The following is a 72,089-nucleotide window of genomic DNA, read 5'->3' as shown; positions in this document are numbered from 1 at the left end:
AGACTGTTTTGATTACAGTGGCCTTGTAATATAGTTTTATGTCCGGTATTGTGTTCTCTCCTGCTTTGTTTTTTGTTCTCAAATTTGCTGTGGCTATTTGGGGTCGTTTATGGTTCCATATAAATTTTTGAAATGTCTGTACTATGTGAAATATGACATTGGTATTTTAATAGGGATTGTGTTGAATCTATAAATTGCTTTGGGTAGTATGGACATTTTGATGATGTTAATTATTATAATCCATGAACACGAAATATGGTTCCATTTATTTGTGTCTTCCATAATTTCTGTGTTCAGTGTTGTGTAGTTTTCTTCGTGCAGGTCTTTTACCTCCCTGTTTAAGTTTATTCCTAGATACTTTATTTTTCTTGTTGGTACAACAAATGGGATTTTTTTTTCTGATTTCTTCTTCTATTTCATTGCTGGTGTACAAAAATGCCTTTGATTTCTGAATATTGACTTTGCATCCTGCCGTTTTGCCATATTCACTTATTAGGTTGAGTAGCTTTTTGGTTGAGTCTATAGTGTTTACTATGTACACTATCATGTAATCTACAAATAATGATAGCTTTACTTCCTCCTTTCCATTTTGGATGCCTTTTATTTCTCTTTCTTATCCAACTGCTGTGGCTAGGACTTCCAATACTATGTTGAATAGAAGTGGTGAAAGCAGACATCCTTGTCTTGTTCTCTATCTTAGTTGGAAAGCTTTTAGTTTTTGCCTGTTGAGTAGGATATTGGCTCTAGGTTTTTCATAAGTGGTCTTATTCTATTGAGGTATGCCCCCTTCATTCCCATTCTGCTGAGTGTTTTTATCATAAATGGGTGCTGTACCTCATCAAATGCCTTTTCTGCATCTATTGAGATGATCATGTAGTTTCTGTCTTTCCTTTTGTTTATATGATGTACAACATTTATTGATTTCTGTATATTGTACCATCCTTGTGTCTCTCGGACGAATCACACTTGATCATGATGGATGATCTTTTTAATAAATTGCTGGATATGTATTGCCAATATTTTGTTGAGGATTTTAGCATCTATGTTCATCAGTGATATTGGCCTGTAGAATTCTTTCTTTGTTGTGTCTTTATCTGGTTTTGGGATTAGGATGATGCTGGCCTCATAAAAAGAGTTTGGGGGTCGTCCTTCTTCTTGGATTTCTTGGAACAGTCAGAGAAGGACAAGGGTTAGCTCCAGGTACAGTGCTTTTGTGTGCGGGGAGTTTTTTGATTACTGCTTTGATTTTTCCAGCAGTTAACCATCTGATCAGACTCTCTGCTTCTTCTTCTGCATTCCGTTATGGAAGGTTATACTTTTCTAGAAATTTGTCCATTCCATTGAGGTTTTCAAATTTCTTGACATATAATTGCTCATAGTAATTTCTTACAGTCCTTTGTATTCCTGTGGTATCAACTGATATTTCTCCTCTTTCATTTTTTATTACATTCACACAATGGACTACTACGCAGCAGAAAGAACAGAAGAACTACTAAACTTCACGACAGCATGGATGGGTCCCCTCCCTTTCTTTCCTGATGTGTCTGCTTAAAGGCTTGCCAATTTTGTTTATCTTTTCAAAGAACCAGTTGGTGGATTTGTTGATTCTTTGAATTGATCTTTTCATCTCTATGCCATTCAGTTCTGCTCTGATCTTAATTATTTCCTTCCTCCTCCTTGCTCTGGGATTTCTTTGTTGTTATTTCTCCAGTTCTTGAAGCTGGAGGGCTAGGTCATTTATTTGAAATGTTTCTATCTTTTTTAGGTAGACCTGTGTTGCTATGAATTTCTCTCAGGACTGCCTTTGCTGTGTCCCATAGGTTTTGGACTGTTGTATGTTCATTTTCATTTGTTTCCAGATTTTTTTTTATTCCTTCTCTTATCTCATTATTGATCTATTCATTGTTTAATCATCTACTGTTCAGTCTCCATGCGTTTGCATGTTTCTGAAGTTTCTCTTTGAGGTTGATTTCCAGCTTCAAGTCCTTGTCATAAAAGGAAAAGTTTGGTATTATATCAATTTTCTTGAATTTGCTGAGGCTTGCTTTGTGTCCTATCATGCGGTCTATCTTTGAAAAAGTTCCATGTGCATTTGAAAAGTATGTGTATTTTGCTTCTTTGGTACGTAAGGTTCTATATATGTCAGTTAAGTCTATTAGATTCAGTGAGTCATTCAGCTCGACAATATCCTTGTTGATGTTTTGTTTGGAAGATCTGTCCATTTTTGACAATGGGGTGTTAAAATCCCCTACTACCAGTGTGTTGCTGTCTATATCATTTTAGAAGTCGTCCAAGATTTTCCTCATATATTTGGGTGCTCCTATGTTGGGTGCATATATGTTTACAATGTTTATGTCTTCTTGATAGATTCTTCCTTTAATTGTTATAAAATGTCCCTCTGAGTCTCTTTTTATGGCCTTTGTTTTGAAATCTATTTTGTCTGATATAAGTAATGCTACCCCGGCTTTCTTCTCTTGCCCACTTGCTTGATAATAATTTTTTTCCATCCCTTTACTTTCAATCTGTGTAGGTCTTTTGCTCTGAGGTGGGTCTCTTGTAGGCAGCCTATATGTGGGTCATGTTTTCTTATCCATTCAGCTATCCTGTGTCTTTTGATTGGGGCATTTAGTCCGTTTACATTGAGAGTTATTACTGATAGAAACCTATTCATTTTTTCTCTTTGTACCTGTGTTTTTCTCTTTCTCACTCTTTTCCTCCATCTTCTTGAACTAGTCCCTTTAGCATATCTTGGAGTGCTGGTTTGGTAGAGATGTATTCTTTTAGCCTTCTTTTGTCTTGGAAACTCATTATTTCCCTTCTATTTTAATTGAGAGCCTTGCTGGTTAGAGCAGCCTTGGTTGTAGGCCCTTGGTTTTCTTTACTTGGAATAACTCTTGCCATTCCCTTATGGCTTGTAGTGTTTCTGTTGGGAAATCAGCTGCTAGCTGTATTGGAACTCCCTTGTATGTTACTCCCTGTTTCTCGCTTGCTGCCTTCAGGATTTTCTCCTTGTCTTTGTTATTTGCCATTTTAATGATGATGTGTCTTGGAGTGGACCTCCTTGGGTCCCTATTGAATGGGGCCTTCCATGGCTCCTGGATCCATGAGACCTTTTCTCTCCTCAAATTGGGGAAATATTCCATAATTATTTTTTTGAGGAGGTTCTCTATCCCCTGCTCCTCTTCTACTCCTTCTGGTATCCCTATTATGTGGATATCATTGCATTTTACGTTGCCCTGTGTTTCCTTAAATGTCTCTTCATTCTTTTTGAGCCTTTTATCCATTTCTTGTTCTTTCTGGGAGCTCTTTTTACCTTATCCTCCATTTCACTGATTCAATCCTCGGCTTCATCTAGCCTGCTTTTTATTCCTTCTACTGTGTTCTTCAGTTCAGAAATGGTATTCTTCGTATCCTCTTGTGTCTTCTTGATAGTTTCTATGTCCTTTTCCAGCTTGGTATAGTTTGCTGTAAGATCCTGATAGCTTCTCTGCAGTTTCTCATTGTTATCTTTGAGGTGGCTGAGCTCATCGAGCTTCCTTAGAGCCATTGTCTTGAATTCAATATCTGATAGTTCCCTTGCCTGCAGTTCATTTAGCTCTTTCTGTGGGGATTCCGCTTTTCAATCATTTGAGGGGAACTTCTTTTTCTTCCCATTTTTATGAGAATCTATTATTTTTATTTATTTATCTATTTATTTTTGCTTCTGCTTCAATTGATCTGTCTAGATTTCCTGACTTTGTGGATTAAACTTTTATGGTAGTAGGCAGGTCTGTTTATTTATTTATTTACTTTTCCTTTACTTTTCTTTCTGGGCCTGCCTCTGATGATGTGAGTTTTTGACCCTATATGACCTTGGGTCGTTTGTTTGAGCCTTCCAGGAATCTCCTGTCTGTGTCTGACTCCTGCTTTGGGCAGCTCTGTGACCCCTTCAGCCGGGGATCCACTATTTCTGTGGGTCGCTCTGCACTCTCACGGCAGTTCTTTGAGCAGCTTGCCCCGCTCTGGGACCAGTGTACTCGCCCATCCTCGCGCTCGACTGGCACCCCGCCTGCCTGGCACCGGCCAGTTTAGGGTTCTGTATTGTGTATTTTCCCCGCTTTTGACTCTTTTCCAGCGTGGCCCGCCCTCGCAAACTGGAGACTACGGAAATGGAAGGAAGTCAGCTCCGGTACTCTCCGGTTAATCCTGTCTCCAGTCTCTCCCGAAGGGTCTTTGGACATCTCTATGACCGCTTCGGCTAGTGATCCACTATTTCTGCGGATCATTCTACACTCTCATGCTGGTTCCTTGAGCGCTCTCATGGGCGGGTGAGCCTGCGCCCGTCCTGGAATACTACCCTGACCTTGTGCACTTGCCTGTTGCCTGCTGCATGTCCCAGCACTGGTCAGTTTAGGGTCTTCTATTGTGTGCTTTCCCCACTTTTGGCTCTTTGAGGGTGTGGCCTGCTCGCGCAAAATAGAGACTATGGAAATGGGAAGAAGTCAGCTCTGGGACTCTCTGGTTCATCCTGTCTCCAGTCTCTCCCCCAGGGTCTCTGGGAAGCCCTGTGACCCCTTCGACTAGGGATCAACTATTTCTGTGGACCGTAATTGTGCCCTTTTGGCTTCCACGCCGGCCTCTGCCTCTTTGGGGGTGTGGCTAGCCTGCGCAAATGGGGACTAGTGAATGGGGAGGGATGCTGCTCTGGGCATCTCAGATAATCCTGCAGTTCTTTCCCCTAACCCCCCCCCCCCCATCTCCAGTCTCCTCCGGGGTCTCTATGCAGCTGTGTGTCCCATTTGGTCAGGGATCCTCTATTTCTTCCAGCCAGTCTGCACTCAGCCCCTAGCCCACACTCGCACAAGCTGTGTGTGGAACGTGCCAAAGGAAGGTTAATTGATTCTCTTATGCCTGGGCGAGGTGGTAGCTGCAGAGTGGGAGGTGAGTTATCACCAGAGCTCTGCTGGCCACCATCTCCATTCTCTTCACAAAATTTTCCTCGCCAATCTTTCCTCAGGCACCAGCCCACTCTGCTGCCGCCTCTACCCAGAGATCAAGGAAGGCCGCTGCCACTGCAAATTTTTGCGTTGGCCCTTTAAATGTCTCTTTGCATCTCCAGCCACCTGCCTCTGGCAGAGAGCACCCCTAAGGTTTTCGGGGTTGCATTTTTGTCTGTGCTTTTTCCTGGTGTCATCTGCTGTAGTCTAGGGGTCCCTGTTTATGGTTCAGACTGTGTTCTTCTCAGGAGGATCCAACTGGCCATTTCAATGTCCCTCTGGTGCTGGTGCCCGTGGTTGCCCATCCCACCCTCTCAAGCCTCCACCGCACTTCTCACCCACTGGGATGTGTGAGAGTTGAATGCACTGTCTGTCTGAAGCTCCAAGGCTCCTCTCCCTCTATCGTTCCATTGTTTTCCAGGTGATTTCTCCACTCTTTAGTCACAATCCCAGTTTGGTCTTGGGAGGAGGTCTGTGTGACTCCCATTCTATCCTCTTCCATCTTTTAATGAATCAGAAAAGAGGTTTTTCTTCAAATGCTGAATGATCTGGGATAATGGGTGAGTCCCCATCTCAAAGCTCATGTCCTCCGCAAAACACAAATAAAACTCAGACATCCTCAGCAAAACCAAAACAAAAAAGATTTCCTGCTCCCTTTTTAGAGTACCATCCTTTGAAGTCCAAGGCATCTGCTAAGCAGTCATCCAGGTAGTTTAGCTTTTTCCCAAATGCTGTTCATTTTCAGGTTCCTTCCTGGACGCTGTGTGTAGAGTCAGTGCTGCCATTGGCCATGCAACTTATAGGGCCATAAATTCCCATGCTCCCAGGACAGAGAGTGCATTAACACAGTAGTGAATGCTCCACCAGTTGGACCAGACACACACACACACACACAGAGAGAGAGAGAGATAGAGAGAGACTCCCTTCTGGGGGCCATGGACCATGTTACTGCTTATGTCGTGTAGCCCATGGAGAGGATAGGCCAGTGCATCATCCAAGTGCAGGTCCTAAGCAACAAGTGATGAGCAAGAGCATGTTTATTTGTTCCCCTGGTTAATATTAGTTTGGGATGTGAGATGGACCAGGTGCTTTTTCAGAATGACTAATTAACTTCCTAAGCTCTCATGTACTTTAGGTGGGTACACCTCCCAACCAATGTCTTCTTTCTTTTAGCTAGACTGACAGGTGTCTTTGGTCTAGCACTTCTTCTTGCTTCAATTTTAACTTCTATTTCACATGTGCTTGCCTTCCCCTGGTCCCACCCTCAATCTGGTACCAGAAGTGGGGAAGGGAGCTTTTTCTTCTAATTATCTTGCTACCCTTGTGCATGCTGTGTAAGATTCTTCCCCTACCACAATCTTACCCATGGTCCGGGGGATCTCTTCTGGTGTTCTGTTAGCTCTGTGCCCCCTAGGTAGCTCTGTGTATGCCCTGGTCCCTGCCTGCAGTGAGTTGCCCATGCTTAGGGCCCCTAACAGAGAGAGACCAAATCAAAAGCCTGAATAAAGGGACCGTAGAAATTCCACATGGCCTCTCAGGCAGTACCAGGGTTGGGCTCAGCAGTAGGGGCAGGACATATGCAGCCAGGAGCAGGACCTCTGCACCAGCAGTGAACCATCCATAAGGCACCTGCTTGGTTACCTGGGCACTGTGAAAGTAAAACTCAATGCGCTTACCATGGCCCCTGGTGGTTCCTGCAAGTATTGTGTGGCTGTACGCCATACCCTCAGTGTTCAAACCTCCAACCTCTGATCCTGAGAAATGTGGATCAGTATGCAAGAAGTTCCCAGGTTCTATTCCTCTGGCCTAGTTCCATCTCCCATGGCGGCCCCTCCTATTTCCCACCCTTATCTTACTCCCAGGAATCTGGACAGGCTGTCTACCAATATCACTTATACAAAAGAGGACTATAAATCCTCACAGTATGGTCCAAAGGCACTGCCCTGACTGGTCAGAAATGAGCCACGCTAATTTATTGGTTAAAATGCTGATAGGGATGTTGCTGCACAGCTTTGATTGGACAGGGAAAGCCTCAGTACTACTGGCAGAAATACAATTCCAGGAACTCCTTTATAGGGTTGGCTCAGATGGCAGGAACACAGTGCAGACAAGCATTTCAGTTCAGGAGTTATGCAATTCAGTGCAGGCTTCCCCCATAAGTGTGGTTATGTGAGAGGCCCCTGTTTCAAATTACCTGCTAAGCTCTGTTTTTAATTTGAGTCCAGTTAGTCACCAGAAGCCCTTCTAAGTAGGTATCTTCTTTCTTAGGGTTCACACTGAGTTTATCCTTTTATAATAAACCAGGAATAATCAGGTAAGTAAAATGTTTCTGTAAGTTCTGTGAGCCATTCTAGCAAATTATTATAATTGAACCAAGGAGGGGCTATTGAAAACTCTGATCTATAGCTGGTGGTTCAGAAGGACAGCTGACAACCTGGACTTACAATTGGCATCTAAATGGGGGGGCAGTGATGTGGGACTGAGCCTTTAACCAGTGGGATCTAAAACTATCTCCAGGTAGATAGTGTCAGAATTGAGTTAAGTTGTACAGCACCCAACTGGTATGGCAGAATTGCTTGGTGGTGTGGCAAAACCCACACATATTGGAACTGTGTGCAGAATATTATTAAATATAAGCTTTGGTTTGCTCCTGTGTAAAATGGGAATAATCATACCTCCCTACCACCTGGGATATTTTGAAGATTGAATGAGCTAATAAATGTAAAGTACTTAGCATAGTAAATACTCAGCAAATTATAAAAATTATTGATATCTTTCTGAGCCCTGTTCTTGGATGTCTCTTCTTCTCAGTCTTTGTATGTTCCCTGGGCAATTTTATGTACTCCATAGTATCAAACACTAAAAATACATTGACAAGTCCTAGATTTTACTCTCAGAGCTATCTCTAGAGCTATGCAAAATGCTGATCAGCTATGAGATAAGAAGCTTGGCTACGATGATGGATACAATATACTACTTCATTCATTGAGAATGTCTTTCTATAAAAAAGCTAAATTAAACAGGATGCACAATGAAATAGTCAGTTTACAGTATAGCTCAAGTTTCTTATCTTGTTACACACCAGCAAACAAGAGTTTGCAGAAATACCTGGAGGAGCAAATACATTTCAACCTGGATGTTCCATAAACACCTGACTTCCCCACCAATGAAGAAAAAACAGCTAGCATACAGCCTCTGTCTTTTCAGAAAGGCATTGCAGACATGCTTACCACCATCACTGCTACTATCATTATTCACTATTTCTGTTACTTACTATCATCACACAGGTCCCAGTTTTGTTTATTTGTGAACTGATCTCCATGCTTGACTCTGAGCATTTGGTGAACCTCCAGACTACTCCCCTCTCAGCTTTGAAAGTTTGAATTTCAAATCTGGGGCACCAGCTGGGCACTGGAAGAAGGCAGAGGGTCGACACCCGTAACACACGCGCCTAGCCCATGCATTTGGTTCTCTCCTACTGACTCACTGCCGGTGCCACAGCAGCATGGACACCCCGAGGCAAGAGGTCAGTTTTGGCCTGGTCCGCCAAGCTGCCGTGCTTGGTATTGTTAGAGATACAGAAAGAATACAAAGGCATTGGGCTTAGTGTTCGTGAAATGAGCCACAGGTCATCAGATTTTGCTAAGTTTCTGAACAACACAGAGAATCTTGTGCGGGAACTGCTAGCTGTTCCAGACAAATACAAGGCGATTTTTGTGCAAGGAGATGGGTCTGGCCAGTTCAGTGCTCTTCCCTTAAACCTGATTGTATGGGCAGCAGGAAGGTGTGCCAACTATGTGGTGATGGGAGCATGGTCTGCTAGAGCTGCAGAAGAGTCCAAGAAGTTTGGGACTGTGAATACCGTCCAAACTAAACTTGAAAGTTACACAAAAATTCCAGACCCAAGCACCAGAACCCTGAGCCCTGAGGCCTCCTCCGTGTATTACTCTGCTAATGAGACCATGCACAGTGTGGAGTTTCACTTTATCCTTGACGTCAAGGATGCAGTGCTGGTTTGTGACATGTCCTCAAACTTCCTATGCAAGCCAGTGGATATTTCCAAGTTTGGGGTGGTTTTTGCTGGTGCACAGAAGAACGTTGGCTCTGCTGGGGTCATGGTGGTGATTGTCTATCGTGACCCGCTGGACTTTGCCCTCAGAGAGTGTCCCTTGGTTCTGGAGTACAAATTACAGGCCACAAACAACTTGTACAACACATCTCCCTGCTTCAGCATCTATGACATGGGCTTGGTCCTGGAGTAGATTAAGAACAATGGTGGTGCAGCAGCCATGGAGAAGCTTAGCTCCATCGGATCTCAAATGATTTATGATATCATTGATAATTCGCAAAGATTATATGTATGTCCAGTGGAGCCCCAGAATAGAAGCAAGATGAATACTCCATTCCACATTGGCAACACCAAAGGGGACGATGCTTTAGGAAAAAAGATTTCTTGATAAAGCTCTTGAGCTCAACATGATCTCTTTGAAAGGGCATCGGTCTGTGGGAGGCATCCGGGCCTGTCTATATAATGCTGTCACAATCGAGGATATGCAGGAGCTGGCATGCTTCATGAAGAAATTTTTGGAGATGCATCAGCTGTGAATACATCCTGTCCAATATATACTCTACCCTCAAACAGTGTCCAAAATTTAAAGTAACTGAACTGCTTCAAAAACTTAACAACGGTATTTTTCTCAAAGGAACATGCTTATTATAGATTTTTCTTTTGTTTTTCAGACAACAGAAAGATACCCACAGCTCTGCAAAGCTGGTAGAACAGACACCTTAATTTTGACTTGAACTAAAAGCACTAAAAAAAAACTCCCTTTAGCTTTTCTAATGATTCCAGCTTATGATGTCTTTGCTGTTACTTTTTCTAGCTAGATCTCAGTATTCAGACTTGCCTGTGGACTTACACAAAGTATTAATATTTCAAACTCGTAGCATTGATGGTAGGTGGAGTTCGTTAGGTGCTGAATCTTGATCCTTTTCAAAATGAGAGCAGCGGGGGCTTCTGGGTTTCACAATTGTCAATTAAGGTCAACCTTGACCATGTGGTGAGTGTTTAGGAGTTCTAGGCTAAAGGGCCAATTAGAGATCTTTATACTGTTATTCTCATAAAGAGATAAAAGTGACATACCATATGTTTATATAGCAAGGCCTGTTTTTAATACCAAATAGTTTATATCTTTATACATTTATATTTCTAATGATGTGGTTTTCAATGATATATGTAGTGACTTAGGTAATTTGTTAGAATTTTGGACCTTATGCATTATAGCAGTATATTTTCAGTGGTTTTGTCTCCTTCCTTTTGAAGCTGCTTTAAGAGATTTATTTATGCTATTCACTCAGCTTTTATTTGAATGTGGTTTCACTGAAAGTAGAACATCAACATACATTAGTATCCTTCTCACACTCTAACAATCTAAAAGAATTATAACACATACAGCAATCAATGGGGGATAATGAACCTGGTCCCAGAGTCTCAGTCTACAGGTCCAGGAGACAGCACAGTGGGCAAGGGAGTTGTCAGTGTCTTGCAAGGAAGGATCTCTAAGGCCAGGTGGGCAGCAGGGCAAGCAAAGTCCTCAGTCCAGCAGGGCAGAGCCTCCAGCAGCCAATGCCAATGTGAGGTCAGCACGGCATGGAACAGCACCGTTGTGTGGAGCTCGGCTGTCTTAGTTATACCTTGAAAGTGGTGTACTCCACCCTGCTGGATCTTTTTGATAAATGTCTTGGCACCCCTGATGCCAAGTGTGGAATTTGCCCAGGAGCCTATCTATGGGAGGTCCCACTCTGCATACATGGGTATTTTGATCATGTGTGCATATATCTTGGGTGTGTCTCTTTGCCAGATGTGTCTAGCATGACTTAGGTAGTTTCCATCTTGAACCAAAGTGTCATGACTGACTGGCAGCCATTGTGATTGACAAGAATGACTACATTTTGTTTTATATACTTTATGCTGTCTTGATCGGATAAATGCCATTTTATTGGTCCTGCTCTCCACAAGTGAAGCCAGGGCACACTCTAAGCTGATACCCAGGCCCACCGCAATAATCACGTCCTTCTACAGCACTCCCCTGAGCCTGAGCTGGCTGGCCACCAGGCCCCTTATGTGGAATACCTACAGCACCACCCTAGGTCTTACCAGCCTCTTGCCCTGGGCCCAGTCTCGGTGATTTCTCCTGGTGGGAGAATCTTTATCTCCCTAAAGCCAATGCTCCCTCTTAAAAAGCACTTGAAGCAGAGGTCTGGGAGCAAGGAGTAACCATGCCCTTAGGTCTGCTTCTCAATGAACCTCCCCCACTGGATTGTGGCTACAAAACCCCAGAAGTTTGTTGCTTATAAATCAACTGGACAGATGCATCATGCCCAATTTGGCTTACTGCATGGTCAGCAGAAAGTATTGTGTTTGAAAGAAACATGTTTTTCTTATGTCTTAATCACAACTGCATCCCCTAGAGGGGCGTCAGTTCCTGCTATTTTGGGGAGCCCCAGCCCTTTGCTGTTATGGTGCCCCTCCTGTAGAGAGAGAACCCTGTTGGAGTGGGTTGTTGAATGTTTCTTTTCTCAGTACCTCAGCAGTTTCTCTATAGGCTTCTAAGCATCTCGGAACCCAGCCGTGCCTTGTCTCCAGGGGCAGGTTGCTCTGAGAGTGCACAGTGACCTGACACTGTCCAGTTGATACCACATGTGATGACAAATGGACAAACAAACCATGCCACCTTCAAGCTGTGAGTCTGTCTGAGCTGCAGAACCAAGTTTCTGCAGGACAGCCTGACTTGGCTGCATGGAGCTCAAACCAGTGTGCTGTGCTGTGGTTTCACCATCCCAGCGACAATGCAATGCTTCTTCCAGGGTTCCTTGGCAGGACTTTGTCCATCTGAGGAAGCTGGAGGCCAAAAGTGACAAGACTAGGAGGTCAGGATGACAGCTCTACATTGACAGGAAGTGATTTTGGTCACTTATTCCCTCTTAGGACTAGTTTCCAAACCTATGCCAGGTGTTCCTCATCATCTCTTGCTCCACCTTTTGGGACAAGCACACAGCCTGGTCATCCTGGGGCAGCTCTACCTCAGCAGGTTTCTTACTGGTCATCCCTTTTCAGGCTCCAGATTTCTGCTGCGTTGCTGGAAGCTGCTCTCTTCCCTAGAACTCTCCCCTCAAATCCCCTGACCTCTAAGTCTCAGAGGTGAAACCACTAACTTCTGGGAACAAACTGAAAATGTTCAAGCTAAAATCTCTCTTCCTTTGTATCTGTAGATAGTTTGAAATTAACACATTAAAAGCAAGTTTAAAAAGAACATATAACCAATCTCTTTATACTGTGGAGCAACAATTTCAAATGGTGATAGGAAAACCCCTAAATTGGACATGTAAAGGCACAGATGCAACTCATCCTGTATAAAAAAACTTTTTTTGAAAAAAAAAAATTCATCTCTTTTTGGGAAAGGGCAAGTTCCTGTTTCTCAATGCCCACACCATCACTTGTTTTATGTTCTTTGTAGTAGTCATTCAAATGGGTGTGAGGTGATACCTCAGGTGCTTTTGATAAACCTTTCTTGAGTGATTTGTGATGCTGAGAACCTGTCATGTACTTATTGAATATGTGTGTATCTTCTTTGGAGAAACAACTGTTCAAGTCCTAAGCTTCATCATTTAATTGGGATCTCTTAATAGTTTTTTTTTAAATTTATAAATCATATTTATTCTATTACAGTTTTCTCTATTTTTCCCCCTTTACCCCCTCCACCCATCACACCACCATCCCCCCTCCCACAGTCAATTCCCACGCTGTTGTCCATGTCCACAGATCATTCATACATGTTCTTTGTCTAGTGCCTTCTCCTTCTTTCAACCATTGTCCTCTTTCCCCATCCCTTCTAGTCACTTTCAGTCTGCTCCATGTTTCCATGCCTGAGGTTTATTTTGTTTGTTAGTTTATTTTGTTGAATAGAGTCCACTTATAGGTGAGATCATATGGTATTTGTGTTTCATCAGCTGGCTTATTTCACTTAGCTTAATATTCTCCAGTTGCATCCATGTTGTCGCAAAACGTGAGTTCCATCTCTCTCTCTTTTTCTTTCTTAAATGCAGATTTATTTTATTTATTTTTAAATGCCAAAGTTAATTATAAAATATTTAAAAAATTAAAACCACTATAAGGTCTCAGCAATTAAACCAACATGACACTAGCATAGAAATAATCAAGTAGATCAATGAAATATAATGAGCATTCTAGAAACAAGTGTGTGTGTGTGTGTATATATAGAAACAAATGTGTGTGTGTGTGTGTGTGTGTGTATATATATATATATACGTAACATATGTCTAACAATGTAATATATGATTAAGTTGATATTTCAAATCAATGGGTAAAATAAGGTTTATTCAACAAATAAAGTGCATGGGCTACTATTACTTGAAATAAAACAAATATAGAGCTCTATTTCACACATTATACAAGAAATATTCAGGTGAGTTAAAAATCAATATGTAGAATCTAAGGAGGTTTTGGAGAAAATACCTTATATTTTTCTTACCTTGAAGTAAATTATTCAAACACAGAAGCTATAAAGTAAAATATTGACAATATGACTATACTAAACATTTAAGACTGTACAGTAATATACATATAAAAATGTTAAAGGACAAGTAATAGACTAGGAAAGTATTTGCAACACATGTAAAAAAGGATTAATGGTGTGTTTTGTTTTCATTTAGGGAAAAATTCTATAAATATTTAATAAAAAATTGATAAAGAATACCAAAAAGTCATTTAAAGCTTTTTAAAAATAATAGAAATAGGCAAAAAATATACAAAAACTTGTTTAGTTTTAAAAAATAGTAAAGGAACAATTAAAATAACACATCATTGTCACAATCAGATTATTGTGTATTAAAAAATATTGGTAATATCAACTATTAACAACTGTGAAAGGAAATGGATATTCATAGACTCTCCTTTCTTCATTTTCTTAAAGCAGTCCCTTTAGCATATTTTGCAATGCTGGTTTGGTGTAGGTGTATTCTTTTAGCCTTCTCTTGACTGGGAAACTCCTTATTTTGCCTTCCATTTTAATTGAGAGCCTTGCTGGGTAGAGCAGTCTTGGTTGCAGGCCTTTGCTTTTCCTGACTTGGAATATTTCTTGCCACTCCCTTCTGGCTTGTAGTGTTTCTGTTGAGAAGTCAGATGCTAGCCTTATTGGGGCTCCCTTATATGTTACTACCTGTTTCTCCCCTGCTGGCTTTAGGATTCTCTTTTTGCCTTTGATATTTGCCATTTTAATGATGATGTGTCTTGGAGTGGGCCTCTTTGGGTTCCTCTTGAATGGTATCGTCTGTGCTTGCTGGACTTGTGTGACTTTGTCCTCCAATTAGGAAAGTTTTCCATCATTACTTTTTCAAATGGGTTCTCTATCCCTTGCTCCTCTTCTTCTCCTTCTGGTATCCTATTATAAATATATTATTATTTTCCAGGTTGTCCTGCATTTCCCTCAATGTGTTTTCATTCTTTTTGAGTGTTTTTTTTTTTTTTTCATTTTCTTGCTCTTTCTGGGAGCTTTTCTCTACCTTATCCTCCAGCTCACTGATTCAGTCCTCAGCTTCATCTAGCCTGATTTTGATTCCTTCTACTGTGTTATTCAGTTCAGAAATTGTATTCTTCATTTCCTCTTGCCTCTTCTTCATAGTTTCTATGTCCTTTTTCATGCTGATATACTTTGCAGTAAATTCCTCGTAGTTTCCCTGTAGTTTTTTGTAATTCTCTAAGAGCTCACTGAGCTTATTGAGCTTCCTTATAACTGTTTCGAACTCAATATCTGATAGTTTACTTGCCTCTATTTCATTTAGTTCTCTTTGTGGGGATTCCTCCTTTCCGTTCAAGTGGGGGGGTATTTCTTTGTCTTCTTATTATTTTTGAGACTCTTCTCTTTTGCTTCTGCTTTGTAAGTTGATCTGTCTTGAATTCCTGACTTTGTTGTGTGAACTTCTATGGTAAGAGACTGCTGTTTTTACTTTCTGGATCTGCCTCTGATGATGTCAGATGTTATCCCTGTCTGACCTTAGGCAGTCTATTCAAGGCTTCCAGGAATCTACTGTTTGTGGCTGTCTCCTTCAGCAGTTAATCTAGTCACTCTGCCCTCATCAGGCTGCCTTAGACAGCTCAGGACAGGGCGGAGTCCCTCTGGGGGGCAGGGATATTGTGTTCTCTCTTGCTGCAGCCATATGGGGGAGGAGTCTGCACTGGGATCCCACTGGCAACTCTCTCAGTTCTCTCCCCAACTGTGTGCCTTCTTCCCTAGTATCTCCTCAGGTGTCTCTAGCCCACTCTGTCCCCGCCTTTGCCGGACACCAGGGTAAGTGGTTGCAAATAAAATAAAAATTTGCGTTGGCCCTTTAAAAGGCTCTTTGAGTCTCCAGTCGCCTGTCTCTGGCAGAGAGCCACCCTGTCGCTTCTCACAGGTGGCTGTTTTCTTTACACTTTTAGGAGTCTGGGGTTGTAGGCTAGAGATCCCCACTTTTGGTTTAGACCCCGCTCTTCTCAGGGGGGATCCAACTGGCCATTTCAAATATCCTTCTGGTGCTTCTGCCTGTGGGTTCCCCGCCCGCCTTCTCGAGTCTCTACCACACTCGTTACCAGTTATATTGCACTAAAGCCGATTCTCTGGTCTCCGAGGTTACAAGGATCCTCTCTCACTATTGTTCTATAGATTGTTTCAGGTGATTTCTCCACAAATTAGTTGTAATTCCAGGTTGTTCCTGGGAGGAGGTCGGTGTGACTTCCACTCACTCCTCTGCCATCTTGATTATGCTTTAAGAGATTTAGAACCTCCTTGATTCACTTTTATTTTCCTTTCAGTAGTTGGAAGAGAATGTTGGTTGGTTGGTTTCTTGATTATTTTTTTAGTTATGCCATTAAACTAAAAAAAAATATGTTAAATTCCTTTATAGTTCATTCAACTTGATTGTTCTTGTTATAGTGTTTGTCCATAGTGATGCTATGAGTTCTGGAAGATCCTTGCTGAAGAGTCTTTTCCTCCATTGTTTATCCAGTGTCAGTATTTTATGTTGAATATATGAAGGACATTAAAGTTCTAAAACACCTGAAAAAAGGAAATTTCAATTTCCTGCACAAATTTTAACTCTGCTCACATTTTTGGTTTTGGCAACTTCACTCTTGCCTGAGCCTCATGAATCCCTATCTGTTTTATCTAGACTCACTATCATAGAATGAGGGTTTGATAGCATCTTAACCTAGAGCCTAGCCAGATTTGTGCATGAACCTAAAGATGCAGCTGGGGGTCCTTCACCTGTACCCTAAGACCTTTTCAAGTTAATAATGGAAGGGGAGTTTTGATATCATATACTTTGTAGGTGTTCCACTGGTGGGGAAATACATGACACACCCACCAGAACAGCTTGGTATGCTTGAAACAGAAATAGTTAGGCTTTTACCTACATCTCCATCCCTGATTACAGAAGAGAGAGACGTTATGAGTTCCCATGGAACTAGAGGTAGGAGTCTCTCACCCACAGCAAATTCCCGATCCAAAAAACACAATCACCAACCCAGCCAAAACTAGCTGCCAGACTAATGGGCAGCCTAGACACCCATTGAATACAAATTCCCACTGCTGAACCTATCAACTATCACAGACACCCAGTTTCTCCTCATTTTCACCCTCTGTTCAGTGAAAATCCATGACTTCACACTTCCATAGAAAATTACACACACCCTGTGTGTTATTTCCTACTATAACCACGAGTATTTTCTATCATGTAGTTAATTCTTACTTGTCCTTCAGTCATAGCTCAAACCTTTCTAGACTGCTCAAATATTACTTGACTGCTCAAATCTCCCCCATACCACAAGATCTATTTTTTCATAGATTTTACCAAATTTACAATTTTTATATTTGCTTGTAATTGTACACCCACATATTTGTGATTCAACCACACATCTGCGAACTATATAAAGCCAGAGACCACATCTCTTTTTGCTCACTCTATATTCCCAGCACCAGCACATCACCAATCATACAGTAGCAACTCCAGTAAATATTCACTGACTGAAAGACAATAATAAATTACTGGTCTGGATCACTTCCTGTTAATCCCTGACCTCTGGAAACAACTTTGCAACCCAAATACTCACAAGGCAAAACCAAAAGTTCTTAAAACCTGACTCAGGTCAAAGAGGGCTACAAAATGGAGAGATGTCTTTCCTACCTGACTTTAATAAAAATACACAGTCATATTTTAAGCTTATGCAGTGTCTATTATCTTTTAGATATTGATTTGTGTTAGTTTGTTCTCTTGTCAGGTTGGGTACACTGGAAACTACATTTCCAAGAATCTTTTTTCCTGTATAGTTTTTGTTTAAGGTTGGCCAAAAGTAAGGTGTTCAGGATTTCAGGGGCAGAAGTAAAGCAGCAGCCATTAACTGAAAATGTCTTTGTTTTAGAAGCAGTGAGAAACAGACTCAGAAATGTGGATAGGCTCCAATTTGTCCTCACATTTTTCTACTTCATTTCCAGCTTTTTTTCCCTACCCCAGGCTTACCATCATACAAAGTCAACAACCTTCCACAGTCGTCTACATCATCTCCCTTCACAAAAACTCTCATAACATGACATGCTTAGCTTTCATTTTTTCTTACAAGTTCCAACTCTTTCACCCACTTCAGAGCAAATTAATGACCTTTCTGGTCATATCTGCACTCCTATTTTCAAACCTTTATGTGCTCCCTGCTCTGTAATTGTAAGAGGCCTAGTTCTTATCACAAACTTCTGGTATCATAAAACTTTCCTCCTGATTGAATTTTGATTGACCCAAGATCCTAAACAAACTTCTGAATTTGGAGTATCATTGGATATATATATATATATATATATATATATATATATATATATATATATCTCCAAAGTACTTAAAATTATTTCACTTTGCTTGACTCTCATTTCCTATAATTCCAGTATGTCCCATCTGTGCTGTCATATCCCAATGGGAAGGAATATGAAAAGCTTTCTAATCTATTACCTTTACTCTTTTATAAATGTGTCTAATTATTCAATTATTATACATGAATACATTCTCATCACAATATGTAAATTAATTATGTATAAATAAAAAATTCAAAATATTAACCATACAGAAGTATATAAAGTAAAAATGAACGCTTCTTTTCACCATCACTTTCCATTTCATACCCCTTCCCAGAGACAACCCCAATGCTAAAAGTTTTGTGTGTATCCTTCCAGAATTTTAACACATGCATAAAATTCATTTTTATTTTTACAAAACCGTATCTTAATCTATAACTTTTTATGCTACAGTATCTTTTCATCTAAAAATATGTTTTGGGCTTTTCAAACCTGTGTCGTGCAGTTGGAGCATCCAGCCTCTATAATCTGACCAAAGGCTGGAGCCTACCTAACCTGATGGGTTCACATGGCCCCACTTGACTCGGAACACTGCCCTGAATCAGCCAGACTCAGAACCCACAGGTTTAATGTGCAGGGCTATGTTTAGCATATGAAAACACTGTCCCAGAGCTTAGCCTGGCCAATTTTCTCCAAATACAGGCCCCGAAAGTCCACCACAGTCCATTTTTGTTCAGAAGCCATTACAGTGACATTATTAGTACCGTCATGCCAGCTAATGAAACATCAAGGTATAGAGAGATCCAAGATGGTAGAGCAGTAAGTGGAAGCTACATTAGTCTCCTCCTAAGACCAATCCAGAATTACAACTAATTGCAGAGAGATCATCCTGAATAACCAACTGAACACTGGCTGGAGAGAAGCCTTATTACCAAGCACAGACAGAAAAAAAAAGCACTTAACTGCAACAACACTGCCACTTATTCTTGGCTCTGGCAGAGAGAAGACAGAGTGGACTAGAGGTGCTCGAGGAGAGCCTGGGGTTTGCTGGCTCTGGGGAGAGAGCTGAAGGAACAGCTGCCAGGATCTCTGTCCTGAGTCATTCTCTATAATGCAGAAGCCATCTTTCTCAGGCAGAGCACTCCCCTCCAAGTGGCATCAGACTGAGGGGGAGCAACAGCCCTGCCCACAAAAATTACTCAACCTCACCCTTTGAAGCTTAAACTGGGCTGCTGATTACAGCTTGATTAGACTAACAGTTTATTGGTTTAGCTGCTGATTAATTTAACACCTAAGGTGGAAAATACAAAGCGGCCTGTCACACTGCTCAGCGGCTATAGGGGCGCACCACAGCGACGGAGCACCGCAGAGAACGCAGCGCTCCCTGAAACCTGAGGGAAACCAGCTGGGCTGTGAAACCCTCAGAGCCCGTCCCGCGGTAGTGATGGATGAGGGGGATAAAACACAAAATATCTCAAACACTTATCTGTTTGCCCACCCAGTGGGGGCACTTCCCTCTCACTGGATAAGGCTGTGGTACATCCCTCCAGTGGAGAAGGCCCTGTCGCCCTCTGTTCTAAGGCTTTTATTGAAAAACTTATCAGTGGGCTAGATAACAGGAATACGTACATACACTCGTTACATTAGCAAGTTATGTTTCACAGAGAATAGATACGTTTAGGAAAACAAGTGACAGGAAATCACTGATTTACATGGGTCTGAGAGGAGACTAGAATCAACAATAGAGACTATAGATAAGGGGGAAGTAGACTTAAAGGTGCCTTAAAGATATAGGGTAAAAGGTATAAATAAAGCAAATGACTTGACAAGGTAAGGGGTATAAATAATGTAAATGTCCTTTGCAGCATGAGCTGACCAGAGATTTGAGGGAGGAACAGAGCACACTCTAAAGAATTTACTTTTAGGCCTGATTACCCCAGGACCTGCCAGATCTGATTTAGGGCTGTTTCCCCTTCACTGTTTCAAACTTGAGCCAGGCTTGGGGGAGGGAACCACCAAGAGATAAGGAGACTGCTTCTTGGCTGCAATGAGGACTTTGGAGGAGTCCAAGCCAAGCCGAGAGGTGTGGGGGCCCTTTATCCCCTTCTTCGTGTCCTCCAGTTTCTTGTCTGCTGCCAATATCAGCCAATACCTGTCTTAGGTTATGTATCTCAGCACAAGGTAACTTACCCTTCATTGGCTATTTGACCATCCATGGCAAAGCAGAGAGGCAGGGGCGCAGTGGGGGACAGGCCAAGTCTCCTCAGGAGCCTGCTTTCCCAAGACCTCCTGAATATTTCCAGCCTTGGGATCCTCCAGCTTGTTGACAGAGTTACAGCTTCTGAAACCAGGCTGAGAGTTTCCCAATAACAGCCAAAATGGGAAGACAAAGAAATAGACCCCAAATTAAAGAACAAAAGAGTTCTCCAAAAGAAGAAATAGTTGAAATGAGTTAATCAATTTGCTAGATACAGAGTTTAGAGTAATGTTTATTAGAATACTCGACAGCATGAAAAAAAGACATAGAAATCATAAAAAGGACCAGTCAGAAATTAAGAATGCTATATGTGAAATAAATAAGACACTGGGAGGAAAAAATACTAAGTTAGATGAAGCAGATGATTGAATCAGTGATTTGAGAGACAAGCTAGGGAAAAAAAAAACCCAGGCAGAGCAACAAAAAGTAAAAATAATTTTTTAAAAATGAGGAGAGCTTAAGAAACATTTTTGACAACATGAAGCCTAGGAACATTCACATCGTGGGAATACCAGGAGAAGAGAGTGAGCAAGGGATCAAGAACCCATTTGAAGAAATAATGACAGAAAGCTCCCCTTATCTGATGAAGGAAAAAGATACACAAACAAGTCCAGGGAGCTCACAGAGTTCCAAACAAGGTAGGCCCAAAGAGGCCTACACTGAGACCTATCATAATTAAAATGACATGGCTTAAAGACAAGGAGAGGATCCTAAAAGCCGCAGGAGAAAACCAGGTAGTTAAAATAAGGGGAACACCAATCAGGCTGTCATCTAACTACTCAACAGAAATATTTCAAGTCTGAAGGGAGTGGCATGAAATATTCAAGGTGATGAAAAGAAAGGACCTGTAAACAAGGCTACTTTACCCAGAAAGGCTATCATTTAAAATCAAAGGAAAAATAAGGAGCTTTCCAGACAAGGAAAAGCTAAGGGAATTTGTTAATACCAAACCAGTACCAGTTAGAGGGATTGTTTTAAGAAAAAGAAGAAAAAGAGAAAGAAAAGAAACAGAAGAAAATAGTCTAACAATAAAATGGCACTACATACGTATCTATCAATAATCACCATGAATGTAAATGGCTTAAATGCTCCAACCAAAAGACATAAGGTAGCTGAATGGATAAGAAAACACGACCTATATATATGCTGCCTCCATCTCAGACTGAAAGATACACACAGACCAAAAGTAAAGGGATAGAAAATTATATGTAATGCAAATGGAAAGGACAAAAAGCTGGGATAGCAGTATTTATATCCAACAAAATAGACTTTAAAACCACAGCGATAGTAAGAGACAAAGGACACTACATAATGATAAAGGGAACAATGAATTAAGAGGATATAACCCTAGTTAACATTTAAACACCCATAAGAGTAGCACAAACAAATGTAAAACAAATATTGATGGACATAAAGGGAGAGATCAACAGAAATACAGTCATAGTAAGGGATTTTAACACCCCATTTACTTCAATGGACTTTATTGACTTCCAGGCAGAAAATCAACAAGGATATAGAAGCCTTAAATGGCACACTAGATCAAATAAATTTAATTGCTATCTTCAGAGCATTTCTCCCCAAAGCATAAGAATATACATACTTCTCAAGTGTACCTGGAACATTTTCTAGGATAGACCACATGTTAAAAAACAAAACAAGTCTCAATAAATTTAGGAAGATTGAAATCATAGCAAGCACCTTCTCTGACCACAATGCTATGAAACCAGATATCAATCACAAGAACACTGAAAAACATGCAAACACATGGAAGCTAAATAACATGTTACTAAACAATGAATGGATCAACAACAAGATCAAGGAAGAAATCAAAAGATACTTTGAGAAGCAGGGGAAAGTGGTGGCGGGAAAGTTCAGAAAAATGTATTTGAACAATAAAAACATAAAAAAATATAAAAATATACTTTGAAATAAATGAAAATGAGGAGACAACAATCCAAAATCTGTAAGACACTGGGAAAGCAATCCTAAGAGGAAAATTCGCAGCATTACAGGACTATCTCAAAAAAACAAGAAAAAGCTCAAGTAAGTGACGTAACTTCACACTTAAAATTACTTGAAAAGAAAAACAACAAAGCCCAAAGTAGAAGGAATAAAATAATAAAGATTGCAGTGGAAATAAGCAAAATAGAGTCTAAAAAAAGTTTCAAAATATTAATAATATTTTGCAGGTTTTTAAAAAAGATAAACAAGATTGACAAAACTTTAACCAGATTCATCAAGAAAAAAAGACCCAAATAAATAAAAAATGAAAGAAGAGAAATAACAATTAACACCAAAGAAATAGAAAGGATTCTAAGAAAATATTATGAATGACTAAGTGCTAACAAACTAAACAACCTGGACAAAATAGATAAATTCCTAAATACATACAATCTTCCAAAACTAAATCAGGAAGACTCAGAGAACCTGGATAGACAGTATACTTAGTGAAATTGAAGCAGTAATCTAAAAACTCCCAACAGCGCTAGCTGGTGTGGCCCAGTGGATTGAGTGCCAGCCTGCAATCTGAAGTGTTTCTGGTTCAATTCCCAGTGTAGGGCATATGCCTGGGCTGCAGGCCAGGTCCCCAGCAGGGTATGCGCAAGATGCGACCACACATTGAAGTTTCTCTCCCTCTCTTTCTTCCTCCCTTCCCTTCTCTAAAAATAAATAAAACCTTAAAAAAAAACTCCCAAAAAACAAAAGCCCTGGACCAAATGGCTTCACAGGTAAATTTTACCAAACATTCTGAGAACTAACACCTCTTCTTCTCAATACATTTCATAAAATTCAAGAGGAGAAAAGTGTCTCAAACTCTTTTTATGTGGGCAGCATTATCCTCATTCTAAAACTAGATAAAGACACTAAAAGAGAGAAAATTATAGGCCAATATCCCTGATAAACATAGACACTAAAATCTTCAAGAAAATATTAACAAACCAAATACAGCAATACATCAAAAATATCATACTACATGATCAAGTTGGATTTATTCTGGGGATGCAAGTTTGGTACAACATTCACAAATCAATAAATATGATTCACCATGTAAACAAAATGAAGGCTAAAAAATACATGATCATGTTGATACACAAAAAGCATTGGATAAAATCCAGCAGCGATTTATGATCAAAATGCTTAGCAAAGTGGGAATACAAGGAACAAACCTAAACATATTAAGGCCATATATGACAAACCCACTGCCAACATCATACTCAATGTGCAAAAACTACAAGCATTCCCCTTAAGGTTGGGAACAAGACAAGTATGTCTGCTTTCACCTCTCTTATTCAACATAGCACTGGAAGTCTTAACCACAGCAATCAGAAAAGAAGAAGAAATAAAAGGCATCCAAATTGGAAATGAAGACATAAAACTGTCTTTATTTGTAAATGATATGATACTGTACATAAAGAACCCCAAAGAATCCACCAAGAAACTATTAGAGCAGATAAATGAATTCAACAAAGAGCTGGATACAAAATTAATATCCAGAAATCAGGAGCATTTTATACGCCACTAACAAACTAACAGAAAAGGAAATTAATAAAAACAATCCCCATTCACAATTGCTACTAAAAGAATAAAATACCTGGGAATAAACCTCAACAAAGATGTAAAGTACCTATACTCAGAAAATTATAAGAAACTGAAGAGAGAAATTGAGGAAGACACAAATAAGTAGAAGCACATACCATGTTTATGGATAGGAAGAATTAGCATCATTAAAATGTCCATACCATCCAAGTCAATTTGTAGGTTCAACAAAATTCCTATCGAGATTCCAATGACATATTTCACAGAACTAGAACAACTATTTCAAAAATTTAATGGAACAACAAAAAGCCTGGCATAGCAACAGTGATTCTGAGAAAGGAGAACAAAGTTGGAAGAATGATGCTATTTGATATCACACTATACTACAAGGCCATAGTAATCAAAACAGCATGGTACTGGCATAAAAACAGACACATAAATAAATGGAACGCAATAAAGAGCCCAGAAATAAACCTACAACTTTATAGTCAATTAAAATTCAACAGAGGAAGCAAACACATACAATAAACTAAAAATATTTTATTCAATATGTTGTGTTGGAAAATTTGGACAGATACATGCAGAAAAATGAAACTAGACCACCTTCTTACACCACACATAAAAATAAATTCAAAATGGATCAGAGACTTAAATGTTAGACCAGAAACCATAAAAATCCTTGAAAAAATATAGGCAGCAAAATCTCAGACATAGCTCATAGCAATATTTTATCAGTTATATCTCCCCAGGCAAGGGAAACAAAAGAAAAAAATAAACAAATGGAACTACGTCAAACTGAAAAGTTTTTGCACAGCAAAGGAAATCATCAACAAAGTAAAAAGACAACCCACAGAATGGGAGAACATATTCACCAATACATCTGATAAGGAGTTAATATTCAAAATTTATAAAGAATTTACAAAACTCAACACTAGAAATAAAACAATCCAATTAAAAAATAGGCAAAGGACCTGAATAGACACTTCTCCAAGGACATGCAGATTGCCAGTAGACATATGAAAGGATGCTCAAAGTCACTAATTCCATTTTATTTTATTTACTTTATATTTTATATAATTTATATAATCAGAGAAATGCAAATTAAAACCATAATTAGATATCATATCACACTAATCAGAATGGCTATCATCAATAAATCAATAAACAAGTGTTAGGGATGATGTGGAGAAAGGGAATCCCTCATGTACTCTTGGTGGATATGCAGATTGTTGCAGCCACTGTGTTAAGCAGTATGGAGATTCCTCAAAAAAATTAGAATGGATCTGCCTTTTGACCCAGCAATTCTACTCCTTGGAATATATCCAAAGGAACCCAAAACACTAATTCAAAAGAACATAAACACCCCTATGTTTATTGCGGCATTATTTACAATTGCCCTGATATGGAAGCAGCCAAAGTGTCCATCAGTAGAAGAATGGATGAAACTACTATGAGACATTTACACACTAGAATACTACTCAGCCCCCCAAAATAAAATTTTACACTTTTGGACAGTATGGATGGACTTGCAGAACATTATGCCAAGTGAAATAAGCCAAATCAGAGAAAGACAAATACCATATTATTTCACCCATATGAGGAACCTAATTAAGCTGAACTAACAAAAAAAATGGAGACTGACTCATAGATGGAGAACAGGATGACAGCTGGTGGTGGGGATCTGAGGGAGTGGAGGGATTAAGCAAAAAGGAAAAAGGACTCATGGACATGGACAACAGTGTGGTGATTGCTGAGGGGAGGGGGTTATAAAGAGACTAAATGGTAATGAAAAGAAATATAATAAAGTTTACATCAAAAATTTAAAAAAAAACTTTAAAAAATAAAATACATTTTATTCTCACTGTACAAAGGGGAAATTGAGGCTCAAAAATATATAACTTTAATAGGATCACACAGTTAGTCAGTATCAGTATACAAATCCAAGTCTTCTGACTGCAAAATTCTTATACTTTCTACTTCAAAAATTTTATTTATTCACTCATTCAACAGTAATTGAACATCTCTTTTGCACCCAAAACTGTTCCAGGTCCTAGGGAAACAGAAATAAATAAGACATCACTGTGCCCTGCACAGTTTTCAGTTAGGTATCTCTGCCTAATTCTGAGATTCAGAATTAAAAGCCCACTTGGTGAACACACCTAAGCCATTTTCTCTAGCACAGTTATTGGAAATAAAGCTCTTTTGATCTCAACCTGCTTCCTTGTCTCTCTCAATCAGTTAAAAACTGGAGGAAGAAAAGAAAGGATGTCATTTATTGGGCAACTTCGAACCTCTGCATTACTATTGCTCATCCATGTGAGTCAGTGGAAAACCTCACACTGAATCTAAGTCTCCAAACTCCTGCTCCAGTGCTTATTAACTACCTTGGCTTAATTATATTTAAATGTTTCCAGGGCTACATTTTATTTACTTTATATTTTATATAATTTTATTGAAGAATAACATGTACATAAAAATGCTCATACTATAAGTGTACAACTAATTGAATTTTCACAAACTGAACAAATCCATGTAACCAGCACCCAGATCAATAACTGCCATATCAGACACCTCATTATGGTCTCCTCTAGGCACTACCCCCTTATTTCCTTCCTTTTTCTATGGAAAGATAAAATCTTCCATCAGTGAGCAAGTTATTTTCATGCCATACAGTCACATAATCTTTACTTGAATTAGGAAATTGAATCAGCCCTCTCAGTCTTCACTTAAATAATTTCCACAAGCTATGTAATTTGAGCATCATGTAAATGCTTCCAGCATCATGTAAATATATCTTGTGCATTCACTTGAATTACCAATGAAAGATTCAAAGCCATGCAAACATCTTCCTTTCCTTTTCAGTGGAAACTGGCAGATAGACCAGGAAATGGCATCAAGCACCAAGGAAAATTGCTTAAGGTTCTTTATGCTTAAGCAAGGAGAGAAGATGCCCTGAGGACTGCTGTGGTTTGTGGGTAGTCCTAAACACCTCCTTGACCTTCCAGATCTTGCAGTCATGCAGACCACCCCTACCTCCACACTCTACACATTTATACACAAAAACACACAGACCCAGATAAGGTGGCGACTGCTGAACTGGAACCTGTGGCGTGCACATTTGTCATTTAAGATATTCATTATTTAAACTCTCTCTATCACATAAGTACCTCAGATTTATATTTGGGACCCTAAGTTATCAAATTTATTCTCATAGTCTTTTCATTAACACCTGGGTGGGCAAATTATTTGAGGGCAATACTGGCTCATCATCATCATCCTTAGAAAAAAAAAAGCCAAACACTTCATTATTACCTACAGGGATCTACAGTTTCTCTCTCTCTCTCTCTTTCTCTCTCTCTCCCTCCTTTCCTTCTACCCTCTCTTTCTCTCTCCCCAGTTACCAGTTGCACTGACTACCCTCTTATTCTGAAGTGCCCTTTTTCTCCTGATCTTGGCAGGCCACCTCCTCAGTCATTCTCAACTCAGCTTTAATGTCACTTCCTCAGAGAAACCACGTATGATCACCCCCAATAAATTCCTCCCTATTTTATTTCCTTCACAACACTTATGGCTACAAGAAATTACATTTTGTTACTTGTATACTTATTGATTGTCTGTTGCCCTCACTAGGAAGCAATCTACTAGGACGTATGAGCAGGGATTTCATCTGACTTGTTCACCACTGTATCACAGTATATAGAATATTGTGCTACATATAGTATAGATATAATAAATATTTATTGAACACATGAATAAATTGTTTTAAACTGTCTGTATATCCTGAAATAACCAGATGTAATACGCAGCACCACTCTTAGCAATCTCTGGAAAGTATGGACTTTGAAACCAGCTAAACCTAGGTTCAAATGCTGGTTTTTCCCTTTGCTAATAAGGCTGGGTGAACTTGGCCAAGTTTTTCCATCTCTCTGAGCCAATTTTCTATTTTTAAAACTGTCATAATTTCTACATCACATACTTGTTCTGATGATTACATGCCATATATATATATATATATATATATATATATATATATATATATATATATATAAAACTCACAAAACAGTGGGCTAGAACATGATAGATCTCAATGCAAAACCTCACTCCTTCTACCCCTTGCTATTATATTCATTTCCACGTGTCTTGATTGGTCTTTTTGGCTAGGTGTGTGTAAATATTCTCCCACTCTACTTTCATAAACCATCCAAACCAAACAAGCATAGCAACAACACAAAATTGTGATGCCTATCAAGACCACATGGATGAATTACCATTTCAGTTCGCATTTCTTCAGTGACTGTCTATTGATTCCTGTCTATTATATGTTTCCTTCCACTGATGCATGTAGTTGTAAAGAGCTCAAACTAAAATGCTGTAAGTATGGACTTGAAGTCAATAAATCATTAAGATGTCAAAAGTCCTAATCTTCAAATCTGAGGACACAGAGATTGATTAGAAAGATTTAAAATATCACTTATTGATAGGAAGATGGCAGCTGAGTAGGTGGAAGCTGAGCCCACTTGCTCATGCCCCCAGCAAGGATTTTCAGCTGATCTTCCAAGTGACCTGAACATCCAATGAATCTCAGTTAATATGAACTTTTGAAGCCAAGAAGTACAGAGGATGCTTTGTACCCTCTGATAAGAGATTTTGTAAGGTGAAAGGAAAATACCCTGTACAAGATGCTTGCAGCAGAGGAGAGACTGGACAGAAAATGCAGCCTAGTAGCTCCCTCCTCTCCCAGAGCAGGGAGCCTCAGTCTCACACAGGGAACCCCAACCCTAATCATGATAGACAGGAGAATATACAAGGTCTGGGAGTCTCGGGCTGCACACATACACAGCAAACAGCATGTCCATTGCTGCAGCACCAACTGGGAGAGTTCCAGAGAGAAATTCTATCTCCTAGAAGTGTCAGAGGCACCAGCAGACTGTAGCCAACCCTGACCAAGAAAGACTTTTTGCCTTTTGGGGAGATGGAGTTCGTCGAGAACCAGGCAGTGACTCGACACTGCAGTGTGGGTGCCACATAGACACTTTTTAAAAGAGGAGCAGAAGCGTGGCTGGGCAGGGACCCCATGCATATATGCAGCTGCCCTGCCAGCAAAGAAACCAGATTGAAAGCAGTTTGTATTCACAGAATCCAGCTGGCAGAAAGATTAGAAAGCTGCACCCAGGGAAGCTGGCCAGCAGCAGGGGCTGCATGCAGAACAGAGTTCAGGTCTGAGCCTACTGAGAGAGCAGTGTGTTGGGCACTAGATAGGCAAGAGCTGAGTGCCTGATATTCTTTACAACCACTCAGGTGCCTTCACACTACGGAGTAAAAAGCTCTGGGAAGAGAAAGGCATGCCCAATTCCTACCTGCAGGATGGCAAACTCCACAAGCCTGTAAGGCCAGGCTCAAGAACCTCCTGCCAGGTATATATCCACAGCGAAAGAAAGAGAATCTCCAAAAGAGCCCTTTATGAACTTTTATCAGACACAACAAGCTACACTGGTTCTTCCTCAAGCCCTATTCCACTGGAACCAACAGAGCAGAGAGATTAGAAATTGTCACAGCAAGGGGTATTCAGGGCCCTGCTCAGCCTTGGCTCTCACACAGAGCTGCCATCAATGCCAAGCAAGAAAGAGCTGACCCTGCTACACAGATTGGCCCTTCAGATGAAATTCTATGTTATTGGAAGCAATCTGGGACAGACCAAGATGTGTGATGCAGGGGTGGGAGAACATCATCTTTCCTGAAATTAGGGAACCAGGGCTCCCACCCTCCTGATTACAGAGAAGCCCCCTCTAGAGGCAGGTGGAGGTGGTACATGCAGTCTTGTCATATGTTAGATGAACCACCCTTGGGCCTTGAGCTGATAAAAAGTCAGTAAGGCAGAAGAGTGGGGACCAGCCAAGCCTGAAGGAGGGAGCCATAGACTGTGGATCACTTGTAGACTCAAACAGGTTGCCTAAAGCTAGACTGGGACACCATTTGACATTATTGGAAACAGATCTATAAGGTGAAGACAATAGGCATATAATACTCTGCTGAGAGGAATTGCACCTCGTTTTGTTTCATTATTTGCATTATTTTTTCTACTGCATAACTATTTAATATTTTTCTTTTTCTTTAGTGTTGTTCTTGTTATTTCATTATTTATTTAATTTTAGTTGTATTTCATTTTATATTTTATTCATATTTTACTCTTCCCTTCTCTTACTCTACTTTGTCTTCTTCCTTCACTTTCTTGTTATTGTTTTAAATTTTATTTTATTTATATTTTTCACTCTCTACACCTTGTTTATATTCCTCATTCTTACTGTTTCTCCTCCCTCCATCCTCTCAAAACCATTTTTCTTTTCATTAGACATTTCACAATCTTTCCCTTTCTTATACTATCTTTATTTTCCTTCCATCTTTATTAATTTTTGCTCATTTGTTGTTCATATTATAGTTATTGTTTCATTTCTTCAATTTCATCCCTAAATGTTCACTATTTTTTATTTCAAATCTCATATTTCACTGTCACCCTGTCCTATGCCATTTCACTTTCTTCTTACCCTTTCTTATTTTCATTTTCAATTTTATTTTGTCCCGTTCTTAGCTTGATTTCTAAACCTTATGTTTATTATTTTTCCTCCCTCTACCTTCTCTAAAACACTTTCTTTCCTTTGGACATCTCATAATCTTTTTTTTCTTTTATTTCTTACAATATGCTTATTCTTTTTCCAAATTTATTAATCTTTGCTCATTGGTAGTGGATATTTGTAATGGTTGATTTGCTTCAACTTGGTTCCGATTTTTTTCACTTTCATTTTTTTCTTTTTAAAATTTTAAACCTCATATTACACTCTTCTTTTTTCTTGCTCAATTTTATCCTATTCCCTCTGTTTTTTATTTACATTGTAAATTTTATCTTCTCACTTTACTTGCCTTGTTTCTATCCCCTACTCTTATTATTTCTCCTCCGTAAGCCCTCTCAAAATCATTAATCATTCTGTTAGTCATCACATATTATTTTCCATTATTATAATATTCTTATTCTCTTTCAGCATTTATTAATCTTTACTCACTTGTTTATATTGCTGTTATGGTTGAGGAATTTATTTGCTAGTATGGGTTTTGTTTGATGATTTTTTTGTCTTGTTCTGCAGCACCAGTACAATAGCATAAAAGACATCTTGATGGTTATGACTCTCATTTAGCCAACCAAAGGTGAAAACCCACCAATGAACAAGCCAACAACAACCAGAATACAATTACAACAATACAGCACACATGAACTGACTAAGGAGCATTCTTAAGAGCATCTAAATCAGGAGATCAAGGACACGGCACCACTGAGTCCCACAGAACTGCCATCCATGAATGCAGGGAATAAAAACAGATAAATCTAATACACAGAAGTAAACAAAATGAGTCAGCTACCATGGGAAGACAAAGAAACAACCCACAATCAAAAGGAAAGAAGGAATCCCCAGAAAGACTGCTATATGAAATTGAGGCAAACAATATATTAGATACAAAGTTCAAAGTAATGGTATAAGGAAGCTCAAGGGACTCACTGAGAATACAAGAAACATTATGGAAGCTACAAAGAACTTAGTGGGAAGTAAATCCATATGAAAAAAGAAACTCTGAGTAAGAACTAGGAGAAAATAAAGAATATAATATCTGAAACAAAGAATACACTACAAGGAATTAAAAGCATACTAGATGAAGCAGAGGATTGACTCAGTAAGCAGGATAACAAGGTAGAAATAAACACCCAGGCAGAGCAACAAAATAAAAAAAAAAGACTAAAAAAGAATGAGGATGGTTTAAGGGAGCTTCAGGACAACATGAAACATAACAACATTCACATCACAGGAATACCAGAAGAAGAAAGGAAAAAGGGATAGAAAACTTGTTTGAAAAAAATGACAATAAACTTCCCAAACTTGGTAAGGGAAAATGTCATGCAAGTTCAGGAAGCTCAGAGGGTACCAATTAAGATGAACACAAAAAGGGCCACTCTAAGACATATCATAAGTAAAAATGGTGGAATTAAAGTACAGAGAATCTTAAAGGCAGAAAAGGAGAAATAGCTAATAACATGCAAGGAAGCTCCATAATGCTATCAGCTGATTTCTTAACAGAAAAACTTTGAGGAGAAGAGAAGATGGCGGAGGACTGAATGGGAGTGACGCTGAGCTCCACCCAAGACCAAACAGGAATTGCGACTAAATAGTGGAGTAATCACCTGGAAAACAATGTAACGATAGTGGGAGAGGAGCCTTGGAGACACGGACAGTGGATTTGACTCTCACACATCCCAATGGCTGAGAACTGCGGTGGAGGCTCGAGAGGGTGGGCTGGGTGCCCATGGGCACTGGCACCAGAGGGACATTGAAACGGCCAGTTATCTCCCCCAGAGAAGAACGGGGTCTGAATCATAAACAGGGACCTCTAAACTACAGCAGCTAAAACTAAGAACATACAGACAAAACACAACCCCGAAAAACTTAGGGGCACTCTCTGCCAGAGACAGGTGGCTGGGGATGCAAAGAGACAATTAAAGGGCCAACGCAAAAATTGCAGTGGCAGACACCCTCCTTGATCTCTGGGTAGAGGCAGCAGCAGGGTGGGCTGGTGCCTGAGAAAAGACTGGTGAGAAAAACTCTGTGAAGAGAACTGAGACAGCTGCCGGTGGAGCCCTAGTGATAACGCACTTCCCACAATGAAGCTACCATCTTGCTCAGGCATAAGGGAATCAATTAACCTGTCTTTTGGGCACTCTGCACACAGCTTGTGCATGTGTGAGCTGGGGGGCTAAGTGCAGACTGGCTGGGAGAGCCTTGAGGAGAGACTGGAGACACAGGCTTTGGGGAAAGAACGGGAGGAGGAACCGGGGAGTCCCAACTCCCTCCCCGTTCCATAGTATCCATTTGGGAAGGCAAGGCGCACCCCCAGAGAAGCAGAAGCGGCACACACACGAACCAGACTGCCCGAGATTGAAACACAGTCCACACAGGTGGTGGATCCCTGGCAGAAGGTGTCACAGAACTGCCCGGAGACCCCTGAAGATAGACTGGAAACGGAGGAGTTGGGGAAAGAATGGGAGGAGGTACCAGGGAGTCCCGACTGCTTCTCCTTGCCGTAGTTTCCATTGTGAGGGAAGAGGCCACACCCTCAAAGAGCCAAAAACCGAAAATCACACGGCAAAAACACCCAGTACAGACACGCACACTTGCGCCGAGTGACTGGCGAGGGTTGGGAAGCATGTGTGTGACCCGCGCGGGCTGGCGAACACTTCTACCGGCTGACAAGGCCTCTCTCAGATTGGCACCGATATGGCCTGCTAGGGAGTGCACAGAGTGGCAAGGGTAGGTGTAAATTGACCCGCCCGCCCGTGATTGCGGAGGGCCCCACAAAATTAGTAGATCCTGGGCCGAAGGGGTCACAGAGCTGCCCAGAGTCCCTGGAGGACAGACCGGAGACAGGATTAACCGGAGAGTCCTGGAGCTGACTTCCTTCCATTTCCATAGTAACCATTTAGCAGGGGCAAGCAACACACCCAAAGAGCCAAAAGCGGGGAAAAAACACAATAGAAGACCCTAAACTGACCAGTATCGAGGAACTCACCGTCCAGGGGGGCCAGATGAGTACGTGAGGTTGCGAATAAGTCCTCTCGTCTGGAGCAAGCACATGCGAACCCAGGCAGGCGGGGGATCCTGCCCCGCTGGGAGCACACTCAAGGAGCTGGCATGAGAGTGCAGAGGGATCACAAAAAATAGTCCAGCCCTGACCCAAGGGGTCACAGAGCTGCCCCAAGCAGGAGTCAGAAAAAGACAGTAGACTCCTGGAAGGCTTAAACAAACAACCTAAAGTCATATAGGGTTAACAACTGACATCATCAGAGGCAGGCCCAGAAAGAAAAGTAAAGGACAAAAATACTTAACAGACTCTCACAAAAATGGGAAGAAAAAGAAATTTCTCCCAAATGAGTAGAAAAGGGGACTCCCCACACAGAGAGATAAATGAAATAGAGGCAAGGGAACTATCAGATACGGAATTCAAAACAATGGTTCTAAGGAAGCTCAATGACCACAGCCAGCTCAAAGAGAACTAAGAGAAACTGCACAGAAACTATCAGGATCTTACAGCAAACTATATCAGCCTGGAAAAGGACATAGAAACTATAAAGAAGACACAAGAGGATATGAAGAATACCATTTCTGAATTGAAGAACACAGTCGAAGGAATCCAAAGCAGGCTGGATGAAGCTGAGGACCGAATCAGTGAGATGGAGGACAAGGTAGAAAGAAGCTGCCAGAAAGAACAAGAAATGGAAAAACGGCTCAAAAAGAATGAAGAGGCATTTAGGGAAATGCAGGACAACCTGAAACGCAATAATATCCATATAATAGGGATACCAGAAGGAAAAGAAGAGGAACAAGGGATAGAGAACATCCTCAAAAAAGTAATGATGGAAAGTTTCCCCAATTTGAGAAGACAAAGGCTCTCATGGATCCAGGAGGCACAGAAGACCCCACTCAAGAGGGACTCAAAGTGGTCCACTCCAAGACACATCACCATTAAAATGTCAACTATCAAACACAAAGAGAAAATACTTAAGGCAGCAAAGGAGAAGGAGAAAGTAAAATACAAGGGGGCCTCGATATGCCTAGGAGCTGACTTCTCAACAGAAATACTACAAGCCAGAAGGGAATGACAACAAATATTCCAAGTCATGAAAAGAAAGGGCCTACAGCCAAGGCTGCTCTACCCAGCTAGGATCTCCATTAAAATAGAAGGGGAAATACAGAGTTTCCCAAGACAAGAGAAGACTAAAAGAATATATCTCTACCAAACCAGCACTCCAAGATATGCTAAGGGGATTGGTTTCAGCAGATGAAGGAAAAGAATGAGAGGGAGAGTAACACAGGTACAAAGAGAAAAGATGAGTAAGTTTCTATCAGTAATATCTCTCAATGTGAATGGACTAAATGCCCCAATCAAAAGACACAGGGTAGCAGAATGGATAAGAAAACATGACCCACACATATGCTGCCTACAAGAGACCCACCTCAGAGCAAGAGACCTACACAGATTGAAAGTAAAGGGATGGAAAATAATATTCCAAGCAAATGGGTATCAGAAAAAGGCCGAGGTTGCCATACTTATATCAGACAAAGTAGATTTCAAAACTAAGGCCATAAAAAGAGACCCAGAGGGGCACTTTATAATACTTAAAGGAAGAATCTATCAAGAAGACATCAACATTGTAAACTTATGTGCTCCCAATATAGGAGCCCCCAAGTTTATAAGGAAATTGTTGGATGACTTCCAAAAAGATATAGACAGCAACACACTGATAGTAGGGGATTTCAACACCCCACTGTCAAAAATGGACAGATCTTCCAAACAAAACATTAATAAACATATTGTGGCATTGAATGACACACTGAATCAAAGAGACTTAACTGACATATATAGAACAATACATCCCAAAGAAGAAAAATACACATTCTATTCAAATGCTCATGGCAGTTTTTCAAAGATAAACCACATGATAAGACACAAAGCAAACCTCAGGAAATTCAGGAAAATTGAAATAATATGAAACTTTTTTTTGGACCACAAGGGATTGAAGCTGGAAATAAACCTCAAAGAGAAACTTCAAAAACTTGCAAATTCATGGCGACTGAACAGTAGACTATTAAACAATGAATGGGTCAATAATGACATAAGAGAAGAATTCAAAAAATTTCTGGAAGCAAATGAAAATGAAGAGACAACAGTCCAAAACCTATGAGACACAGAAAAGGCGGTCCTGAGAGGGAAGTTCATAGCAATACAGGCTTACCTAAAAAAGCTAGAAATATTTCAAATAAAAGACCTAACACTACAACTTCAAGAACTGGATAAACAACAACAAATAAATCCCTAAGCAAGTAGAAGGAGGGAAATATTCAAGATTAGAGCAGAACTGAATAACATAGACACGAAAAGAACAATTCAGAGGATAAACCAATCCAGAAGATGGTTCTCTGAAAATATAAATAAAATTGACAAGCCTTTCAGCATATTCATCAAGAATAAAAGGGAGAGGACCGAAATTAATAATGTCAGAAATGAAAGAGGAGAAATAACTGATACCACAGAAATACAAAGGATCATCAGAAACTACTATGAACAATTATATGCCAAGAAATTTGAAAATCTAGATCAAATGGACAAAATTTTAGAAAAATATAATCTTCCAACACTGAAGGAGGAAGAAACAGAAAGCTTGAACAGACTGATAACAGCTGGGGAAATTGAAGCAGTCATCAAGAAACTCCCGGCACACAAAAGACCAGGGCCAAACGGTTTCACAGAAGAATATTACAAAACATTTAAGGAAAAGCTAACCCCTGTCCTTCTCAGACTATTCCCAAAAATCCAAGAGGAGGGAAGGCTCACAGACTCTATGAGGCCAACATCACCCTGACCCCAAAACCAGATAAAGACCCTACAAAGAAAGAAAACTACAAGCCAACGTCGCTGATGAACATAGATGCTAAAATCAACAACGAAATATTGGCAAGACCGCATCCAGCAATACATTAAAAAGATTATCCACCACGATCAAGTGGGATTCATCCCAGGCATGCTGGGATGATTCAATATACACAAATCGGTAAACGTGATACATGACATAAATAAAAGAAAAGACAAAAATCACATGATCATCTCGATAGATGCAGAAAAAGCATTCGATGAGATACAGCACCCATTTATAATCAACACACTCAGAAAAATCGGAATAAATGCGGCATTCCTCAACATAATAAAGGCCATATATGAAAAAACTACAGCCAATATCATACTCAACGGGCAAAAACTGAAAGCTTTCCCACTAAGATCGGGAACACGACAAGGATGTCTGTTCTCACCACTTCTTTTCAACATCATATTGGAAGTCTTAGCCACAGCATTCAGAAAAGAGAAAGAGATAAAACACATCCAAACAACAAAGGAGGAAGTAAAGCTATCATTGTTTGCAGATCACATGATAGTCCACATAGAGAACCCTGTAGACTCTACCAAAAAGTCCTCAACCTAATAAGTGAACATGGCAAAACAGCAGGATAGAAACTCAACATTCAGAAATCAAAGGCATTTTTGTACACCAGCAATGCAATTGAAGAAGAAGAAATCAGAAAAAAAATACCATTCGATATAGTAAGAATAAAAATGAAGTACCTAGGCATAAATTTAACCAAAGATAAAAGACCTGTATACAGAAAACTATACAACATTGAAAAAAGGGATTAAGGAAGACACAAATAAGTGGAAGCATATACCGTGCTCATCATTGGAAGAATTAATATCATCAAAATGGCCATATTACCGAAAGCAATTTATAGATTCAACACAATCCGTATTAAGAGACCAATGACATTTTTCACAGAAATAGAACAGACATTTCAAAAATTTATATGGAACCATAAAAGACCCCAAATAAGCTCAGCAATTTTTAGAAGGAAAAACAAAGTAGGAGGGATTACAATACCAGACATCAAACTCTACTACAAAGCCAGTATACTCAAAACAATCTGGCACTGGCACAAGAACAGACCCATAGATCAGTGGAACAGAATAGAAAGCCCAGAAATAAGCCCAGGTCTCTATGGACATCTAATATTTGACAAAGGGGGCAGAGGCATAAAATGGAGCAATAATAGCCTCTTCAACAAATGGTGTAGGGAGAGCTGGACGGCTACATGCAAAAAATTGAAATTGGATCATCAGCTGACAACATACACAAAAATAAACTCAAGATGGATAAAAGACTTAAATATGAGTTGCAACACCATAAAAGTCCTAGAGGAGAACATTGGCAGGAAACTCTCAGATATCCCATGCAGCAATTTTTTTCACCAATATGTCTCCTAAAGCAAGGGACATAAAGGAAAGAATAAACAAGTGGGACCTCATCAAAATAAGAATCTTTGGCATGGCAAAAGAATACATCAGCAAAATGCAACGGGAGCCAACCATATGGGAAAATATATTCGCTAATGATACATCCGATAGAGGTTTGATCTCCAAAATATATAAATAACTCACTCGACTCCACTCCAAGAAGACAAGCGATCCAATCAAAAAATGGGCAAAGGACCTGAGCAGACGCTTTTCCAAGGAGGAGATATATAGGGCCCAGAGGCATTGGAAAGGATGCTCTGCATCACTAGCCATCAGAGAAATGAAAACCACCATGAGGTACCACCTCACACTGGTCAGAATGGCCATCATAAAGAGATCAACAAACAACAGGTGCTGTCGAGACTGTGGAGAAAAGGGAACCCTAGTCCAATCTGGTGGGAATGCAGACTGGTGCAGCCACTGTGGAAAGCAGTGTGGAATTTCCTCAAAAAGCTAAAAATGGAAGTGCCTTTTGATAAAATGATTCCCCTGCTGGGACTATACCCTAAGAATACCAAAAAGCCAATACAAAAGAACCTATGCACCCCAATGTTCATAGCAGCATTATTTACAATAGCCAAGTGTTAGAAGCAACCTAAATGCCCATCACTAGATGACTGGATGAAAAAGCTATGGTACATATACACAATGGAATACTACGCAGCAGAAAGAAAAAAAGAACTACTAAACTTTGCGAGAGCATTGATGGAACTGGAGAGCATTATGCTAAGCGAAATAAGCGAAGGGGTGAAAGACAAATGCCATATGATCTCACCTATAAGTGGAACCTAACCAACAATACAAATATGCAAGGAAAATAAAACCAGCAACACTGAAAGGAAAGGAAATCAACAGAGACAAAAGGGAAGGAGGAAGAGGGAGGCGGGTAAAAAGAAGGGAAGGGGAAAGTCAAGGAACATATAGCAAGGACTCATGGACAAAACCAAAGGGGAAGAACTGAGGGACGGAAGGAGGGAGGGGTAAAGGAAAGTAGTGGGGGGTAGGCAGAGACAAATGTATTTGAAAAAATAAATTAAAATAAAATTTAAAAAAATACGACAAAAAATAAAGATATGAAAAAAAAAGAAAGAAACACTATAAACCAGAAGGCAAAGCCATGAAAGTCATGAAATATTCCAAGTAAAATCAAAGACCTGCAACCAAGACTACTCTTCTCAGTAAAGCTCAGATTTAAAATGGAAGGTGAATTAAGGAGCTTTCCAGACAAAAAAGAGGCTAAAATTATACATCTCCACCAAATCAGCAGTGTAAGAGATATTAAATGGGCTGCTTTAAGAAGGTGAAGTAAAAGAGGATCGGGGGAACGCAAAAACAAAGGGAAAAAATGACAATGAGGAGACTTCAAGGTGGCGGAGGTGTGAGTGTAAGTCACACTGACCTCCTCTCAGGACCATCTGGAATTACAGCTATCTTGTGGAGAGATCACCTCCACAATTGAACAACTGAAGGAAACTGAGAGAGGAGCCTTAAACCTTGGACAGACAGAGGAACCAGCTTTGACAATACCTAACTGGTAAGGAGTGCGGTAGAGGCTTGAGAAGGTGGTATTGGAGCCCACATGTAGCAACACCAGAGGGATATTGAAATGGCCAGTTGTATCCCCCTGTGAAGAGCAGAGTCTAAACCATAAGCAGAAATCACCAGCCTACAGCACCAGAGCCCAGAAAGGACACATATAGCAGCCAGCTGTGAAATGTGACAGGATCTCTCTGGCAGACACAGGGAGCTGGAGATGCAAAGAGCCATTTAAAGGGCCAAGGCAAAACTTTTTAGTAGCAGCCACTTACCCTGGGAACCGGCGGAGGTGGGGAATATTAAGCTGGAGCAGCCGGAGGAGAGACTGGAGAGGGAGGTTTTGGGGAAAGAATTGGATGGTGGGGTCCTGGTGCTGACTCACCCCTCATTCCACGGCCGCCATCTGGCTCAGGTAGGCCACTCCCCCAAGCAGCAGCAGTGTGAAAGGACACAATAGCCACAATCTCAGTGGGCTCGCCCCAGCCCGGTGAAGCACAGGCCTGGGTGCTGTGTACAGAGTGGCAGTCATAGAACGTAGATCCCTGGCTAAAAGGGATGCGGAGTAGTCTAGAGATGCTTGAGGAGAGTATAGCGATGGAGGAGTTGGGGAGAGAACTGAGGGAGTAGCTGGGGGGATCCTGCTAATGACTCCTCCACTGTACAGCAACAGCCATATGGCTCAAGCAGACCACTCTGCTGAGTGTCAGTAGCATGAAATGACACAATAGCCGCACCCACAGGAGACACTCTGACCCACCCTGACTGCTGAGTGCAGAGTGATTATACTAACAAATGGAGGACACAGACACAGACAGTAGATTCTGGAAGTCTCTTAAAGACTGCCTAAGATGATATAGAGTCAACAGCTGACATCACCAGAGTCAGCTCCAGAAAGAAAGGGAAAAAAAAGAAGCTGTCTCCTACCATAAAATTTCGTGCCACAAAGTCAGGAAACCCAGACACACAAATTTAAAAAGCAGAAGCAAAAAAGAAGAATCTCACAAGTACTGGGAAGAAAAAGAAATACCCCTTAATTGAAGGGATAGGAGGAATCCCCACAAAGAGAACTAAATGAAATAGAGGCAAGTAAACTATTAGATATTGAGTTCTAAACAACAGTTCTAAAGAAGCTCAGTGAGCTGAGTGAGCTCAAAGAGAATTACCAAAAACAACAGAGAAACTATGACGAATTTATTGCAAACTATATCAGCATGATAAAAGGACATAGGAACTATAAATAAGAGACAAGCAGAAATGAAGAACACAATTTACGAATTGAAGAATGCAGTACAGGAATCAAAAGCAGGCTAGAAGAATCAGATAATTGAATCAGTGAGCTGGAGGAAAAGTTATAAAAAGCTCCAGAAAGAGCAAGAAAATGAAAAAACACTCAAAATGAATGAAGAGGCATTGAGAGAAATATAGGACAACCTGAATCATAATAATATCCGTATAATAGGGATCCCAGAAGGAGAAGAAGAGGAGAAGGAAAGGATAGAGAACCTGTTTGAAAAAGTACAATAGAAAACTTCCCTAATTGGAGGAGAGAAAAAAATCACACAAGCCCACGAAGCACAGAGTGCCCCATTGTAGAGAAACTCAATGAGACCCACTCCAAAATACATCATAATTAAAATGTTAAATATCAAATATAAAGAGAGAATAAGAAAGGCAGCAAGGGAGAAACCAGTAGTAATATACAAGGGAGCCCGATATGGCTAGAAGGTGACTTCTCAACAAAAACACTAATTGCCAGAAAAGAATGGCAAGAAATATTACAAGTAATGGACAGCATGGGATTGCAGCCAAGACTACTCTATCCAGCAAAGCTCTTAATTAAAACAGAAGAGGAAGTAAGGAGTTTCCCAGACAAAAGAAAGCTAAAAGAATACACCTCCACCAAACAAGCACTATCAGATATGCTAAAGGGACTGGTTTAAGAAGATGAAGAATAAGAGTGTGAAAGAGAGGATCACAAATACAAAGGGGAAAATGAACAAGTGCCTACCAATAATAACTTTAAATGTAAATGGATTAAATGCCACAATCAAAAGACATACAATAATTGAATGGATAAGAAAACATAATCACACATATGCTGCCTACAAGAGACCCACCTCAGAAAAAAGAACCTACACAGACTGAAAATAAAGGAATGAAAAAAAATATTCCAAGAAAATGGACAGAGAGAAAACAGGGGTAGAAATACTTATATCAGACAAAATAGATTTCAAAACAAAGGCCATAAAAAGAGGCCCTGAAGGACACTTTTCAATGCTCAAAGTAAGAATCCATGAAGAAAACATAAACATTGTAAACCTATATGCACTCAACAAAGGAGCACCCAAATATATAAGGCAAATCTTGGAGAACTTCTAGAAAGAAATATACAGTAACACACTGGTAGTAGGGGATTTTAACACTGCAATCTCAAAACTGGGTAGATCTTCCAAACAAAACATCAACAAGGATATTGTGGAACTGAACAATGAATTAGATCAAATGGACTTAATTGACATATATGGAACCTTTCAACCCAAAGAAGCAAAATACACATTATTTTCAAATGCACGTGGAACATTTTCAAAGATAGACCAGATGATAGGACACAAAACAAGCCTCAACAAAGTCAAGAAAATCTAAATAATAGCAAGCACATCTCAGACCTCAAGGGCTTGAACCAAGAAACCATGCTCAAGGAAAGAACTCAAAAACATTCAAATTCATGGAGACTGAATAGTATACTATGAAACAATGAATGAGTCAAGAATGAGATCAAAGAAGAAATTGAAGTTTCTGGAAACAAATGAAAATGAACATCCAACCATCCAAATCCTATGAGATACGGCTAAGGATGTCCTCGGAGGAAAGTTCATAGCAATAGAGGCCTACCCAGAAAAGATAGAAACATTTCAAATAAGCGACCTAACCCTCTAGCTTCAAGCACTGGAGAAAGAACAAGAAACAAAGCCCAGAGCAAGTAGAATAAGAGAAACAAGAAATAAGATCAGAGCAGAACTGAATGACATAGAGACTAAAATAGCAATTCAAAGGATCAACCAATCCAGGAGCTGATTCTTTGAAAATATAAACAAAATTGAAAACCTTTAAACAGACTCATCAAGAAAAAAGGTGAGAGGACCCAAATAAATAGTATCAGAAACGAAAGAAGAGAAATGACAACTAATACCATAGAAGTACAAAGTATTATAGAAAATTACTATGAAGGATAATATGCCAAAAAATTTGAAAACCTCGATGAAATGGACAATTTCTAGAAAAATATAATCTTCCAGCAACTGAATGAAGAAGGAGTAGAAAGCCTGAACAGACTGATAGCACCTAGTGAAACTGAAGCAGTAATCAAAAAACTCCCAGCACATGAAAGCCCTGGACCAGTCAGATTCACAGGAGAATTTTAGAAAACATTTAAGGAAGAGCTAACCCCTATCCTTCCCAGAGGAGTCCAAAAAAAATCCAAGAAGAGAGAATTCCAAACCCTTTTTTGAGATCAACATCATCCTAATCCCAAAACTAGATAAGGACACAACAATGAAAAAAATCTACAGGCCAATTTCGCTGATGAACATAGACACTAAAATCCTCAACAAAATATTGGCAAACAGCATCGAGTAATACATTCAAAAGATCATCCACCATGATCAAGTAGGATTCATTCCAAGGATGCAAGGAGGCTTCAATATTCACAAATCAATAAATGTAATATGTCACTTAAACAAAATGTGAGACAAGAAACACATGATCATCTCCATAGATGCAGAAAAAGCATTCAATAAGGTACAGCACCTATTTATGATAAAAACACTCAGCAAAGTGGGGAAAAGGGGACATACCTCTACATAATAAAGGCCATATATGAAAACCCTACAGCCAACCTCATACTCAATGGGCAAAAATGAAAAGCTTTCCCACTAAGTTCAGGACCAAGACAAGGATATCCGCTTTCCAGTTCTATTCAATGTACTACTGGAAGTCTTAATTACAGTTATCAGACAAGAAAAAAAAATTAAAAAGCATCCAAGTTGAAAAGGAGGAAGTAAAAATATAATTGTTTACAGAAGACATGATAGTGTACGTGGAAAACCCCAGAGACTCCACGAAAAAACTACTTGACTAAATAAGTGAACTTGGCAAAACAGCAGGATACAAAGACCATATTCAGAAATTGAAGGCATTTTTGTACACCAAAAATGAAATATCAGAAGCAGAAATCAGGAAAAAAAATCCCATTTGCTATAGCAACAAGAAAAATAAAGTACCTCAGAATTACCTTAACCAGGGAGGTAAAAGACCTGTACACAAGAAATTATAAAACACTAAAGAAAGAAATTAAGGAATACACACAAAAAAAATGGAAGCATATACAATGTTCATGGATTGAAAGATTTAACATCATCAAAATATCCATATTATCCAAAGCAATTTATAGATTCAACGAAATCCCTATTAAAATACCCTGACGTATTTCTCAGACATAGAACAAACATTTTAAAAATTTACATGGAACTATAAATGAACCCAAATAGCCGCAGCAATTTTGAGAAAGAAAAACAAAGTAGGAGGAATCACAATATCTGACATCAATCTATATTAAAAGGCCACTGTAGTCAAAAGAGTCTGATACTGGCATAAGAATGGACACATAGATCAATGAAACAAAATACTGAGCCCAGAATTAAACCCATGTCTCTATGGTCAATTAATATTCAACAAGGGTGGAGAAGAATAAAAGAGAGTAAAAATAGCCTCTCCAAAAAATGGTGTTGGGAGAGATGGAGAGCTACATGCAAAAAATTGAAATTTCACCACCAACTGACACCATACACAAAAATAAACTCAAGATGGATGAAAGACTGAAATATAAGTTGCAACACCATAAAAGACCTAGAGGAGACTATAGGCAAGAAACTGTCAGATATCCCATGCAGCAATATTTTCACTGCTATATCCCCTAGAGCAAAGGGCATAAAGGAAAAATTAAACAAATAGGCCTTTATCAAAAATGAGAGGCTTCTGCATGGTTGAAGAAAACATCAATAAAATCAAAAGGGAACCCACCATATGGGAAAATATATTTGCCAATGATACCTCAGACAGGGGTTTGATCTCCAAAATATATAGAGAACTCACATGACTCCAATCCAGGAAGACAAACAATCCAATTTAAAAATGAGCAAAGGACCTGAACACGCACTTCTACAAGAAGGACATAAACAGGGCCCACAGACATATGAAAGGATGCTCAGCATCACTAGCCATCAGAGAAATGCAAATTAAAACCACAATGAGTTACCACTTCACACCAGTCATAATATCCATTATAAATAAATCAACAAACAGGTGCTGGGAAGGTTGTGGAGAAAAAGGAATCTTAGTACACTGTTGGTGGGAATGCAGACTGGTGCAGCCACTATCGAAAAGTGTGGAATTTCCTCAAAAAGCTAAAAATTGAACTGCCTTTTGACCCACTGATTCCAATGCTGGGATTATACACTAAGATTCCCAAAACACTAATTTAAAAGAGCCTATGCACCCGAATATTCATAGCAGCACAATTTACAATAGTCAAGTGCTGGAAGCAACCTAAATGCTCATCAGTAAATGAGTGGATCAAAAAACTATGGTACATTTACACAATGGAATACTACGCAGCAGAAATAAAGAACATGCTACTACCCTTTGTGACAGCTTGGATACATCTGGAGAGCATTATTCTAAGTAAGCCAGACAGTGAAAGACAAATACCATTTGATCTCACATATAAGTGGATCTTAATCAGCAAAGCAAGCCAGCTACTAATATATGACCAGCAACATTTAAAGAAAGAAGAATCCAACGGAGGAGGGATGGAGGGAGGGAGGTGGCCAGCTAGGAGGGGAAAGGAGAATGGTCAGATCAAGGAATAGGTGTGAAGGACACATGGACGAAGCCAAGGTGGGGAAGAACTGTCGGGGGGATTGATGGGGGGCAGGGGAAAGTGGTGGTAGATAAATATAGACAAATGTATTTGAAAAATTAAAAAATAAATATATTAATTAATTTAAAATTAAAGTCTAAATAACTGTTTAAAAAGAAAAAAAAAACTGGTAAAATAGTGTCTGAGATCCAAAAGCATTCAATCCGTAGGAAAATATGTTTGTCGGACATGAAGTTTTAGTTTTCTACTTAACTTTGTCTCATTGATTTAAAACTAAAAGAGTTGTTTCTACAATAAAAAGACAATGAATAAATATATATCAACACTAAATGTAAATGTAAATGGACTAAATATTCCATTCCAAAGACTCAGGGTAGCTGAATGAATAGGAAAACATGACCTGCATATATGTAGTCTAAAACAAACTCACCTCAGCACATAAGATCTACATAGGCTGGAAGGAAATATGAGAAAAAGTATTCCAAGCAAATGGACTTCAAAAAAATACACAGTAGGAATACCAATATCTGACAAAACATGCTTTAAAACAAAGTCCACAATGACAGACAAAGTAAGTCACTGCATAATACACAAGGGAGTAATCCAATAAGAATATATAACCCTTATAAACATATATGCACCCAACATAGGAACACATAAATATATAAGGGAAGACTTGGAGGACTTTGAAAAGGAGACCAACAGCAATACAGTCATTGTAGGAGATTCTAACACCCCTCTGTCAACAAAGAATAGATCATCCAAACAAAAAAAAAAAATCAGCAAGGATATTGTGGCATTTAACGACACTCTAGATAAAATGGATTAATTGATATTCATAGAGCATTTCACCCTGAAAACAAAATATACATTTTTCTCAAATGCACATGGAACATTTTCAAAGATAGGTGAATCGTAGGACACAAAACAAGCCTCAGCTAATTCAAGAAACTTGAAATCATATCAAGCATCCTCTTGTGTCACAGTAGCTTGAAACTAGAAACCAAACTCAAGAAAAGCTAAAAAAACATTCAAGTACATGGAAACTAAATAACATGTTATTAAATAATGAATGGGTTAACAAGATCAAAAAAGAATTCAAAAAGTATTTAGACACAAATGACAATGAACACACAACAACACAAATCCTATGGGGCACAATGAAGGCAGGCATAAAAGGAAAGTTCACAGCATACAAGCCTACCAAAGGAAAAAAAAAAAAAAGAGAAAGAAAGAACAATCTCAAATACCCTACCTAATCTTAAATCCACAAAAACTACAGGAACAACAACAACAACAACAAAATTCTAGAAGGAGTAGAAAGAAGGAAATAATCAATATCAGAGCTGAATTAAATAATATAGGGACAAAAAGAAAAAGAAAAAAGAAAGACAATTCAAAGGACAATAAATCCAGGAGCTGATTCAATTAAAAAGATAAATAGATACAAAGATGGCGGAGGAGTGAAAGGGAGTCACGCTGACCTCCTCCCAAAACCAAACTGGAATTGCAACTAAATAATGGAGTAATCACCTGGAAAGCAGTGGAGCGATAGTGGGAGAGGAGCCTTGGTGCCGCGGACAGTGGATTCTACTCTCACACATCCCAACGGGTGAGAATTGCGGTGGAGTCTCGAGAGGGTGGGCTGGGTGCGCACGGGCACTGGCACCAGAGGGACACTGAAACGGCCAGTTAGCGTCCCCCCGAGAAGAACGGGGTCTGAATCATAAACAGGAACCCCTAAACTATAGCAGCTAAAGCCGAGAAAATACAGACAAAACGCAACCCCAAAAAGCTTAGCGGTGCTCTCTGCCAGAGACAGGTGGCTGGGGATGCAAAAAGACATTTAAAGGGCAAACGCAAAAGTTGCAGCGGCAGCCACCCTCCTTGATCGCTGGATAGAGGCGGCAGCAGGGTGGGCTGGTGCCTGGGAAAAGACTGGTGAGGAAAACTTTGTGAAGAGAACTGACACAGCAGCCAGTGGAGCCCGGGTGATAACGCACTTCCCACTCTGCAGCTACCATCTCGCTCAGGCATAAGGGAATCAATTAACCTGCCTTTTGTGTGCTCCGCACACAGCTTGTACGCGTGTGAGCTGCGGGGCTGAGTGCAGATTGGTCGGGAGAGCCTTGAGGAGAGACTGGAGACGGAGGCGTTGGAGAAAGAACGGGAGGAGGAACCGGGGAGTCCCGACTCCCTCCCCATTCGGTAGTCTCCATTGTGGGCTGGAAAGGCGCGACCCCAAAGAGGCAGAAGCGGGGCGCGCATGAACCAGACTGCCTGCGATTGAAACGCAGTCCACACAGGGGTTGGATCCTTGGCCGAAGGGGTCACAGAACTGCCCAGAGGCCCCTGAGGGGAGACTAGAAACTGAGGCATTGGGGAAAGAACAGAAGGAGGAACCGGAGAGTCCCAACTCCTTCTCCTTGCCGAAGTCTCCATTGCGCGGGAAGAGGCCACACCCCCAAAGAGCCAAAAGCCGAAAAGCAAACATAGACACCCCCAAAACACTCAGAGCAGGCGCGCACACTTGCACCGAGTGACCGGCATGGGTTGGCAAGCGTGTGTGTGACCCACGCGGGCTGGGGAATGCTTGCACCTGCTGGCAAGGCCTCACACAGACTGGCACCCATACGGCCTGCGAGGGAGTGCACAGAGGGGCAAGGGCAGGCGTAAATTGACCTACCCGCCGCGATTGCAGAGCGGCCCACAAAATAAGTAGAGCTGCCCAGAGTCCCTGGAGGAGAGACCAGAAACAGGATTAACCAGAGAGTCCTAGAGCTGATTTCCTCCCATTTCCGTAGTCCCCATTTGGCGAGGGCAAGCAACGCACCCAAAGAGCCAAAAGCAGGGAAAACACACAATAGAAGACCCTAAACTGACCAGTGCCGTGAAGCTCCCGTGCCAGGGAGGCTAGATGAGTATGGGAGGTAGCGAATAAGCCCCCTGGCCTGGGGCAAGCACATGCGAGCCCAGGCAGGTGGGGGACCCTGCCGCGCTGGGAACGCGATCAAGGAGCCCGCGTGAGAGCGCAGAGAGATCCCAAAATATAGCTCAGCCCTGACTGAAAGGGTCACAGAGCTGCTCCAAGCAGGAGTCAGACACAGGCATTAGACTCCTGAAAGACTCAAACAAACAACCCAAGGCTGTATAGGGTCAACAACTGACATCATCAGAGGCAAGCCCAGAAAGAAAAGTAATGGACAAAAATACTTAACAGACCCTCACAAAAATGGGAAGAAAAAGAAGTTCCCCTCAAATGAGTGGAAAAGGGGACTCCCCACAGAGAGAGCTCAATGAAATAGAGGCAAGGGAACTATCAGATATGGAATTCAAAACAATGGTACTAAGGAAGCTCAATGAGCTCAGCCAGCTCAAATAGAACTATGATAAACTGCAGAGAAACTATCAGGATCTTACAGCAAACTATATCAGCCTAGAAAAGGACGTAGAAACTATCAAGAAGACACAAGAGGATATGAAGAATACCATTTCTGAATTGAAGAACACAGTCGAAGGAATCCAAAGCAGGCTGGATGAAGCTGAGGATCGAATCAGTGAGATGGAAGACAAGGTAGAAAAAAGCTCCCAGAAAGAGCAAGAAATGGAAAAACGACTCAAAAAGAATGAAGAGGCATTTAGGGAAATGCAGGACAACCTGAAACGCAATAATATCCGTATAATAGGGATACCAGAAGGAGAAGAAGATGAGCAAGGAATAGAGAACCTCCTCGAAAAAGTAATGATGGAAAATTTCCCTAATTTGAGGAGAGAAAGGCTCTCATGGATCCAGGAGGCACAGAGGACACCACTCAAGAGGGACCCAAGGAGGTCCACTCCAAGACACATCATCATTAAAATGGCAAATGTCAAAGAAAAAGAGAGAATCCTCAAGGCAGCAAGGGAGAAGGAGAAAGTAACATACAAGGGGGCCCCGATACGCCTAGGAGCTGACTTCTCAACAGGAATACTACAAGCCAGAAGGGAATGGCAACAAATATTCCAAGCCATGAAAAGCAAGGGCCTACAGCCAAGGCTGCTCTACCCAGCTAGGCTCTCCATTAAAATAGATGGAGAAATACGGAGTTTCCCAGACAAAAGAAAGCTAAAGGAATACATCTCTACCAAACCAGCACTCCAAGATATGCTAAGGGGACTGGTTTAATCAGATGAAGGAAAAGAATGAGACAGAGAGGAACACAAGTACAAAGAGAAAAGATGAGTAAGTTTCTATCAGTAATATCTCTCAATGTGAATGGACTAAATGCCCCAATCAAAAGACACAGGGTAGTTGAATGGATAAGAAAACATGACCCAAACATATGCTGCCTACAAGAGACCCACCTCAGAGCAAAAGACCTACAGAGATTGAAAGTAAAGGGATGGAAAATAATATTCCAAGCAAATGGACATGAGAAAATGGCTGGCTTGCCATACTTGTATCAGACAAAGTAGATTTCAAAGCAAAGGCCATAAAGAGAGACCCAGAGGGGCACTTTATCATAGTTAAAGGAAGAATCTATCAAGAAGACATCAACATTGTAAACTTATATGCTCCCAATATAGGAGCCCCCAAGTTTATAAGGAAATTGTTGGATGACTTCAAAAAAGATATAGATAGCAACACACTGATAGTAGGGGATTTCAACACCCCACTGTCAAAAATGGACAGATCTTCCAAACAAAACATTAATAAACATATCGTGGCGCTGAATGACACACTGAATCAAAGAGACTTAACTGACATATATAGAACCTTACATCCCAAAGAATAAAAATACACATTCTTTTCAAATCCTCATGGCAGTTTTTCAAAGATAGACCACATGATAGGACACAAAGCAAGCCTCAGCAAATTCAGGAAAATTGAAATAATACCAAACTTTTTCTCAGACCACAAGGCCTTGAAACTCGAAATCAACCTCAAAGAGAAACTTCAAAAACTTGGAAACTGATCGACACTGAACAGTACACTATTCAACAATGAATGGGTCAATAATGAGATAAGAGAAGAAATCAAAAAAATTCTGGAAACAAATGATAATGAAAAGACAACTGTCCAAAACCTATGGGACACAGCAAAGGCGGTCCTGAGAGGGAAGTTCATAGCAATACAGGCTTACCTTAAAAAGATAGAAACATTTCAAATAAAAGACCTAACACTACAACTTCAAGAACTGGAGAAACAACAACAGATAAATCCCAGAGCAAGTAGAAGGAAGGAAATAGTCAAGATTAGAGCAGAACTGAATGACATAGAGACAAAAAGAACAATTCAGAGGATCAACAAATCCAGAAGCTGGTTCTTTGAAAAGATAAATAAAATTGACAAGCCTTTAAGCAGACTCATCAAGAAAAAAAGGGACAGGACCCAAATTAATAATATCAGAAATGAAAGAGGAGAAATAACAACTGATAACATGGAAATACAAATGATCATCACAAACTATTATGAACAATTATATGCCAAGAAATTTGAAAATCTTGATGAAATGGACAAATTTTTAGAAAAGTATAATCTTCCAACACTGAAGAAGGAAGAAACAGAAAGCTTGAACAGACCGATAACAGTTGGGGAAATTGAAGCAGTCATCAAGAAACTCCCAGCACACAAAAGCCCAGGGCCAAATGGTTTGCCAGGAGAATTTTACAAAACATTTAAGGAAGAGCTAACCCCTGTCCTTCTCAGACTATTATAAAAAATCCAAGAGGAGGGAAGACTCCCAGACTCCTTCTATGAGGCCAGCATCACCCTGATCCCAAAACCAGATAAAGACCCTACAAACAAAGAAAACTACAGGCCCATTTCGCTGATGAACATAGATGCTAAAATCCTCAACAAAATATTGGCAAACCGCATCCAGCAATACATTGAAAAGATTATCCACCACGATCAAGTGGGATTCATCCCAGGGATGCAGGGATGTGTCAATATACGCAAATCAGTAAACGTGATACAGCACATCAAAAAAAGAAAAGACAAAAACCACATGATCATCTCGATAGATGCATAAAAAGCATTTGAGAAGGTACAGCACCCATTTATGATCAAAACACTCAGCAAAATGGGAATAAATGGCACATTCCTCAACGTAATAAAGGCCATATATGAAAAACCTACAGCCAATATCATACTCAATGGGCAAAAACTGAAAGCTTTCCCACTAAGAACGGGAACACGACAAGGATGTCCGCTCTCACCGCTTCTTTTCAACATGGTATTCGAAGTCCTAGCCACAGCGGTCAGACAAGAGAAAAAGATAAAAGGCATCCAAACAGGAAGGAGGAAGTAAAACTATCATTGTTTGCAGATGACATGATAGTGTACATAGGGAACCCTGTAAACTCTACCAAAAAACTCCTCAACCTAATAAGTGAATTTAGCAAAAAAGCAGGATACAAAGTCAACATTCAGAAATCAAAGGCGTTTTTGTACACCAGCAATGCAATAGAAGAAGAAGAAATCAGAAAAAAATATACCGTTCGATATAGCACGAAAAAAGATAAAGTACCTAGGGATAAATTTAACCAAACACACAAAAGACCTGTATGCAGAAATCTATACCACATTGAAAAAAGAAATTAGGAAGACACAAATAAATGGAAGCATATACCGTGCTCATGGATTGGAAGAATTAATATCCTCAAAATGTCCATACTACCCAAAGCAATTTATAGATTTAATGCAATCCCTATGAAGATACCAATGAAGTATTTCACAGAAATAGAACAGACATTTCAAAAATTTATATGGAACCATAAATGACCCCGAATAGCCGCAGCAATTTTGAGAAAGAAACACAAAGTAGGAGGGATCACAATACCAGACATCAAACTCTACTACAAAGCCACCATACTGAAAACAATCTGGTACTGGCACAAGAACAGAGCCATAGACCAGTGGAACAGAATAGAAAGCCCAGAAATAAGCCCAGGTCTCTATGGACATCTAATATTCGACAAAGGGGGCAGAAGCATAAAATGGAGCAATAACAGCCTCTTCAACAAATGGTGTTGGGAGAGCTGGACAGCTACATGCAAAAAACTGAAATTGGATCATCAGCTGACAACATACACAAAAATAAACTCAAGATGGATAAAAGACTTAAATATAAGTCGCAACACCATCAAAGTCCTAGAGGAGAACATTGGCAGGAAACTCTCAGATATCCCACGCAGCAATTTTTTCACAGATATGTCTCCTAAAGCAAGGGACATAAAGGAAAGAATAAACAAGTGGGACCTCATCAAAATAAGAAGCTTCTGCATGGCAAAAGAAAACATCAGCAAAATGAAAGGGAGCCAACTGTATGGGAAAATATATTTGCTAATGATACATCAGATAGAGGTTTGATCTCCAAGATATATAAAGAACTCACTCGACTCTACTCCAAGAAGACAAACGACCCAATCAAAAAATGGGCAAAGGACCTGGGCAGATGCTTTTCTAAGGAGGAGATACAGAGGGCCCAGAGGCATTGGAAAGGATGCTCAGCATCACTAGCCATCAGAGAAATGCAGATCAAAACCACCATGAGGTACCACCTCACACCGGTCAGAATGGCCATCATAAACAGATCCACAAACAACAGGTGCTGGCAAGGCTGTGGAGAAAAGGGAACCCTAGTACACTGTTGGTGGGAATGCAGAGTGGTGCAGCCAATATGGAAAACAGTGTGGAATTTCCTCAGAAAGCTGAAAATGGAACTGCCTTTGAACCAGCGATTCCCCTGCTGGGAGTATACCCTGAGAACACCAAAACGCCAATACAAAAGGACCTATGCACCCCAATGTTCATAGCAGCACAATTTACAATAGCCAAGTCTTGGAAGCAACCTAAATGCCCATTAGTAGAAGATTGGATCAAAAAATTATGCTACATATACACAATGGAGTACTACGCAGCAGAAAGAAAAAAAGAAGTACTAAACTTTGCAACAGCATGGATGGAACTGGAGAGCATCATGCTAAGCGAAATAAGCCAGGGGGCGAAAGACAAATACCATATGATCTCACCTATAAGCGGAACCTAACCAACAATGCAAAGATGCAAGGAAAATATGACCAGCAACATTGAAAGGAAAAGAAATCAACAGAGACAAGAGAGAAGCGGGGGGCAGTGAAGGGGAAAGGAAGGGGAAATTCAAGGAACATATAGCAAGGACTCATGGACAAAACCAAAGGGGAAGAGCTGAGGGACGGAAGATGGGAGGGGACAAAGGAAAGAGTTGGGGGGGAGGCAGAGACAAATGTATTTAAAAAGTAAATTAAAAAAAAATTAAAAAAATAAATAAATAAAACTGATAAACCTTTAACCAGACTTTTTTTTTGAATAGTTGAAAATATTTTCATTTTTTTATTTTAACAATTTTAATTTATTTTGTATTTAGTTTTTCTGTTTTGTTTTTTAAAAATTAATTAATTTATTTTTGAAATACATTTGTCTCTGTCTTTCCCCCACCACTTTTCCTTGCCCCTTCCCCCCTCCTGCCCTCAACCCTTCTGCTTTGGTTTTGTTCATGAGACTTTGCTATATGTTCCTTGCTTTTGCCTTTCCCTTCCTTTTTCACCGCCCATCCCTCCCTCCTTCCCTCTTGTCTCTGTTGGTTTCTTTTCCTTTCAATATTGCTGGTCTCATTTTCCTTGCGTCTTTGTATTGTTGGTTAGGTTCTGCTTATAGGTGAGATCATATGGTATTTGTCTTTCGCCCCCTGGCTTATTTCGCTTAGCATAGCGCTCTCTTGTTCCATCTATGCTGTCGCGAAGTTTAGTAGTTCGTTTTTTCTTTCTTCTGTGTAATATTCCACTGTGTAAATGTACCATAATTTTTAACCAAACATCTACTTATGGGCATCCAACTCTTAGCTATTGTCAATTGTGCAGCTATGAACATTGGGGTGCATAGGTTCTTTTGAATTGGCATTTTGGGATTCTTAGGGTATAGTCCCAGCAGGGGAATCATTTGATCAAAAGGCACTTCCATTTTCAGCTTTTTGAGGAAATTCCATACTGCTTTCCACAATGGGTGTACCAGTCTGCATTCCTACCAACAGTGGACTACGGTTCCCTTTTCTCCACAGCCTCGCCAGCACCTGTTGTTTGTTGATCTGTTTATGATGGCCATTCTGACCGGTGTGAGGTGGTACCTCATGGTGGTTTTCATCTGCATTTCTCTAATGGCTAGTGATGCTGAGCATTCTTTCAAATCTCTCGGCCTTCTGTATCTCTTCCTTGGAAAAGTGTCTGCCAAGGTCTTTTGCCCATTTTTTGATTGGATCATTTGTCTTCTTCTTGTGGAGTCGACTGAGTTCTTTATGTATTTTGGAGATCAAACCTCTATCTGATGTATCATTAGCAAACATATTTTCCCATAAGGTTGGCTCCCTTTTCATTTTGCTGATGTTTTCTTGAGCAGAAGCTTCTTATGTTGATGAGGTCCCACTTGTTTATTCTTTACGTTCCATCTCTTGCTTTAGGAGACATAGCAGTGAAAAAATTGCTGCGCGGGATATCTGAGAGTTTCCTGGCTATGTTCTCCTCTAGGACTTTTAGGGTATTGCGGCTTATATTTAAGTCTTTTATCCATCTTGAGTTTATTTTTGTGTATGGTGTCAGCTGTTGATCAAATTTCAATTTTTTACATGTAGCTGTCTAGCTCTCCCAACATCATTTGTTGAAGAGGCTATTATTACTCCATTTTGTGCTTCTGCCTCCTTTGTCAAATATTAATTGCCCATAGAGACCTGGGCTTATTTCTGGACTTTCTGTTCTGTTCCACTGGTCCATGGATCTGTTCTTGTGCCAGTACCAGATTGTTTTGAGGATAGTGGCTTTGTAGTAGAGTTTGATGTCTGGTATTGTGATCCCTCTTACTTTGTTTTTCTTAAAATCGCTGCAACTTTTCAGGGTCATTTATGGTTTCATATAAATTTTTGAAATGTCTGTTCCATTTCTGTGAAATATGTCATTGGTATCTTCATAGGTATTGTGTTGAATGTATAAATTGCTTTGGGTAGTATGGACATTGTGATGATATTAATTCTTCCAATCCATGAGCACGGAATATCCTTCCATTTATTTGTGTCTTCCTTAATTTCTTTCTTCAATGTTGTATAGTTTTCTGTGTACAGATCTTTTACCTCCTTGGTTAAATTTATTGCTAGGTACTTTATTTTTTTTTTTGCTATATTGAATGGTATTTTTTACTGATTTCTTCTTCATCTATTACATTGCTGGTGTACAAAAATGCCTTTGATTTGTGAATATTGACTTTGTATCCTGCTGTTTTGCCAAATTCACTTATTAAATTGAGGAGTTTTTTTGGTAGAGTCTACAGGGTTCTCTATGTACAGTATCATGTCATGTGCAAACAATGATAGTTTTACTTCCTCCTTTCCTATTTGCAAGCCTTTTATTTCTTTTTCTTGTCTGACTGCTGTGGCTAGGACTTCCAATACCATGTTGAAAAGAAGTGTGAAAGTGGACCTCCTTGTCGTGTTTCCGATCTTAGTGTGAATGCTTTCAGTTTTTGCCCGTTGAGTATGATGTTGGCTGTAAGTTTTTCATATATGGCCTTTATTACCCCATTTTTCCCATTATGCTGTGTGTTTGGATCATAAATGTGTGCTGTAACTTATTAAATGCTTTTTCGGTGTCTATCAAGCTGATAATGTGGTTTTTGTCTTTTCTTTTATTTATGTGAAGTATTATTTTTATTGACATGCATATATAGAACCATTCCTGCATCCCTGGGATGAATCCCACTTGATTGTGGTGGATAATCTTTTGAATGTATTCCTGGATGCAGTCTGCCTATATTTTGTGGTAGATTTTAGCATCTATGTTCATCAGCAAAATTGGCCTGTAGTTTTCTTTGTTTGTAGGGTCTTCATCTGGTTTTGGGATCAGGGTGATGCTGGCCTCATAGACAGAGTCTGGGAGTCTTCCCTTCTCTTGGATTTTTTGGACTAGTCTGAGAAGTACAGGGGTCAGCTCTTCCTTAAATGTTTTATAAAATCCTGTGATACCATCTGGCCCTGGGCTTTTGTGAGTTGGGATTTTTTAAATTACTGCTTCCATTTCCCCAGCTGTTATGGTCTGTTCAAGCTTTCTGTTTCTTCCTCCTTCAGTGTTGGAAGATTATACTTTTCTAGAAATGTGTCCATTTCATCAAGGTTTTCAAATTTCTTGGCATATTATTGTTCATAATAGTTTCTTACAATCCTTTGTGTTTCTGTGGTATCAGTTGTTATGTCTCCTCTTTCGTTTCTGATATTATTTATTTGTGTCCTCTCCCTTTTTTTCTTGATGAGCGTACTTAAAGGCTTGTCAATTTTATTTATCTTCTCAAAGAACCAACTTCTGGATTGGTTGATCCTTGGAATTGTCCTTTTCGTCTCTATATCATTCATTTGTGCTCTAATTTTGACTATTTCCTTCCTTCTACTTGCTCTGGGATTTATATGCGCTTGTTTTTCCAGTTCTTGAAGTTGTAGTGTTAGGTCTTTTATTTTAAATGTTTATATCTTTTTTAGGTAAGCCTGTATTGCTATGGACTCACTCTTAGGATTGCCTTTGCTCTGTCCCATAGGTTTTGGACTGTTGTCTGTTCATTTTCATTTGTTTCCAGAATTGTTTTGATTTATTCTCCTATCCCATTATTGACCCATTCATTGTTTAAAAGTCTACTGTTCAGTCTCCATGAGTTTTAAATTGTTTGAAGTTTCTCTTTGAGGTTCATTTCCAGTTTCAAGTCCTTGTGGTCTGAGAAAAAGTTTGGTATTATTTTTTAATTTTCCTGAATTTGCTGAGGTTTGTTTTGTGTCCTATCATGTGGTCTATCTGTGGAAAACTTCCATGAGCATTTGAAGAGAATGTATATTTTACTTCTTTGAGGTGTAAAGTTTTATATTTGTCCATTAAGTCTATTTGATTCAGTGAGTCATTCAGTTCCACAATATACTTATTGATGTTTTGTTTGGAAGATCTGTCCATTGTTGACAAGGGCTATGTTGAAATCCCCTACTATCAGTGTGTTGCTGTCTATATCATTTTTGAAGTTGTCCAAGATTTTCCTTATCACCTTGGGGGCTCCTATATTGGGAGCATATAAGTTTACAATATTTATGTCTCCTTGATAGATTCTTCCTTTATGTATGATAAATTATCCCTCTGAGTCTCTTTTTATGGCCTTTGTTTTGAAATCTATTTTGTCTGATTTAAGTATTGCAACCCCTGCCTTCTTCTCTTGCCCATTAACTTGGAATATTTTTTTTCCATCCCTTTACTTTCAATCTGTGTAGGTCTTTTGCTCTGAGGTGGGTCTCTTGTAGGACTTTCTCTATCCGTTGCTCCTCTTCTTCTAGTTCTGTTATCCCTGTTCGCAGATATTTCCGCATTTCAGGTTGTCCTGAATTTCCCTAAATGCCTCTTCATTCTTTTTCAGTTTTTTTTCCATTTCTTATTCTTTCTGGGAGCTTTTTTTCTACTTTTTCCTCCATCTCACTGATTCGATCCTCGGATACATCCAGTCTGCTTTGGATTCCTTCTACTGTGTTCTTCAATTCAGAAATGGTATTCTTCATATCCTCTTGTGTCTTCTTGATAATTTCTATGTCCTTTTCCAGGTTGATATAGTTTGCTGTAAGGTCCTGATAGTTTCTCTGCAGTTTCTCATAGTTATCTTTGAACTGGCTGAGCTCATTGAGCTTCCTTAGAGCCATTGTTTTGAATTCAGTATCTGATAGTTCCCTTGCCTCTATTTCATTTAGCTATCTCTGTGGGGAGTCCTCTTTTCCACTCATTTGGGGGGCAATCTTTTTTCTCCCCATTTTTGTGAGAGTCTATTAAGTAATTTATTTATTTATTTATTTATTTTTGCTTCTGCTTTAATTGATCTAAGTTTCCTGACTTTGTGGATTAAACCTCTATGGTAGTAGGCAGGTCCATTTATTTATTTATTTATTTAGTCTTTACTTTTCTTTGGAGCCTGCCTCTGTTGCTGTGAATTGTTGACCCTATATGACCTTGAGTCATTTGTTTGAGCTTTCCAGGAGTCTATTGTCTGTGTCTGACTCCTACCTTTGGCAGCTCTGTTACCCCTTCGGCCAGGGATCCACTCTTTCTCTGGATCGCTATGCACTCTCACGCTGGCTCCTTGAGCATTCTCCCCGCCCGGCAGGATACCCCACCCGCCTGGGTACTTATTCGCCCGACCTCACGCACTCTTCTGGTGCTCGAGCTTGGTGGGCGCCCCGAGACTGGTCAGTTTAGGGTCTTCTATTGTCTGCTATCCCTGCTTTTGGCTCTTTGAAGGTGTCACCTGCCCATGCAAAATGGAGACTACAGAAATGGCAGAAAGTCAGCTCCAGGACTCTCCGGTTAATCCTGTCTCCAGTCTCTCCTCCAGGGTCCCTGGGCCGCTCTGTGACACCTTCAGCCCAGGATCCACTATTTCTGCAGACTGCCCTGCACTTGTGGGCTCGCACGTGCGCTGGTTTATGCCTGCCCTCTCTGATCTGTGCACTTCCATGCAGGCATTGGGGGAGCCAATATGCAAGAGCCCTCGCCAGCCTGTGTGGTTGGGGTCCACACACGTGCTGGCGAATCCTCGCCGGCCACTAGAAGTGCACATCTGCACTGGGTGGTTTTGGGCTGTCTATTGTGTGCTTTTCAGCTTTTGGTTCTTTGGGGTCATGGCCTGCCCATGCACAATGGAGACTACAGAAAGGAGAAGGAGTTGGGATTTCCTGGTTCCTCCTCCTGTTCTTTCCCCAGTGCCTCCATTTCCAGTCTCTCCTCAGGGTTCTCTGGGCAGTTCTGTGACTCCTTCGGCCAGGGATCCACTATTTCTCTGAACTGCATTGTATTCACGGGCCATCTGGCTCCCCCGCGCCCACTACTGCTTCTTTGGGGGTGCGCCCTGCCTATGCAAAATGGAGACTACGGACCAGAGAGGAGTCCGGATTTCCCAGTTCCTCCTCCCATTATTTCTCCTAAGCCTCCGTCTCCGGTCTCTCCTCAAGGCTCTCCCAGCCAGTCTGCACTCAGCCCCCCAGCTCACACATGCACAAGCTGTGTGTCGAGAGCACAAAAGGAAGGTTAATTGATTCCCTTTCTGCCTGAGTGAGATGGTAGCTGCAGAGCGGGAGCTGCATTATCACCGGGACTCCACCGGCTGCTGTCTCAGTTCTCTTCACAAAGTCTTCCTTACCAATCTTTTCCCTGGCACCAGCCCACTCTGCTGCCGCCTCTACCCAGAGATCAAGGAGGGCGGCTGCCACTGCAAATTTTTGCGTTGGCCCTTTATATGTCTCTTTGCATCTCCAGCCACCTGTCTCTGGCAGAGAGCACCCCTAAGCTTTTTGTAGTTGCATTTTGTCTGTGTGTTTTCCTGGTTTCTGCTGCTGTAGTCTAGGGGTCCCTGTTTATTATTCATATCCTTTTCTTCTCAGGGTGAGCTAACTGGCCATTTCAATGTCCCTCTGGTGCTGGTGCCCTTGGGTGCCCAGCCCACCCTCTCGAGACTCCACCGCACTTCTCACCCGTTGGGATGTGTGAGAGTTGACTCCACTGTCTGTCCGCAGCTCCAAGGCTCCTCTCCCTCTATCTTTCCATTGCTTTCCAGGTGATTTCTCCACTATTTAGTTGCAATTCCAGTTTGGTCTTGGGAGGAGGTCAGCATGACTCCCATTCACTCCTCTTCCATCTTTGTCTGTCGTCCTTAACCAGACTTTTCAAGAAAGAAAGAGAGAGGATCCAAATAAATAAAATCAGATATGAAAGAGAAGTAACAAATGATAGCATTGAAATTCAAAATTATCATAAACAATTATATGCCAAGAAATTGAACAGCCTGGGAGAAAGTTTTTTGAAACATAAAACCTTTCAAACCTGAATCAAGAAAACAAAAACAAAAACAGAAAGCCTGAACAGACTGATAACAACTAGCAAAATTGAAGCAGGAAAAAAACAAAAACAAAAAACAAACAAAGAAAAAAAACAACAAACCTCTGGCACACAAAACCTTAGACTAGATGGTTTCACAGGTGAACTTTGCCTAACATTCAAATAAGAACTAACTCCTATCCTTTGCAAACTATTCCAAAAAATTCAAGAAGAGGGAAGACTGCCAAACTCTTTTTATAAACCTAGTATTGCCCTAATTTCAAAATCAGGTAAAGACAAAAGAAAGAAAGAAAATTCATCTCTGATGAATATAGATGCTAAAATCTTCAACAACATATTGGAAATCCAGATCCAGCAACACATTGAAAAGATCATACACCATCATCAAGAGGGATTTATTCTCGGAATGCAACGTTGGTACGACATTCACAAATCAGTAAATGTGATTCACAACATAAAGAAAATGAATGATAAACACCACATGATCACATCCATAGATGAAGAATAAGCATTTAATAAAATTCAGCAACTCTTTATGATGAAAACACTCAGGAAAGTGGTAATAGAGGGAGCACACCTCAACATAATAAAGGCCATATATGAGGCACCTATTGCTAGTGTCATACTCAATGGGAAAAATCTAAATTTTCCCCCTTAAGATCAGGAACAAGACAAGGGTTTATGCTTTCACCACTCTTATTCAACATAGTACTCAAAGTTCGAACCAGAAAAATCAGACAAGAAAAATAAATAAAAGGTATAAAAATTGGAAACAACAGCATAAAACTGTTCTTATTTGCAGATGGTGTGAGAGTGTACATAAAAAACTCTATAGTCTCCACCATAAAACTACTCAATCTAATGAGTGAAATTTGGCATAATAGTGGGATACAAAGTCAATTTTCAGAGACTGATGGCATTTTTCTGTACCAACATTGAACTATTAGAAAGATAAACTAGGAAAAGTTTCCCAATTAATACAGCAACAAGAGCCCTAGCTCATGTGACTCAGTGAATTTAGTGCTGGCCTGTGAACTAAAGGGTTGCCAGTTTGGTTCCCAGTCAGAGCACTAGCCTAGGTTGCAAGCCATATCCCCTGTAGGAGGCATGTGAGAGGCAAACACACATTGATATTTCTCTTTCTGTCTTTCTCACTCAATTTCCCTCTGTCTAAAAATAAACAAATAAAATCTTAAAAATAATGTTTAAAAATAGCAAGAAGAAAAATAAAGTACCTAGAAATAAATTTAACCAAGGAGGCAAAGGGCCTATTCTCAGAAAACTATAAACACAGAAGAAACAAATTAAGGAAGATACAAATAGTTTGAAGCATATACCATGTTCATGGATTGAAAAGATTAACATCATTAAAATGTCCATACTACCCAAAGCAATCTATAGACTTGCAATTCCTATTAAAATACCAATGGCATATTTCACAGATCTAGAGAAAACATTTTTTAAAAATGTATATGGAACCAAAAAAAGACTCCAGTGTCTCAGCAATCTTGAGTAGGAAGAACAAAATTGAAGAGACCACAATACCTGATATAAAATTATACTACTAGGACACTGTAATCAAAAAAACCTGGTGCTGGCAAAAGAACAGAGACATAGACTAATGTAACAGAATAGAAAGCCCCAAAATAAACCCATACCTCTATGGTAAATTAATATTTGACAAAGGGGCATGAGCATACAATGGAGTAGAAATAGTCTCTCCTTTTTATGTTATTTCATTTTTATTTCTTAAAAGATTTTATTTATTTATCTGTTTGTTTATGTATTTATTTATTTATAAAGAGAGTGAAAGAGAAGGGGAAAGAGAGGGAGAGAAACATCAATGTGTGGTTTCCTCTCTCATGCCCCCCACTGGGGATCTGGACCATAACCCAGGCATGTGCCCTGACTGGGAATCAAACCAGCAACCCTTTAGTTCGCTGGCCAGCAATCAATCCCCTGAGCCACACCAGCCAAGGCTATTTTGGTTTTTTACTTTTAAGTATATTTTATTGATATGCTATAATTGTTGTCCCATTTTTTTCTCCCCTTTATCAGGCTTTCCCTGGTACCCCCATTCCTTCCAGCATTCCCCCTCCTTAGTTCATGTCCATGGGTCATACATGTAAGTTCTTTCCTTCTCCATTTCTTACACTACTGTTAACCTCCCCCTGTCTATTTTGTACTTATCAATTATGCTTCTTATTCCCTGTACCTTTCCCCCCATTCTAATCCTCCCCCCTTCCTGCTGATATACCTCCATGTGACATCCATTTCTATTATTCTGTTCATGTTCTGTTTGCTTAGATTTTTTGTTTCTGTTTTTCCTTTTTTTTAGGTTCAGTTGTTGATAATTGTGAGTTTCTTGTAATTTTACTGTTCATACTTTTGATCTTCTTCTTTTTCTTAGATAAGACCCTTTAACAGTTCATATAATAAGGGCTTGGTAATGATAAACTCCTATAACTTGACATTATCTGGGCATCACTTTATCTTCCCTCCCATTCTAAATAATAGCTTTGCTGGATAGAGTAATCTTGGATATCAGCCCTACCTTTCCATAACTTTGATTACTTCTTCCTGGCTCCTTCTTGCCTGCAAGTTTTCTTTTGATAAATCAGCTGAGTGTCTTATGGGAACTCCTTTGAAATTAACTTTCTTCTTTTATCTTGCTGCTTTTAAGATTCCCTCCTTATCTTTAATCTTTGGCAATTGAATTATGATGTGTCTTGGTGTGTTCCTCTTTGCTCCAATTCTTTTGGGACTTTCTGAGCTTCCTGAACTTGCATGTCTATTTCCTTTGCCAGATTGGGGAAGTTTTCTTTCATTATTTTTTTTCAAATTAGTGTGAAATTTCTTGCTCTTCCTCTTCTCCTTCAGGCATCCTTATGATTCATACATTGGAATGTTTAAAGTTGTCCAAGAGGTTCCTAAGGCTCCTCTCATTTTTTTGAATTATTGTTCCTTCATTCTGTTCTGATTGAATATTTATTTCTTCCTTTTGTTCTAAAACATTGATTGAGTCCTGATTTCCTTTCCTTCACTGTTGGTTTCCTTTATATATATTTTTTTTTATTTCACTTTGTATAGCCTTCACTTCTTCCTTTATTTTGCAGCCATACTCAAACATTTTTGTCAGCATCCTAATTACCAGTGTTTTGAACTCTGCATCTTAAAGGTTGGCTATCTCCTCGTCACTTAGTTCTTTTTCTGGAGTTTTGATCTGTTCTTTTATTTGGGGAATATTTCTTTGTCTCAATGTACCTGTTACATTGTAAGGGGTAAAGTTTTGGGTATTCACAAGGTCAGGGCAATCCACTTTGCTGTTTTGTGGTGCTGTATATAGGGAAGGGTTTACAGAGGGAACGATGTCACTTGCTCAGCTCTTGCCTAACTTTCAGTCACTTCCCTCACTTCCAACAAGTGAATTGCATCCTTTTTGATGCTGCCCTGATTCCTGGGTGAGTGGGCATGTGTACATTCTAGGACCCCGTAGGCCCTTCCAATGGACTCTTCTGTGAGACTAGCAGTTTCTCCTGCCACAACAAACCCCATTGGATTTACAGCCAGGAGTTTTGAGACTTTATTTTTCTGGTGCTGGAATCCTGGGTTGTTCAGCCTGTCTCACTCCCCAGTTGTTCCTCCTGGTTTATCCACATGCAAATGTCAGACTGTCCCATCCACCAGCCACTATCTTGCCCACCCGGTCCATGAGCCACAACTGTGCCACACATCTTCTCCACCTCAGCTACCCATCTCTGCCCCTCCTTCCAGTCTGTATGAATGTTTTTTCTTTAACTCCTTGGTTGTTGGACTTCCATAGTTTGATTTTCTAGCAGATTTGGTTGTTTTGTGTTTTTAAATTGGTTGTTATCCTTCTTTTGGCTGTGTGAGGAAGCAAAACATATCTACCTATGCTTCCACCTTGGACAGAAGTCAAAAATACTCTCTTCAATAAATGGTGTTAAGAAAATTGGACTGGTACATGCAAAAAATATAACTAGACAATCAACTTAAACCTCTGAGTTTACACCAAAATAAACTCAAAATAGATAAAAGACAAATATAATTTGAGATACTATAAAACTTCTAGTGGAAAACATATGCAGTAAAATTTTAGATATCCCATGTGACAATATTTTTGCTAATATATTTCCTAGGGCATGATAAATAAAGGAAAAATGAACAAATGAGACTACATCAAATTGAAAAAAAAATCCGTATGTCTAAAGAAACCATTATCAAAATGAAAAGGAATCTGATGATATGAGAGAACATATTTGCCGATTATGCATTGGACAAGCATTTAATCTCCAAAATATATAAAGAACTCATATGACTCAACACCAGGGAGATAAACAATCCAATTAAAATATGGATGAAGGACCTGAATGGACACTTCTCTGAGGAGGACATACAAATGGCCCATAGATATATGAAAAAAAAAAAAAGCTCATTTCCAGCCATCAGAGAGAAGCAAGTTAAAACCACAATGAGATATCATCTCACACCTATCAGAATGGCCATCATTAATAAATCAACAAACACCAAATGCAGGCAAGGATGTGAAGATAAGGGAACACTTGTGTAATGTTGGCAATGGAGATTGGTGAAGTCGCTGTGGAAAGCAGTATGGAGTTAACTCAAAAAATTAAAAATAGAATTGCCTTTGACCCAGTGATTCCATTTCTGGAAATATACCCTAAGAATCCCAAAACAACAATTCAAAAAAAAAATTACGCACCCCTATGTTCGTAGCAGCGCTATTTACAATAGTCAAGTGCTAGAAATGATCTAAGCGCCAATCAGTAAATGAGTGGATTAAAATACTGTGGTACATTTATACAATGGAACAGTAGGCAAAGAAAGAAATGAGGAAGGCCTATCTTTTGCAATAGCATGGTTGGAACTGGAAACTATAATGCTATGTGAAATAAACCACTCAGTGAAAGACAAATACCATATGATCTCACTTATAGGAAGAATCTAATGAACAAAATAAACTAACAAGCAAAATAGAACGAGACACATGGAAACATGGAACAGACTGACAGCTGCCAGTGGGAAGAGGGAGGGGGGTTATGATGGCAAGAAGGGGAAGAGATCAAAGAACATGTATGAATGACACATGGACTTTGACAATGGTGTGGGGTTGACTGTAGGAGTGAAGGTTAAGCTGGGCAGAGGAGGGCAAACAGAGAAAGATTGGGACAGCTTAATAGAATCACAATAATAAAAAAGTAAAAAATAAAAACATCACATAATTTTAAGAGTTTTTTTCTTTCTTTTTTAAGAAAGACTTGGGGAGGTTCTTCTACGGAACCTGCTCCTTCCTCATCGTGCTGGTCAACAAGGCACTGCTGATGACCTACGGCTTTCCATCACCAATTGTTCTTAGAGGTAGACAGATGGCAGCTACCATAATGATACTGTGTGTGTCCAAGTTAAATAAAATAATTCACTTCCTTGGTTTTGACAAGAAAATTCCTATTAAGTTTGCCAATGTTCACAGTGCTCAGGAAATTTACCATTCCACTCACTTTACTCTTAGAAACCATAATACTCAGGAAACAATACTCCTCAATCATTGTCAGTGTCTTTACCATCATTCTCGATGCTTTAATAGCAGCTGGTTCTGACCTTGCCTTTAACCTGGAAGGTTATATTTTTGTATTCCTGAATGATATCTTCATGGCAGCAAGTAGAGTTTATACCAAACAGAAAAGGGATCAAAAGGAGCTAGGGAAGTGCTTTTTTACAATGCCTGTTTCATGATTATCCTGACCCTCATTCTTAGTATCTCCATGGGAGACTTTCAACAGGCTACTGAATCCACCCAATGGAAGAATATTCTATTTATCATACAGTTTTTTCTTTCCTATTTTTGGGGGTTTCTGTTGATGTACTCCACAGTGTTGTACAGCTATTACAACTCGGCCTTGACTACAGTAGTGGTTGGAAACATCAGGAATGTATCCATTGCCTACACTGGGATGTTAGTTGGTGGAGGGTACATTTTCTCTGTGTCAAACTTCATAGGGTTAAATATTTGCATGAAAGGGGGCTTGAGATACTCCTTTTTGATTCTGAGCAGCCGGTTAAAGCCTAAACAACCTGTGGACAAAGAAAACATCCTTCCGGATTTGAGGAGTTAGACACTGGGGCAGAATTGCAGATGGACTTGCTGTCTGGCGGCTATGGGGCGGGGGTCATTCCCAGATGTGGGAAAGTGAAGCCAGATGTCTGAGGTGTGGGACATCCTCTGGTGAAAGCAACAACAAAAAAAGTCTGCAAAATGAGGAAATCTACATCACATGCACTGCACAATGAGCCATTATCGCCCTGAGAAATGTGTCCGCGCAAAGTGTTACCAGCCAAAAGTAATTCTTCCTAAAATAAGCCACTCTTTAAAGGGATTGTTTTCAGGGGTCCAGGGGTCGATCACTCCTCTGCTGTTCACTGCTACTGCATATGATTAAGAGGAGGTACAAGGTCAACACTGTGAAAGTGATTACTTTCTTACCAGCACCTTTTCCTTAATTCCAGCCAAAGCATAGGAACAGTGAGAGCATTTTTTTCAGTTTAAACAGACATATTTTTATTTTCATTAAATTATCCAATTAATTAAGAGTAGAATTATGTGTTAGCTTTGATTTGATCTTACATATTGGTATTTTTCCCAATCATCAAAGTAAAATAAAAAATAATTTATAAAAAAAAAGAAAGAAAGAAAGACTGGGGGAAACATCAGTCTCTTTTCCTGTATGGAAATCTAAGTGGATTAACATCAAAGGAATATTTGCTACAACTCTACTAGCAAAACTTTAGTCACTGTGGGGTAAGCACTAGAAGGTACAGTGGGAAATCATCTAATTCAATATCTTCATTTGACAGAAGAATCAAGACCCGCAGAGGAGCCAGGTCACTTGCCCAAGCTCACAGAGGGTTAATGGCAAAACCTGAGCTAAGCCAGAAGTCTTCTGACTGTCAGTTTCAAGTTCTTTTATTGGGCCAAACTGTCCTCCTGTTGGAATTAAGCATCTCAAATAAAAGATTGGGACAAACTAATTCAGGCCTTTATGGAGATACTGAGTGCATGTTTCTTGTTTCTATTTGCACATAGATATTTAAAAATGGTAAGAGTCCCTATGAGAAACAGGCAGGCACACTCAGTTGAGTAATTTGAGAGGAGTTCAAGAAAGGTACTGGGAGAAATAAGGAGGGTTTATCACCTCAGCCTTGAAAGGGCCACATGAGGGAGCTATTTCCAAAGGACAGAGGGAAGGCTCCTTGATGAGGGCTTTGTGACTGGAGCTGTGACATTTCCTTGAGAGAACTATCAGCCCATGGCATCCTACAGGGAGGAAACCAGGAAAATAAATATCACAACTTCACTTTTTTCTGATCCCCCACTAGTGCTCTCCATTGGTCTAAGCTTCAGGGAAGCCAGAGGACAAGCAAGCCCAGCGAAAGAGTCTAAGACAGGCCTCTTTTCCAGAACACAGTAGGATAGAGAAAAATGAGAGATCTAGAGACAATATCCAGCACAATTAACAATGGACACACATTATCAAGTACCTATTGGATGCTAGATACTGTTCTTAGAAATTTTCAGATTGCATTTATTCCTCACAGCATATCTTTTGCCTTACAAATAATTTCCCCCATTTTACAGATGACAAAATTAAAGCCAAAATGAGTTAGATCACTTGTTCAAGGCCATACAGCTGCTATTTGAGCATGGCTACTATTTAAACACAGGCTTGTTAGACTCTAAAGTTTGTGCACAGTATTTATTTTTCATGTTATCCTTGCCAGGTTTTGCTATAAGGATTATTTTGGCTTCATACAATGTGTTAGGAAGTGTTGTCTCTTCAATTTTTTGGAAGAGCTTAAGAAAGATAAGTATCAAATCTTCTTTGAATGTTTGGTAGAATTCACTAGTGAAGCCACCTGTCCTGGACTTTTACTTTTGAGGAGATTTTTCATGGTTGTTTCAATTTCTTGAATGTTGATCAGTCTATTTAGATTTTCAAGTTCTTCATGATTTAGTATAAGAAGGTTATATATTTCTAGAAACTTATCCATTTCTTCTAGGTTATTGAATTTGGTGGTATGTACTCTTGCATAGTATTCTTGTGAGATCTTTTGTATTTTTGCAGTGTCTATAGTATTTTATTTTTTTATTTTGTGAGTCTAACCAGAGTTTTATCAATTTTATTAATCTTTTCAAAAATTGCAGTTGTTTGTTGCAACCAGCTGTTTGTTGCATTAAGTTTTATATAGTCTTTTTGTTCTCTATTTAATTTAATTCAGCTCTAATTTTTATTATTTTCTTTCTTCTGTTGACTTTGGGCTGCATTTGTTCTTCTTTTAAAGGTTTTTTTTAAAATTTACTTTTAGAGGAGAAGAGAGGGAGAAAGGGAGAGAAACATCAATGTGTCACCTCTAGCTCGTCCCCTACTGGGGACCTGGCCTGCAACCCAGGCATGTGCCCTAGACTGGGAATTGAACCAGCAACCCTTTGGTTCACAGGCCGGCACTCAATCCACTGAGCCATACCAGCTAGGGCTGCATTTGTTCTTCTTTTTCTAGTTCTTTAAAATATGTTAGGTTGTTTACTTGGGATTTTTCTTGTGTCTTAATATAGCCTTGTAATGACATAAACTCTCCTCTTATTACTGCTTTCACTGCATCCAAAAGTTTTGATATGTCACATTGTCATTCTCATATGTTTCTATGTATCCTTTGATCTCACGTTTTATTTCTTTTTTAACACAGTCATTTTTTAGTAGCATGTTGTTTAATCTCCACATATATGTGGGATTTTTTGCTTCTTTTTTGCAGTTGATTTCTAATTTCAAAGCATTATGGTTGAAGAATAATCTTGGTATGATTTCATTCTTAAATTTGTTGAGGCTTGTTTTGTGACCCAACATATGGTCTATCCTTGAGAAAGTTCCATGTGCACTGGAAAAGAAATGTATAATCTGATGTTCTGGGATTAAAGGCTCTGTATATATCAATTATGTTTATTTGATCTAATGTGTCACTTAAGGCTAATATTCCTTTATTGATTTTTTGATTGGATGATCTATCTATAGCTCTCAATGGAGTTTTTAGACCCCCTACTATGATTGTGTTTTTGTCAGTTTCTCCTTTTAGTTCTGTTAGTAGTTACTTTATATATTTCAGTGCTCCTTGATTGGATGCATATATATTGCTGAGTGTTATGTCTTCTTGATGTATTGTTTACTTTATGATTATAAAATATCCATCTTTTCAAAGAACTAAAAAGCTTTTTCACAGGAAAATAAACTGTCAACACAACAAAAAGGCAACCACCAAATGAGAGAAGATAATTGAAAACAACATCATCAACAAGGGGTTAATATCCAAAATACATAAAAAACTCATACAACTCAACACTGAACAAACAATCCAACTTTAAAAATGAGCATGTGGTCTGAGCAGACACTTCTCCCAAGAAGACATACAAATGGCCAACAGATATATGAAAAAATGCTCAACATTACTAGCTATTAGGGAAATGAAAATCAAAACTACAGCAAGATACCTTTTCACACCTCTTAGAATGGCTATTAACAACCAGATAAATAATAACAAGTGTTGGAGAGGTTGAGGGGGGGGAAACATCTAAACATCTTATTCACTGGTGGTGGGAATATAAACTCATACAGCCACTATGGAAAACAGTATGGAGCCTTCTCAAAAAAATTAAAAATAGAGTTACCATATTACCCAGCAACTCATTTTCTGGGTATCTACCTAAAAAATTTGAAATTATTTATTCACAAAGATATATGTACCCTAATGTTCATTACAGTATTATTCATGATGGCCAAAACATTGAAACAATCTAAGTGTCTTTCAATAGAAAAGACAAAGAAGATGTTCATATATACAATGGACTATTTCTCAGCCATAAGAAAAAATGAAATACTGCCATATGCATCAACATGAATGGACATTGAGATTATTATGCTAAACAAAATAAGTCAGTCTGAAAAAAATTAAGAACTATATAATTTCACTCATATGTGGAATATGAAACTGAAAGCAACAAATGAACAAACAAGAAAAACAAATAAACAAAAACTCATAGACACAGACAACAGTATGGTAGTTACCAGAGGAAAGAGAGTTGAGAGGTAGTAAAGGGGGTCAAATATATAGTGATGAAGAGGGTTTGACTGTGGGTGGTAGACACAATGCAATCTATACATCACATATCATGGAAATGTACACTTGAAACCTATATAATCTTATTAAACAATTTCACCTTAATGCATTTAATTTTTTAAAAATTATGAGATAAATAGTATCCAAACCTCAGATATGCTAAAAAGACTATGCCTACCTTCTTTTTCTTAAAATTTTATTTATTTATTTATTTATTTTAGACAGAGGAGAATGGAGGGGGGAAGAGAGGGAGAGGAACCTCAATGTGTGGTTGCCTCTCATATGCCCCCAACTGGGGATTTGGTCTGCAACCCAGGCATGTGCCCTGACTGGGAATCCAACCAGCGACCTTTTGGTTCTCAAGCCATTGTTCTCAATCCACTGAGCCACACCATCCAGGGCAGCACCTACTTTCTAATTCCTCTTTAATCACCTTCTCCAAAGTGCCTAGTCCTTACTATCACCCCGCAATTTCCTATAAACCCCTACTGAGATATTGTTGTTAATGGACAACCATTTTGTTAACTAATAATTTAGTATTAACTAGTACAATTTTAAGGGCAACTACTTCCAGAGAAAGCTGCATTTCAATAGAGAACTTTTCTCTTATCATCTCACTTTTATACATTTTCCAGGGTAAATATATAAAAAGGAGTATTTTAGAACTCACAGAAGCAGACAGTTGAGTGATAGTTGCCAGGGCTGGGGCATTGACCAGCTGAGGAGATGCTGATTAAAGGTAACACATTTTCAATTATAAGTTAAGTAAATCCTGGAGATTAAATATGCAGCATGGTGAAAATATACAAATGTAATGATTAATGATATCGTATTGCATTTGAAATTTAGAGTAAATCTTAAGTGTTCTCACACAAGAAAAGATAAGTATGCAAATTGATGAATGTGTTAATTAGCTTGATTGTGGTAATCATTTCACAATTTATACATGTATCAAATAATCACATTGTACACCTTAAATATATACAATTTTATTAATCAATTATGCCAGAAAAATAAATAAATAATAACATGGAAAAATTAATAAAAATGACTTGGTGTTGAGTTAGAAAGGTAGATGAGCCTTGCCTTAGTCTATCAAGTATTGATACATTTATTAGAGTAAATGCAATTTACACACTCTCACTCAGTTATAATAAGGCAACTTAATCTGACTTTATCTTGGCCGGAGCCTCATTTCCTCTGGTATTTTTCAGGTTAATATTCAATCAATTCAAATCTCAAATTTATCACTAGGACAGCTTCTTATCCCCTCAAAATTTCTTCTCCTTCCCCAAGATCATTTTCGGGTGCAGAGGGAAGCTTATATAGCCTCATTGCATTGGAGAAGGTACTTCTGTGCTGCGTTAGTTTGTGGTTCCTTTCTGAACTCTGCAGAGAGGTCCATAACCATGTTTGATCATCATGAGTAATGAATATGTGCTTACTACACTGTCTTGTGGCCACCTGGCCTTTGGAGAATCATGCTGGGAACCACTGCTAATGACCATAAACATTGCCATTATTCTAATGGTAGGGTTCCTATGCTCAGCTCCCTCTTCTTCCTGACTCCAAGCCTCTTATGATCCACCTATCCTTTCTTCACACTTCCATTCTCCCCAGGGCTTCTGAGAACTTAAGACATCCTTTACAGCCCCCCAGGATTAGTATACCATGGTATAACTTATGTAAACAGGAAAGGTAATACCATCCCTTATGTGGCACAGTGTGAGGATCAACATCTTAAGTTTAAGCATATTCCTTCCCAAATATCTCCAAGCTCCTTCCAGAACTAAAATGGCTTTCAGTTTCCTGAGTAGCAGAACCATCCCTTGTACTGTAACAAAACAAAAATGAAGTTTCAGCTGCCTGTCACCACAAAAGCCAAATTTGTGAGGCAGATTCTGGTG

At 39.6% G+C, this 72,089-nt stretch overlaps 1 protein-coding gene and 1 pseudogene across 1 annotated transcript; both read left to right on the top strand.

Moving 5' to 3' along the window:
• The first annotated feature begins 8,481 nt into the window (after positions 1-8,481).
• LOC129082185 (phosphoserine aminotransferase-like) lies at positions 8,482-9,581 on the top strand (annotated as a pseudogene).
• Positions 9,582-28,635: 19,054 nt separating this feature from the next.
• LOC129082153 (UDP-N-acetylglucosamine/UDP-glucose/GDP-mannose transporter-like) lies at positions 28,636-66,134 on the top strand. The gene is given in 5 exon segments (XM_054587886.1): positions 28,636-28,681; positions 28,962-29,047; positions 65,274-65,467; positions 65,469-65,609; positions 65,867-66,134. Coding segments are annotated over 5 exon segments (735 nt in total).
• The last annotated feature ends 5,955 nt before the right edge of the window (positions 66,135-72,089 follow it).

Source organism: Pteronotus mesoamericanus, unplaced genomic scaffold (genome assembly GCF_021234165.1).
Source record: "Pteronotus mesoamericanus isolate MK-2021 breed Mesoamerican mustached bat unplaced genomic scaffold, CSHL_Meso_final scaffold_12, whole genome shotgun sequence".
Taxonomy (NCBI): domain Eukaryota; kingdom Metazoa; phylum Chordata; class Mammalia; order Chiroptera; family Mormoopidae; genus Pteronotus; species Pteronotus mesoamericanus.
This window is presented reverse-complemented; position numbering and strand designations above follow the sequence as displayed.